Source organism: Gouania willdenowi, chromosome 13, assembly GCF_900634775.1.
Source record: "Gouania willdenowi chromosome 13, fGouWil2.1, whole genome shotgun sequence".
NCBI lineage: Eukaryota > Metazoa > Chordata > Actinopteri > Blenniiformes > Gobiesocidae > Gouania > Gouania willdenowi.
In genome coordinates, this window is record NC_041056.1 from 41138979 (window position 1) to 41211067 (window position 72089).

The window sequence follows — 72089 nt, forward strand, 5'->3', positions numbered from 1 at the left end:
CTATCTGCTTAACATGGGCTCTGGTTGGACTCTGATTAGACGCTACGTGGTGAAGGTGATGTGTTTCAATCAGCGCATGTTGTCACACAAATGTTTGCTGTGAAGGTGAATGGAGGCTGTCCTCTGGTACATGAATAAATGATGTTATAAAATGCATAAATGACTAGTTTTTGTGTTGCTGTGTGTGTGTCACATGTGTAGTAGCAGCTCTCTGAGCTGTGCGTGTTACAGCATTAAACCTCTACGTAGTTTCTGTAGCATCACATAAAGCTGTTTGTCATGTTTACAGTTTAATGCAGAATGAGTGGATATTAAATAGAAATGAGTTATTATAGAAACTCTTCTAGTTATTATAGAAACTCCTCCTGGTTCAGGTTGTATTCTGACGCTACGACTGGGTCAGGTCTAACTCTGTAGGTGTGATTAAAGTTAACATCTGAGGCTCTGTACCTCAGTGAACATGTGACTGTGACACAGAAAGTATCGTTTCCCTGTTTACACGGACATGGAGGGGTAGCGTTTCAGAAACATTCACTCTGGAGCCCGTTTTTAAAAAGATGATTCTTAGTATATATACCACCAAAACACAACAATTGTTTTGCGTTTTCACAAGAAAATGTTCTCGAGTAAACACCAGCAAACTCCCTCTTCCTCCTATATAACAAGACTGTGGCTCTGTCTCTCCGACCCCACAGTGAAAGCAGACAGACACGACCTCCTGTTATATATATATATATATATTAGTTTGAGAGATTATATTTCAGTCCTTAATAAATAAATAAACTAACCAGAGTGGAGTTCTTTATATTGTCTAAGCTGACTTTATGGTATTTATTTTCATGATTGTTTAATCTTTTATGTCCTATCGTGAATGATCTTGTCCTGTGTGCTGTCACTGCAGTGCTGATGCATCCATCCTGTACATCCACCCACAGCAGTGATGGTGAACTTTAGTTTCATTCATCTGTGAAGGCGGTGGTTTCTCGTGATGTGTGAGGTGTGAACACGCTACAGATCACATGGACAAAGTTTGCCTCTCGCTATGAAACAGTTTGTCACCCAAAGGTGTGAATAAACACAAGCTCTGCTTCTATGGTCACTATAGAGTTCTTCATTCATCTCTGCTTTCAGCTCAGCCACAGTGACACAATTTAAACATGGAAAAAAGCAATTCACAAACATTCTTAAGCTACTCATGAAACCAAAATATGTTTGAAAAAAGTAATAAAGGATAATGAAAGCATTCACATATTAAAATCATTTTTTTGTCATTCTGTTTCTGAGCCATCTTGGTTGTGATGTCACGGTAAGAAGACGTGACATCACAACCAGACTCATCAAAACGCACAGTAACACTAAAAAAGAGAAATAGTTTCTACTTTTCTGGCTTGAATGTGAGTGAATCTGAGCATGAGTTGTTGAAGGATTAATTCAGTTTTAGATGAAGCGTCTGAATGATGAGGAAGTAATCAGTCTACCACCAAAATGGAAAAACCAGCTGTCTGATCTTTTTCTAAAAACTTTAAAAACACATTTAGATGGATTTGTGAGTGTTTTCTAACCCAAACCTTCCCTTAAATAAGCCACAATACAGAACTCACTCACACGTGCTGTCCCTTAGAGGAGAAAAAGCCAAAAGTGGAACATATTGTGCAGCTGTTTGTTAATAAATGTGCCTGTGTGGCATTTTACAGCAACACATTTAATCCAGAATTGTCTTTCTGGTAAGACTTTATTGAGTTACTGTAAATATATCGAGGTTTATATCGTGCATCACCATTTTGGGGAAAAATATGGAGATATGAATCCATATGGCCCGGCCCTAGCCATAATCCATATATGGTTTTATTCCAAAAAGCAACAAAATGCCAAAATGAACTTTAAGATGGACATAATAATGTAAAATAATGAATGTACGTACTATTCAGGGTGTGTTTTATGCATTTAGCATCAACATGACAAATTAGAACTTTAAAACCATTGTGTTTGTGACTTTGGTCAATAATGGTGAAGGTCAGCCATGCAGCGTATATCACAGCCATCGTTCCCTTTGATCTACACATTAAAGCTAAATCTCTGCGTGTTTTTGATACTAGTTCAGATTTGATGGTGCATTATGCTTCGGCAGCTGTTCTTTTCCAACACCTCGTCCTAAACACAGCTGCACATTTCTGCATTCTTTGGTTCTCGGCCATGCAGCTGGTGCAGCTCGGCTTCATTTTCCTCCACTAAAAACAAGTTAACAAATCACTCGTTTCCCATTGGTTTGGGCTCCTCCCACAGCCCAAAAAGATGCAAGTCAGGACCAACGTATTTACATAAATATGTCCAATGAATTAATTGTCGCTGTGATGACCCAGGTATAGACTAGGATGTACACATGATGAATGAAATCCTTCCTGCCTGTATTACTTGTTGCTTTGCTTCCACTGATGATGTCATCAATCAGCTCTGCACTAAGGTCTGACCCAGAACCAGCGCTCCAGTCTGCTATAGTAGGGAACACACAAAATACACCAAATAACTCCTGACGATAACAAACAATACAGAGAAATATAAAAAACAGAAATGGACAAAAACATTACTCAAAAAACACAAAAGAACAAATGCAAACACACATATTGGAATGTAACAAAATTTTGGTCACAAAATAAGAAAACGACAAGATAAAAGCACACATCTATTGTTTATAGATCTACGTTCCATGTCAGTCAGAGCACTTCGTCAAAGAACGACTCAATCATTCAACCAGTTACACAGAACACGTTTGATTCAATGTGGAAATAAAGCTTTTATGGATTAAAACAGGGTTGGAATCAATTACATTTTTCAGTTACAATCATGTATTTAATTAGGACTCAATTATGTATACAGTGACCAGCATTTTTTCCAATACAATTAAAGTTACAAATATGTTTCATATGCAATAATAACTAGAATATTTGCATTTCCTGAAGAAAATGCCAGTGAGGATGCATTGCACTGCATTAGCTTAACATTAGCATTAGCTAGCATTAGCATTAGCAATCATCAGCATAAATAAATATTAGCATACATTTGTATTAGCATACATTAGCATTAGCATATTATTAGCTTTGCATTCGCATAGTATTAGCATTCTATTAGCCTAAAGTTAACATTAGTATTAGCTAGCATTAGCTTTAATATTGGCATTAGTATAACATGAACATTCCATTGCCTTGCATTAGCATCAGTGACGGGCAGTCAGGGTAGGCAAGGTAGGCAGTGCCTACCCAAGGGTGAATTGTTATTTTGATCATTTGTTTTAATTATAATATAATTATAAATTATTTACTTTTCATTTTCCAATAGCCTACAGTACCTATAAGTTTGAAAGTGTCCACTTTTTTCTTATTTCCTAACTGCTGTAAGACAGGAGGAGGCCACACCCCTTCTCAAAGGCATGTTGCTCCTCTGCCTCCGTTCCCATAGAGTGTTTTTATGTGTTTGCGCATGCGCAGTCAGTTCTCCAAGATGACAACCATTTACGTCCGCGCTATGCTAAATGCTATACGTAAGTTCACAGTACATTAGTGAATAGACGCCATGTGACTGCTGCTGCTACGTTCTCTAGCTAGTGGGCGGGATAACACTACAGTGTGGATGACAGCGCTAGAGACGATAGAGAAACTTGTCTTTGAGGAAAAACGACAGCTTTTAAAAGATGGAGACCAACACCTGAGTTACCAGAGCTTCAGCAAAGGTAAGGTCAGAACATTGTTGGTACTTTCTACAGTGAATGAAACAAAAGGAAGGATTGACTTCGTGGATGCTTCTCACTGAGGCTGTTCTGAGTTGTTGTTGTTGTCATTTTCTCCATGTTTCTGTGTTTCCAACACAAACAACAGATGTCCTGCCGTGTCATGAGATATATGTTGTTGGGAGAGTATGGAGGTTATATTAAATAATTGTTTATGTTTCTTTAATGGTGTTTATGATGTTGATTTTGTTAGATGGCTAAATACTTGTTCATGTGGATCTTGTTGGGTTTTTTTTTTTCTTTTTATTAATTTTATATGTTGATAAGCACATTGAGATGACTTTGTTGTAAATTGCGCTATACAAATAAAGTTGAATTGAATTAACACTTGCCAGCAAAAACATATGAAATTGTCATTGGTGGTCTTGATTTGGAACACGTCACTGATTAGCATTAACATCAGCCTAGCAGTAGCATTAACCTAGAAATGGCATTAACCTAGCATTAACACTAACATAGCATTAGCTTTTATCTAGTATTAGCTAAGCATTAACCTAGCAATAGCTGAACATTAGCAAAAGGCCTGAAAAAGGTTGAGAAACATTGAAATGAGTTTAAAAAAAAAAGTTGAAATGTGTTAAAGGTTAAAATCAGTTGAAGAATGTCTGGGGATGAAGGGGTTAAAAGTAGAAAAAGCTGAAATGTCCAATAGAAATGAATAGGAAAGAAAAAATGTAATAAGTCAAAAAGTTTAAAAGTCACAAATTATAAAAGCAATAACATAAATCTTGGGAACGTTCTGATTTTTTTTATAGCTTATTTGTCAAAATCGGACAAATGGTGTAGCGGATTTCTGGGTATGGCACTGAGCTGAACGGCAGCGTAACCTATAGAGGGTCCCAGAGGGGTCGATTTTTACCCAACACATTTGGAGGACTGAAAAATACAAAAGTCATTTTTGCACTATAGGACGGGGGATGGGAAGAAAGACAAGGGAAACCGCAACAAAACGCAGAACTACAACACAAAACCTTGGATAAAGACAAGTTGGAGCACGAGGCTATGGAGGCTATTCAGGCTATGGATCTACTGAGAACAGAACATCGAGATTTTCAACAACAGGTGGGTTGAAAGCTAAATAAAGTGGTTCCCGACATTAAAGAAATCACAGACAGGGTTGCAGAGACGAAGCAGAGGGTCGCAGACATGGAGGAGATGAATATGGAGAGCAGTCCTCACATACATACTGCAGCTGTAGCTGCAGGAGAAAGTCCAAGCTCAGCTCACCGACCTGGAGGCTTGCTCACGGCAAAATAATATACGCATCCACGGAGTTCCCGAAGGGGCCGAAGTTTATAGAAAAGTTTATTCAACGCAGCTGTCCCTCCCAGAAAACACCCTCAACATTCAGTGGTGTCACCAGTCCCTCGGTGCCAAACCCCCACCTGGGACCAAGCCGAGGTTTACCTCCAAGAATACAAAACTAAAGAACTAATACTCCGCTCTGCTTGGAAAATGAAACAAATACTCTACGAGGGCAAACGGGTGTTTTTTGAACAAGATTATCCCACAGAGATCGTCATGAAAAGAAAAGCCTTCTCTACAATCAGAAAGATGCTCTCAGAGAAAAGGCTGTGCTTCCAGACGCTCTATCCTGCCAAACTCTGCGTGTTTTTCAACACCGGACCGATCGTCTACAGCAGCGCATCACATGCAAGAGAGGAGCTACAAAAGAGGGGAATGATCATAGACAACGCTGGAGGAAGAGAGAAGACCTCTACAGGACGCCTCAGACCACGCCGAGAAGTGCGTATGAAAAACATCCAGGAAAAATGTAGGTCATTCCAACGCAATGATTGAGTTTAAAATTCCTGAGCAGCGAGTGGATTAACACGGAAGAATTGACTACAGAGCCGTGAGTAAGCTGGTGTAATTAATAAGTGACAATGCGTTTTTCCTGTAGACATAATTAGACGTTAAAAGTGACCACTGATTTGGGAGCGATCACTGCACTGATGTGCTTTGCTCTGATTATCACCTGTTGGAGACTCATGTCCACAAGAAGGGGACCCCCTACTGGGAGTAGGGCTCCACCCTTGCTTTGAAATTAAGTTTACACTTGAAATACGTTTGTTTATATGATATGTTGTTCCTTTAATAGCAGACAGATGTGTTTCTGTTACTTTATCAAGAATACAAAGTTATTACCTTTAATGTCAATGGGCTACAAAACCCCATAAAAAGAAGTAAAGAAGTTGCTAAAATGAAAAAAGAAGATATAATTTTCCGGTCAGAAACACAGCTCTCTAATACTGAACATGAGAAATTAAAGAAGCGTGGCTATAGAAACACATATTATTCATCTGTTGAGGGGTGAATTAAAGATAAGGAAGGATGTTAAATACTGGTGAAGGGTTTTATTGATGACAAGGAAATGACATTACTAAATGTTTATAAACCACCTGGAAGCACTAAGCACTTTTTTTGATTTGCCATCTGTGAATTGGTCAGGGGTATTGATTTGTGGAGGGGACTGGAACACCCAGTTACACCCCTCCCTGGACTCCTCAAATAAAACAAAAAAGATCAGCTCTGAAGCAAAATACATTAGAAAACTAATGAAGGAAACTGACGTGGTGGATGTGTGGAGAGAACTACACCCTGCTGAGAAACGCTTTACTTTTTCTCCCATCAGCACTCAGTATACTCACTATTTTTATGTTTGGCACAGATAGACACATAAAATGTGACATCGGGGTCGCTGCTAAGGCGGTCTTGAGAGGCAAACATACTGTGGTCATCCTGGAAGAAATAAAGAGAAAGATAAAGTAATAGAGAGTAAACATGCAGAGAATAGTGATAGTAACATTTTAAAAGAATTTATGAATACAAAAAAAATATTAAATGATCCAAGTAGAGAGGAGAGCAAAGCTAATCAAACAAAACGTTTATGAAAATGGCCCTAAATCTAAAAAGTTACTTACATGGAGAATAAAAAAAATCTACAACGAGAACAATGTATACAAAACTCTTTTAAAGTGTACTACAGAAATGTACAGTATATGCTCAACCCCAAGCTGCAGAGTTGACAGATGTGACGACATTCCTATCATCCTTAGACTTTCCATCTGTGGGAAGAGAACAGAATAAATTACAAACGGAGACAAAACAGAAAAGGAAATAAATAAGGCTATATCAAAATTGAAGTCAAATAAAATGCCAGGTGCTGATGTCTACCCTGCACAATGTTTAAAGAAAGTCTAATAACATTATTAAAGAATTGTTTTAACCACGGAGGAGAGACTCCAATATCCTAAAAACAAGCTGTGATCTCAGTAATTCCTAAACCTGGTAAGGACAGGACTGAGTGTGGCTCTTATTAGATTAGATTAGATTAGATTAAATCGGGCTTTCGCCTTTAATTGGCCATGTAATGTTAGTACATTATTGGAATTTGTCTTCTGCACTTAACCCATCCCTGAGGAGCAGTCGGCAGCCATTTTGCGGCGCCTGGGGAGCTCAACATCCCACAGTGATGGCCCCGGTGAGGCTTGAACCGGCAACCCTCCGATTACAAGCCCAGCGTCCTTAACCACTAGGCCACCACTCCCCTCTCTTATAGACCCATATCACTACTAAACACAGACTATAGACTGTTTGCATCTATAATAACAAAACACTTGGAAAACATAATCCCAGAACTAATTGACCCAGACCAAACAGGCTTTGTAAAAAAAACAGGACAATGTGAGACGAGCTTTACACCTTATTGACAATATGAGTAAAAGTGACAAAGAATCAGTAGTTATAAGCCGAGACGCTGAGAAGGCATTTGACTCAGTCTTATTTATATCTGGCTTTAACTCCCAGGTTAGAGGAGGTCTGAAATCTTTATACTGCTCACCTACAGCCCAAATTAAAACAAATGGAAATGTATCTAAGCCAGTTAATTCACTTGAAGGAGGAGTCGTGATCAGAGGCATTTCTATTGGAGAAGCCCAACACAAACTTTGTGCATATGCAGATGATATTTTAATGACACTCACGTGTCCAGAGACAAGTTTCCCAAAGTACTGTTCATTCTAGAAAAGTTGGTTCATATTCTGGCTACAGACTAAACTTACACAAAACACAGACCCTTACATTTAACTACAAACCCACAGAGATCATTTAATGTAAATGTCAAATTAAATGGAAAAACAACGTGATCAAATATTTAGGTGTCCAGATACTTAAAGACTTAAAGGGGACATATCATGCTAAATCCACTTTTTTAGCCCTTAAATGCATTTTGTTGTATATTTAAAGTGTTTAGAAGTACAGAAAAGTTCAAATTAGTCTCTTCAGGTGCTCCGTAGATATCTTTATATTCTGTTTTGGTCATATTTTTCAATCTGTTTCGATTTTTCGATTCTCTATTACGTTTTTTGAACAATAACGTCACAGTATTTGCAGCGGAACTGCCAAATTAGGACATCGACTCCAGGCCCAACACTTCGAGCAATCCACCATTTTTATTTCTCGCTTTTATTTTGTAGTCCAAGCTCAAGGATGACAAAGTTACGAGAGGATAAGTCAAAATGTTTGGTTGTTGGATGTAGTAACCCACACGCTTCATTACACCGTCTCCCAGCATCAGAACCTTTTCAAAGTGTCTGGTTGAGTTTTATTTTTTATGGAAATGTACCCACATCTGTGGTTAAGGTCATTTTTGTGTGTGAAGCACTTCAATGATGACTGCTTCATCAACCTCCACCAGTATAAAGAAGGATTTACAGAAAGACTTTGTCTGATTGAGGGTTCAATTCCTTCTATCTTTGGAGACGACGAACAGAGCACTTCGGTAAGCTGTAAATAACGCTAAAAAGTGTGATGATAAGACGTCCCTGTCATTGTTTTGTTAGCATTAGCAGTTGCAGATCCTTGATGATATGGCCTACGTGATTTAATTTAAGTCTAAAGTTTTCATTAGTCATTTCATTTTGACGTTTTTGTCTCTGAAAAGACTGAATTAAAATGCATTTCGTGACGTTAGCTTGGTGCTAGCGTTAGCTCGGCGCTAGTGTTAGCTCACTTGTTAGGGTTCTGCAGGTTCATCATCTTCATTTTCATCTCACTCCACTGGGTCAGACTCTGGCTGGAACATGTAAGGCTGGATGGACAAGTCTTCTGTTGTTGACATTTTGTAAATAACGTGTGAATAAACATTTTCTGCACCGCTACATAACCGTATCTCTTCTATCAAACTACAAAAATGGCCGAACAGGGTGGAGTTGAACCGAGTGTCACCTCTGCAACCTGGAGAGGGGGCGGGGTATGAAGTGTCTCATTTGCATTTAAAGAGGCCACACCAAAATGAGTTGCTCTCAAGCACATCAGAAAAGGGGTAGAAAAGGGGTGGAGCTATAATAATGAGGAATTCATACCCAAGCATTGCAGTTCTGCTTAATATAGACCACAACTGTATGATTCATATGTTAAAAGGAAGGATTTAAAAGCATGACATGTCTCCTTTAACTGCCATTATGACAACCATCACAGCAGACAATAAAGCAGACCTAAACAGGTGGTCACGACTACCAATGAGCATGTGTAACAGAATAGAAGCAGTAAAGATGAACATACTGTATTGTCTACATATCTCCCAAACAGTTTAATAAATGGAATAGAATGATCTCATCCTTTATTTGGGGAAGAAAAAAAACAAGGATAAAAATTCAGACTTTAGAAATCCCGAAAGACAGAAGTGTGATGGGTTTGCCCTGTTTAGCACAAATACGTCATTTAATTTGTTGGTGTGACCCCACCTATGATGTCAAATGGAAGACCATAGAACATAACATAATAACTACACCTCTCACTTCATTAATAGATCACATAAACCTTCTAAATAACTATCTGAACAAACTCCCTCCATCTGGAAAAAAATACTCAAGGACAGAGAATTTAAACAAAGCGCAAAAATGTTACGTTGGATCGTACATGACTCAGAATTCATACTTGCTAAACCAGACAGTAGATTCAAATACTAGAGAAACTCAAGAATGACTTCATTCTCAATAACAACAAATACATAATAAAGGATTACTGACCTTCCAACAACTTAGAAACACCTTTAACCTGGAGAAATCTGGTTATTTTTATATACCTTTAACTGAGACATTATTATGACAAAAGTATGAAATGGACAACAGAGAGAGGATTACATGTGATTATGGAAGCACACAAAGGCAATGCCAGCAGAAAAGTGATCTCTAAAATGTTCACATCCTTGCAGCTAGAGACAGAAGTGACTCCACAACATGTGTTCAGACAAGATGGGAACAGGAAGTTAAGATAAAGATAACTGAGGAGAACTAACTCTACATCATTCACCTCAAGCTCTGGTTTGTGAAGAGAGTTTACATGGAAAAATATCCTAAGATATTTAAGATATCACTCCAAAGATCAAAAGACTTACAGACCTGGGCATGGTCAGTGATGTGTGGCGATACGTCTGCTGGACATTTACATTGTTTGTTTCATGTAAAAATATCTAATAAAAACAATGTTAAAAAAACAACAAGGGTGTAGGAGGAGTTAACGCAGATGGAAGAAAATAAGGATAAAACTTTGCTTTTTCTACAATCTCAATGAACCGATCCAACATCTTAGCCACGCACTGCATTGTGGGAGGAGGTCAAAGGTCACAACAGGTTTGTTCTGATGGCAGAGGCCAGAGATCTACAGAATACTGAGGATTCTAAAGCTGCAAAAGTGCTGCAGATGAAAGAAAAGTGTGAAGAACGAGTGTGAACGGCTCCTGGTGAAAAGGATGAAGTTGTATCACGTTGATGTTCAGACGAGATTAAAGGTGGAAGATTCAAATAAAGAGCATGAGTCAGCTGTTTAATGAAGTATTTAAGTGAAAGGAATGTAAATGAGTCCATGAGTAGTGAGACTAGAGCAGGTCAGGGTTAGAGACAAAGACCTTTATTTCCACTTCTTATATCACATCAAGGCAGTCATTTTTTATCTTAAATTGTTAAAAGAACTTAAAATGTTTCCAAAAACTGTCAAATTTTCCTCAAATTATTCCACGAAATTTGCCAAAATTCCCCAAATAGGGAAATTTAAGTGGAGATCCTGCAGTGACTGATATACTTACATATGTTATCATTTATATATCATATATATGTGGAAGTACAAACCAGAACACATTAATGTTGAATTTGCACTTTTTTCCCCACATTAAATCTGTGGTACGTGGTCCACTTAAGGACAAACTGGTAATGTAGTAAAAAGAGGAAATAATGAATTATTCTGCATCATGATTAGGGGTGGGAACCTCTGTGTACCTCACGATACGATACGTGATACAAAGCTCACAATAACGATTATCTCACAATATGATGATAAAAAATAAACGATAAAAAAAAATACAATAATTTTAAAAAAATTAATAAATTAAAAAATTGATACTCAAAGGGAGCATATCGATAATCGATCATGTGGAAAAATATCGCGATATATCGCTGTATCGAGATATCGTCACACTCGTAATCATGATAATCATATGAATGGAATGATGAGACCAGTGAAGATGAACAGCTCTAATTATTAGTGAGTGAATTTGATCAATTTATTCTTTTCTTTTCCTCCTGCTCCAACATCTCACACATTTATTACTCAACACTTCTTTTTTATACATTTAACTCATTATGAGTTTTACCACTGATATATTGTGTTCGGGGGCTTCTCTTACACGGACATTCTAGTTGTTCATGAAACCCCTTCTTTCTCTATCGGCTGCTGGTTTAAGACTTTGATACTTTGAAACTTTTTTGATTGACTTTTAATTTTTAGGAGGAGGATCCACACAGCATGTGATGGTGAGAATCAAACCAACCTGGTCCTGTGTTAATGAAGGGGTTCTCAACCTTGGGGTCAGACGCCATTTAGGATCACGAGACAACGAGAGAGGGTCGCTAGATGCCTTCAAGAAACTAAAATAGTTTTTTGAACCATTTCAGACCATTTTTGCTTATTTTTTACCTTTTTTCAGCAACTACACCAAACTTGTCATACTTTAACGTATTTTCATCACTTTTTCTTCACATATTTTTTGCTCCTTTTAATGCATTTTTGTTACATTATTCCCATTTCTGCCACTTCTCCATCACATTTCAAAGCCTTTTCTGTACATTTTTTTCCCACTTTCCAAACATGTTCAGCACTTATAAAACCTTTCCACCACTTTTCCACCTAATGTCACATATGTTGACACATTATTGTCACTTTTAACCTCTTTTCACCATATTTCATGCTTATTTTTTGCCAATTTAACCACATTCACCATTTGTCATGCCCATTATTTGCCAGTTTAAACTAATTGTTCCAATATATTGACACTGAACTCTTTTTTAACCACTTTTAACCAATTTCTGTGGTTTTTAAAATCCCATTTCACCACATTTTTCCACCATTTTCACTTTTAACCCATTTTATTTCTGATAAAATAAAAAAAAAACAAAGATGTACATCTTTAAGATGACTATATACTATGGCCCAAATAATAATAAATGTTCCTGGATAACAGTGGATATTATTCAGATAAATAAATAAATGTGGTTATCACAGATTCATAGAATAATGGACCATCATTTTACTGACTTTATGGATGGACCCCAAAAATCTCTCCCCTTTATTCCCCCTTATAGATGGTCCTGTCTCCACATGACTGTTCTACAATGATCATGATCAGGTACAGTGGGGGTCATCGCTATAGACCAGACACGGGGGCCACAAGCGGTCCCCAAATAAATACACAATATGACAAATATAAATGAATGAATACAAAGGAAAACAAAAAGATATAACACGACAACAAAAATAAAAAAGATGAAAACAGAAACACATCACGACATCATACAAACCTTTTTTGATGTTTTCTTTTTTATGGCAGGGGAACGTATCCAATATAAACTGTGAATCACAAATACTTCTCCATGTAGCGTAATTACAGCCGTGTACATAACATTTCTCCTGTTTCTACGTTCTGAGTGCATGTTAATGTTAGTACAGTCATTAATGGCACAATATACAGCGGGCACCATGGTTTACTGAGCACAGAATAACTCAAAATGTATAAAAAATAACAAAAATAACACACAACAAACAAAAACACAAAATTACACAAAACTAACCAAAATAGTCACAAAAAAATTAGAAAATCACAACGAAAATACACAAATGCATTTATTACTTTTAAACTAAACATAAAATCACAGAAAAATACACAAAAAGGACAATAAATTATTTTGTTTCTTAATCTGTGTTGAAACACGTTTTTTAATTTCCCACTATTTTTATCCTGCACGATCTGTTCATTATTTGCTTTCATATATATATGAAAAAGAGGATTAAGTGTATTTTTACACGTTTTTTGCCACTGATGGAGAATGGTTTGTGGTGCTGGGGCGCCCTCTAGTGGTACAGTAATATTTACAGGCGTTTGTCCTCCTGTGTTATATTATTGTCAGTATTTAGAATAATCAGAGTCTGAACATTAACACAAGACACAACAAAGGGTCAGTGTGTGTGTTTGTTAATCTTTAGTGTGTTTTTGGAGTCATTTTGTCTAGTTTCTGTTATTATGTATATCTGTCGTCATATTGGATCTTCTTGAATCAATTGTTTACCTTTGCTGATGTTCTCTGTCCACTTGTGTGTTTTTAGATTCATTTTGTGATTCTATTGTAGTTTAGTGGTTAATTTGTGTTTTTGGAATCACCTTGTTTTGTATAGTTTTCTGTTTTCGTTTTGTGTATACAGTATGTAGTCATATTGGATGTTATTGAAGTAATTTTGTTTACTTTTGTTGTCGTTCTTTGTCCTTATGTGTATTTTTATGTGAATGTGTGGTTTTGAGTCATTATGTACACTTTTCTCTCATTTTGAGTGTTTATGTAGTAAATCTGTAATTCTGTTGTAGTTTTGTGTATTTTTGTGGTTCTTTTGTGTTTTTGGAGTCACCTCGTATTGTATAGTTTACTGGTGTTTTGTATATTTCTAGTTGTCTTGGCTGTTTTTTCTGTATTATTGTTGTAATTTTGTGTATTTTTCTGTGATTTTGCATGTTTTTAGTCATTTCGTGCATTCTCTTCTGTTATTTGTATCATTTTCTGTTATCGTGTATATTTATTGTCGTCTTTAATGTTTTTGGAGTCATTTTGTGATTCTGTTGTGGTTATTTGTAGTTGCCTTGTATAGTTATTGTGTATATTTGTAATGCCCTTGGGTGTTTTTAGGTAATTTTGTGTATTTATGTTACTATTTCGCGCACTTTTCTGTATTTTTGCATTTTTGTTGTTGTTGTTGATATTTTGTGATTCTGTTGTAGTCTTGTGGTTATTTTGTGTGTTTTTGGAATCACCTAGTTCTGTATAGTTTTCTGTTATGGTGTATATTTCTACAGTAGTTATCTTGGCTGTTTTTGAAGTAATTATTGTTGTCATTTCCTGTATTTCTGTGTGATTCAGTGTGTTCTTTAAGTCATTTTTTTTATTTTCGTCGTCGTTCTCTATCCGTTTGGGTTATTTTCTGTGATTATGCGTGTTTCTTGAATTATTTTGCACACTTTTCTCTCATTTTGAGTGTTTATGTTGTCACTTTGTGATTTTTTTTTTGTGGAGTTTTGTGTGTTTTTGGAGTTACCTCATTGTGTATAGTTTGCTGGTGTTGTGTATATTTCTAGTTGTCTTTTTTGTTTTTGAAGTAATTTTGTGTATTATCATTGTCATTTCCTGTACTTGTGTATTTTTCAGTGGTTTTGCATGCTTTTAGTCATTTTGTGGATTCTTTTGTTGTCATTTGTATCGTTTTCTGTTATTGTGTATTTGTTGTCGACTTGAATGTCTGAAGTCATTTTGTTGTCATTTTCTGTGTTTCTGGAGTTATTTTGTGTATTCATGTTATAATTTGGTTTACTTTTCTTTTCTTTTGAGTGTACTTTTGTTGTCATTTTGTCATGTCTGTTGTGTTTTTCTGTTATTGTGTATATTTGTAGTCATTATTGATGTGTTGAAATCATTTTGTGTATTATTGTTGTCAATCTCTGTACTTCAGTTGTCATTTTGTGTACTTTTGTGTTGTTTTGTGCATATTTTTGTTGTTATGCAGTTTTATGTTATGTTAATTTGTATAGTCACCTTTTGTGTTTTTGAAGTAATAATGTGTGTTATTGTTGTCATTTTGTGTATTTTTCTGTCATTCATCTTGCTCTGAGGCTTGGTGCTAAATATCGATTTATTGATTGATTTTTGTCATGTCTACATTTGTCATTTTAGGTTGAGACTACATGTAGTCTAATGTTACATTGACTTTATTAAATATTGAAGTAAGATCCAAGCCTGTCAGAAGAAAAAAGAAACAAATGTGTTGAATTTCTAACTCAGAAGTGGAGAAATCTAACTATTCATGATTCCCTCAACATTTTAAAACAAACTAAAAAAAAAAGAGATTCTAGTGTTTGTTTGTAGAGGATATTTTTTTTATTAAACTCATTTATAAAACGTAGAAGTGGAATGTAAAGGTGATTAGCACCAAAGCAGCCAGTTTCTGTGCTTTGTTAGTTTAGAAGTTTAGCATAGAAAACACAGCATAGACTGTGAAACGTCTACAGCTACACAACAGTTCCCCAGACTAAAACCTTACAAATATGTGTGTTATCATGACTTAGTGTAATGTGTGTTTTATTGTTAGAGAAACAAAGTTTGTAGGATAAAAACTGGAGTCGACTCCTCGCTGATAATAATAGTTTCTACAAAACAGTCAATGGAATGTTAGAATAAAGTGTCGACGTGCTGTTCATGGTTCCTGTTCAAACTCAATGAGTATATACTGTCTACTATATACTATAAGTATGATTAAAATGATGAACGTTCCCACTGACGTATACTTCCAAGTTTCCCAAGATGCATTTGGAACCTACAAGGACAAGAACCTTGTTCACACTGAGACTAAATATCATCTAACATTTTAATCCTCATAAGTTCGTGTACCCTTCATTCTTTGGTTATTCCGTTTTAAGACCAAATTCAAATAACAAATAAACCATGTGGTTATTTTGTTTTACTGACTTAAAATCAAAACAGAAATACAGACGAAATTAAAAAAGTACACAAGCAGCGTTTTTGTCTTTTAAAATGAAATCTTGTTCTGTTTGTGTGATATTTGGATATGTTATGGTCATTTTTATATTCATCATCATATCCTCAAATGTATGTTCATGTGTACAATTTGTCATGTTTTAATACATGACGACTCCATTAATCTTTACACTTTTGAACAGCTGAATCATGATTAAACAGTACAGATCGTATTATTCTCAGTGCAGCACAGTCTCTGCCAAGCCAGAATCTCTGCTCACATGCAGACATACACTGACGCACACACTTATCAAGACAGATAAAGACTGGAGCCAAACCTTCTCATAACATCTTCATCATCCTCCAACATTTCCACTATGGGCATCTGACTCCCTCCCTTTTGTCTCTCACTGTTGGGACCTTTTCTTATCTGTATAAAAAGCTTAAGCTTTGAAACTGTTGGAGCGGGGCGCGGCACTTCCTTCGGACGTCCGCCTGGACGGACGCTAATTTTGTTTCACTTTGTTCCATCTTGTACCTTTTTACTTAGCAATAGAATAAACTTTTTTATATAAAATCATCAATGCTCCGCCTGGACTCCATCATTCAACCAGAGCAATGAATCATGTCTTCAAATGAGGTCAACCGTAAATTCAGCCGTAACAGATATTTACAGGAAACTATGGACGAGAGCTTCATGTTTTAAGCTCACCACACAGAGTGGACCCACAGATGGGGGCAGACTTTTCCTCTGCTGTGTTTGATCAAATGATCTTGTATGATGTTGTCCACCTCACGCCGATGGTAAAGAGGCGTAATTTATGTGTCGATGACATTTTGTTAGTTTTTGATGCTGGAAGTCCAAATCTGTGAATATCTGCCAACTTCACCGAACAGTGTTACAGTCCAAATAGTATCCAGATAATCTGGTGACTGACTATCGACTGTGAGGAACAACAGACATTAGAACTTCTACCATTTGACACAAACAATCACAGCTTTTTCTTTTTTGAGGGCAGTAAAATATATATATTTTGTGAAAGTTATAACACCACTAGCCACTAACAGCAGCCATCAATGCACAGAGATGTTGATCACAAGAAACAAGGAGCACCAGTAGATTCATTACACCACCTCTGGTTCCTTTTATCACATATCATGTGCATGTTTTATGTAACATCCAATTTTTCGTTTTGATTTATTTATATATTAATAATGCTTCAATTCACCAGTTCATCAGTCATGTGACTTATTGCTCTTTTTTTGTGCGTGAGTAAAAGTCCGCCCCCGTCTGTGGTTCCTTCTGTGTGGTGAGATTAAAACATGAAGCTCTCGTCTTAGTTTCCCTTAAATATCCAAATATCACACAAAGTTTTTTTTACCTTGTCTGCAGAAGCTGTCAAAGGTCAACACTACAGGAAGTTCAATCTTTTTTAGACAACAATGCATGTTTTGTTATTGCAATTAAATAAATGAATTTATTTTATTGCATAATTGTGACCATCACCAGCCCTCCTTAGCGAAGGGTAAGAAACACTTTATTAAAGGGAGGATATAAAAAGAGAGGGCAGTGTTACACCTAGGTGAGGGGTGTACATCCACCCCACCCCCTGTGGGGAGGGCCCAGAGAGCCCCCAGCAGAGGAGCCAAGGCCCACGCGAAGCACTGGTGTGTATCTGGGGTCAATTTGACCCCAAGCTGTTTAAGCTGTGTATGTGTGTGACCCAGATGTCAAACTTAAGCCATGTTGTAAATATCATACTAACGTATACTCCTACAGATTCTGACGTCTAAATGAGTATGTAGTGCATTACATTAGAGTATGAAAAAAATCAACACACTAATCACAATCAACCGTCCCATGATGCATCGCAAGCTGAATGTAAAATGGTCCCGAGACCATCTTCAAGCTAAAAATCAAACATCCTCTTTTCAAAATAAAAACATCTCTTCTTGTCTTTCATTCAATTTTTTTTACTCTTTTGTAAATAAGGCTCTTATTTTGAAGTAAACAGGATGTTTAGTCAGTAAACCAATGGAGGGTCTCTAAAAATCTGCAAAATGTGTAAATGAAATGTGAGTTTTATGGAACAAATGAGCACATGTTGATATTCTACTTGGTCACTTTCTCACTTCAAATGTTTTCAGAACTTTCAAAATAAAGGTGGAGAATCATCAGAGATATTTAGCCTCAGTGTGAACAAGGTTTTTAACCCTGTAGGTTCCAAATGCATCTTGGGAAACTTGGAAGTATACTTCAGTGGGAATACTCATCATCCTAATCATAGTGATAGTATACAGTAGACAGTATTTACTCACTGAGTTTATAGTGTATAGTATGTCAGTGGGACATACACAGCCATAGACTAGCAGAGGCTACAGGAAGCTCCTCCCCCTTGTGGGATGGTTATCCGCTCCTCTCCGTCACACAGGAAGTTTGTAGCAGGCGTCGCGGTACGACGTGGCTCCTACAACCCTGAACATGTCCCTCCTGACAAAGGACAGGAAGTTTGTGAGGGGGCAGAGGGGCTGGGAGGGGGGGCGGCCGTGCGTACGGCAAAAGCTGGTGTGAAACGTCACGTCCTCTCCGTTATACAACACCCTGATGAAAGCCTCGCCCTCTCTGCTCCTGGCTTTCCCGCCTTTGGCTGCCCGGCGTGCCACGGGAGGGCTCCTCCACAGCTCAAACACCATGCGTGCTGCAAAGCGTGGGAAGCGGGCCTCTTCCAGGCCCAGGGCGCTCAGCAGTGGGGCCACGGTGACGTCGTGCGCTGAGGAGAGGACGAACGCCTCCTCTCCTCCTCTGCCCTTGGCCACGCGCTCCATCCTGGTGGCGGTACGGTTCAGGTACGGGTACATGGCTAGGACCGCATATTTGCGGTACAGGCCGACCCTCCTACGGTCCACCTCGTCGTCCAGCTGCTGTTGTCGAATCACAGCAAACTGGGCAACTGTCAAACACCCGCCCCCGTCGCTCGCCGCTGCGCAGGGGAAGGACAGGTTATGGCACAGGTGGCACAGCAGGGAGTCGATGGGGTTCGCCGCTCGCAGCTGACGCGTGGGAAGCCCTAACGTGCGCGCCATGTCCACGTAGGTGCGCTCCAGCTGGGTGTTGGCCACGCGGAGGCGGTACTGCCTCCTTTGCTCCTCCTCCAGGTAGCGGTTGCGGGCGGGGCAGTCGCAGGATGAGCTGCAGAACAACGTGTTCCACTGGTGCCGGACCACCAGCCCGGTCCAGTTGAATTGTGGGAGGAACCCGTAGAGCAGGGCCAGGCCGCTCTGCACCGTACGGCTTTTACCTGTAGTCTCCACCCACAGCTGGCGTGGGGACCAATCAGAGGGCAGGAGGCGGTGCTGCTTGTAGGCATGGTGGAGGAGCTGCCCGTTACGTAAGTGCTGCACCACACCTGGAGGAGGAGGAAGAAGAAGAGGAAGGCATGAGTCACTCACCTCCCAAACTATACAGGGGGAAGAATGCAGGGTTGGGTCAATTACAATTATGGAATTCAATTGTATTAAATTTGGTTGCAACACGCCAATAACCAAAAACTAAACATTATGTTGACCAGCATTTTTTTCCCAATTCCAATTTAAATTCCAATTATTATTTTCTCCCTTAAAGTCAATTAAGCAAAATCACACCAGAGGGAGCACGTACGCACACGCTATTTAAATAGTTGAATAGTCATCGATTACTGAAATGATTAATTGACTAATCTGATAATAAATCGTACAATTATTTGCTCTATGTTGCTACAATCTTTTACATCTGGCTTGGGACAGGTAAGCTTTTTATTACGTCAAGGGTGAAATGCTCCCAAATTAAGGATGAGAGAAAAATGTATAATAATAATTTCTGGTAATTGTTATGGTAATGATAAAACTTACGATAAATAAAAGCAATAAATAAATACCTAAAACTATTCCCAACTTAGGTGTAAACAGGTTCCGGCTTAAATAATGACTTGGCTAAATTGTGGATTGTTCCCAGTTTTATAAACTTCATGCTGCCACAAAATTGAGTTGTGTCACATTAGACCAGGTGAACAATGAAATTGTGAACATTAAATCGTTCTTGCTCACACTGAATCATTCTGATCACTCATTTTGTCATGATACACACTGCCTCGTCATAGCAACGACGCAGAGAAATGTTGTCAAAGAGAGAGAGACAGAGCGCCCGCTGCAGCATCAGTGTGGATGAAGTAAAAGTCAACCAGTTTGTAATAGAGAAATAAACAGCATAAAGTTGTTAAATCACAGCGTTAGGTTTGTTCAGGATTGATCGATGCTCTGGACTCTGAGGCTGATGGAGACGCTTCCATAAGGAGGACGGACAGACGGAGATCAGAACATCCTGGATACAGCCTGTATCCAGGATGTTCTGATCTCTGCTTCGTCTAGAGTAAAAGTCAGACAGTTTGTAATAGTAGCAGAACAGCACGAAGTTGCCAGATCACCACGTTGGATTTGTTCAGAAGCGATCGCGTCCATCACAGCGACTCAGAGTCCGACTCGCTGTGATTGCTCTGCGGTAGTTCACGGTAAAAAGAGCGGTCGAAGCTTTGTATCGATCTGGTTCCAGTAAAAACAGCAAACAGGTATCACTCTGAGCAGCAGAGCCTCATGGAGAAACTCCAAAGCTTCTACTAAAAAACTAAAGAAAAGTCCAGGTACAAAGCTTGCGGATAAACGTCTTTGTGACCGCAACAGAATTTAACTTGGAGCTGCTTTTCAAAGTGAAAGGACTTTTAAAATGATTCCAAACGAACCCTGATTTGGCGACATTTCTCATGGACAGGTAATAAACATGTTTTATTTAAACTACCATAAGTGTTTTATTAGTGAAAAACAATACTACACGTGTGTTGGTGTGTTAAACATTGTTGTTGTGTTCCGCAACGCGCATGTACAAAAGTAGAGGCGTGGCTTCTGGTAGATTGACAGAGGCAGGAGCTGTTTATAAAGGAACATCGAGATGTTCGCTTTCGAATTTTCTCTCTCTCTTTTCATCCTCCGGATATCAGCTTTAATATAAACTTTTTTATGAAGTCATTAGCTTTAGCTCTTAGCCAAGTCAGTGTTTTGGCAGGTTAGCTTAGCTTAGTTAGTCTTAGTTCAGTTTCCAATTCATAATCGTTGCTGCAGGTTAATCTCTGTCAACTTGTTTGTGGGAACTTTGGGTGGATCTGACGGAGGAACTTAGACTGGTTCACTTAGTTGGGTGGGTGTCTGGTCTTAACCAAGGAGCAGTTCATGATGGTTCGCTTGTGACGAGCAGCGTGTGTGTGTGTGTGTGTGTTGCGAGGGGGGCCGGCACCGTGGAGCTCCCTGTAACAGCGCTCCGCTGCAGAGAATAAGTTGTTTAGTAAAAACTTGGAGGCAATTTTGGCTCGTGGGACAAGGATTTTAGGGGCATTCTTGGCTAAATTGAGGGCGTAACGTGCATACAGCTCTGAGTAAAGATACAGTATGTAGAAGGTGAGATGAACCATTCCTCATAAAAAACAATGTTCAGCTTCGTCCACAGCTTGAAAAAGACGGTGATGATGTAACCAACAATTGTCACTTCAGGGTCGCATTCCGTTCACACTCCAAACTGAATGAAGACACATTTAATGAGTCTTCAAGACACAATTTAACACGTTTAATGTCTCAAAGATCAGGAGAAACTGGTCCATGCTTTTATCTCCAGCAGACTGGACTATTGTAATGGTCTTCATCAAACATCTACAGCTGGTTCAGAACGCTGCAGCTCAGGTGTGAACCAGAACAAAGAGATCAGAACACATTAGTCCAGTTTTAAAGTCTTTACACTGGCTCCCAGTCAGCCTCAGAGGAGACTGTAAAGTTCTGCTGCTGGTGTATAAATGTGTGAATGGGTTTGGTCCAGAAAACATCAGTGAGATGTTAGTCAGGTATGAACCCAGCAGGTCTCTGAGATCTATGGACACAGGTCAGATAGTGGAGCCCAGAGCTCACAGTAAACATGGTGATGCTGTGTTTAGTTGTTATGCTGCAAAGAAGTGGAACAAACTGCAGCAGAGCTGAAGTCAGCATCACATGTGAACATTTTTAAATCAAAGTTAAAGGAACTTTTTTTCTCTACTGCGTATGATTGAGAGAGAGATTTATGGTCATGTTGATGATGTAATGATGATTTTACTGATGATATTAATTGATTTTACTGATGATTTTAAATGTTCTTATTGATTTTAAGCTGTTGAATGTTTGATCATGTAAAGCACATTGAGTTGCCTTGTGTATGAAATGCACTATACAAATAAATTTGCCTTGCCTTGTTGCTCTATATCAGCACTCTTGGAATATCTGTCGTCCAATCAAATCACTTGGTCGGAACTTAACTGCTGTATAATTACAATTACATTCTCATTTACTAAAGTTTAATTACAATTAATCACAATTACTAAGCCTTTAATAAATAATCCTATAAAATGTAACCTTCGTCTTGTGTTAGCTTTCTGTTAGCATCTCTAATGATAACAGGTCAGTTTGACCCATGTCTTAAATCAGCTGTAAAATACACTAAAAATATGATCTATAATTTATTAGTTTTTTTTTTTAATCTCTTGGTTACCTTGTTAGGCTTTCTAATCAGAATCAGAATCAGAATCAGAATCAGAATCATCTTTATTGGCCAAGTGTATGTTGTACACACGAGGAATTTGACTCGGTCAACTGTGCTCTCTCCAATAGTGAAACATTCAATAATAAACAATCAACTAGAAGAGATGATAATGAGTATAAACATAAGTATAAATATAAACAGTAGTTAGACTAGAATGTGCAAATAACAAGATGATAATACTAATAATAATAATAATAATAATAATAATAATAATAATAGTATAAAAAAATAAACAAATACAAAATAAAAATTAAAAAAAATAAGATAAAAAGAAGGAAAAATAATAGAAAAGAAAGATAATAATAAAATATAATAATAATAAAAGGAAAATAGTGCAGTAGAGCATTGATAAGTAGTGCAGGAGTGACAATATTGGTATTAATATTTTTGGTGTGGGCGTCTGAGTCTTTTTTTCTTTGACTATACCTCTATAGTTAGAAATGGAAAAATGATCCTGAAGAGAAGTGACATGAAACACATTTTAATAATCATTAACTACGTATGTGGAAGAATATGGTTCCACTCAACTCAACTACAATTAAATTATGATTACAACAGCAATATTTTTTTTAAAAATTACAATTACAACTATAATTAGACCATAATTATAATTAATTATGAATTATACAATTATAATTGTAATTGACCCCAACCCGGGTGGAATGTGAGTCAGTGTGGTACCAGTCTGGGTCAGCTCTCCACTCTCACACACGCTGTGGTTTGGGACGCGTGGTACCGAGGACAGAGGGGACTCCCAGTTGGCCCCGCCCCCTTTACCCATGTGACTAATGAAGGCCTTCAGCAGGGGGTGGGATGGTCTCCTGCAATTAGAACACAGAGATAAACAGAGATCAGCACTGAGTTAGTAATACAACACCTGTTTAAAGTTAAAAAACCACATCCTATTATAGGATAGAGGAAATGAGTCAGCAGTTTACTGATGATGATGCCACTGATCCTCGCTGCTTTGTTAGAGGCGTTATTTAAATATAAATAAATAAAACGACTTTCAAATTAGGACTGCAGACAGAAGAATGTGACAGGAAATAAAACAATTTTAGCTAGAGCAAATATTAATCATAAGCAATCTTTTATGAAATGCAATTACCTCAAGAAAAATTTAATATTTAATTTGAATTTTGATTATTCTCTATATATATTTACTGCATTTTAGTTGAACTACATCTATATTTCACAAAGTGAAAGTATAGAATTACAGTTTAAGATTGTGTGTTTTAATTGTTTTTTAAAAGAACAATAATTGTATAATTTCAAAAATCTATTTAAATTTTTCAGAAATTTCAGACGACCCCATTTAAACTCCAGGCGACCCCACATGGGGTGCTAACCCCAAGGTTGAAAAGGTAGATTTATTTCTTTTGTTATCATCTCTGGTCATATCACACATGGGGTGAAGACTAACAATTTATTTATTAATTTTCCATTCTCTCTCTCTCTCTCTCTCTCTCTCTCTCTCTAAATATCTTTAATATACTGTAAATGTTGCTATTTATCCGTCTTTGTATTTATGGAAAAATGAACAGAACATTAACTGTATGTAAAGTAACCATGCAATAATCAAATAAAGCAGTTATTGTCATTGAAAACGAGCCGTGTGTTTAGGAATATTTATGTAGTTTTATAATCACTGTCTAAAGCAGAATCCTCACATACCTGTTATCATTCAATCAGCAGTGAAGGTTTTATTTTGAAAGGAATTTAAAAAATGGAAAATTCTCCAGTGTTTGGGTGATTTCAGCTTCTTAAACCAGTTGAGAAGAACTGCTGCAGTGGGGCACCAGTTTGATCAGCAGCCTTACACCCTTATGATACCACCACCATGCTTCACTGAGGAGCTACGAGTCCTTCACATACGTTACAAAATGTGTTTTCTGATCTGCACAAGTAATAATTCCATGTCATTTCAACAAATGGCTCACACACTATGGGATCAGAAAATTCTAATTTTTTTACCAGTTGTTCCATGATTATTCAATAGTCACACTCTGAATGTTTAGCTTGATCAGATGAATACTTTTTGAGATATGGACACTTTAGTGAGGGGGGGTATGCATCAATGTTTGCTCGTCCTTATTATTCTCCCATTTTCATCTTTCATTATCTCAGGAACTACATCACATAGGAAAAGTAAATATGATATAGTTCAGCTCCACCTACTCTATGAGAATATAGAAAAATAACTCATATCTGGTGGACATGTCAGCTCCTCTAAATAGTCACAAAGTCAGTGTGTGTTTGGGTCTGGAACATGTTTGGGTCTTCAGTAAACTACTTAGCATATGTCTCAGCTCCCTGTAATGTGATCAGCTTAGAGCTATGAACATAGACTGTTTACATCACTAATGATTAGTCACATATATGCATTGGTTCTTGGGTGACACGCTCTGGAAATATGAAAAAAAAATAATAATAATAATGTTCCTATTTTCATTGGCCCATAACTACATGTGGGAATGTAAGAAAACATCTGATCTGTTTTCATTTATAGTATAAATGTTACTGTTTCTTGGGATATAAAACTATTTTTCTTTATGTAACTTCTTAATTTATATTTTGGACCCCAACTTTGAGTTATTTTACCACTTGCCAATATTGAAAATCCTTTACATGAGGCCATCATAGCTCTGTCTTATAATCATTTATTCTTTATTAGTTGAAAAACAAATTTCAATTCCTATTTTTATATTTTTTAAAACAGCCAGCAGGTGGCGCTGTGACATAACAAAGCTCAGCTCAGTGATAATCCTGAGTACAGTGTGTGAGAGGAAGTAGAGGAGAAAAAGATGAAAGAATGTAATGCGCTGTACGCACACGCACACACAATGTGAGGGGCAGCAGTGAGAGGAGGAGTCAGTGTTCTGGTAGATCACAGACGATCAACGACTTAAATCTGGAGGTCTACTGTTCAGATTAAAGATGGACCCGTTTCCATAGCCATCACCATTCCAACCATTAAAACCAGATCACAGTGTCACAGTTACGGTTAGGTGACTGCTGACTCAGCTTCACCAGCTTGTTTTGTTGTGGCGTAGAAACACGTTTACTCCCTTGTTTTGGTTTTTAAATGAAGGCAAAGGTCAAAGGTCACATCAGTTTACATTGTCATGAATATTCAGACACAGGAGCCACACACAGTACCTCTGTGCTCTGGACTACATTACCCACAATCCTCTCCTTCGCTCAAGGCCAGGTGAGCTCAGGTTAGACCAGGAGTCGCCAACACGTAACACGCCACCAACATGCCATCGTCAGTAATTCATTAACACTGTGACGCCATTGAGTAGTGACTAGTTAGCAGCAGCTCACAGAAGAACACTGAGGGGCGGAGTCACTAAGATCTGAAATAAAGGGTGGTAAACCAGTTGCGTCCCTAAATCCTTTGGTGACACAGTTTCTTCACCTGCTGCGAGGAATTCACTGAGATTGCAGCAATGATTAGTGCACGTGCAAAAATGGTGCAGACCTCCCTATTTAAATGAGCGTTTTGCTCGTTCAGTGTGGAGACGTGAGTCAGCAGAAGCACTAAATGAAATTTGAGGAAATTAATTTGTAGACAGATGGAAAATATAACTAAAAACAATTAAAATCTAATGGCATTTTTCCCCTAGTTTAATGTGTCTGCTTCATCAGGTCCTGTAACTTTGCTCTGATCAGTCCATGTAAAAATAGGAAGATTTGGACAGAAACCGTCCAATTGATCTGTTGCCGCCATTGATCTGAGTTAATACAGTTAATACAGAAACAGTGTTTCTCTCCCTCACACACACTTTACTCACGGTTTATTTTCTCATTCAGTGACTGTTAATATTGACTATTTTATTTGAATTATTTCCTTATACTAGAAAGGTTAACTACTAATGTATGATGGTATGAATAACGATGCGTGCATTAATATTAGTGATTGAATTGTGAATGGTAGGCGGAGCTAAAAAAGGCTCTTTTATTTTGAAGGTTGCGACTCCTGGCCTAGTTGAGTGTAGATTTTCAGAATAAAGGCAAGTGACTATTTTCAGTTCAGAGTACTCTTGGTTTTCTAAATCTCCCCCTCACTTTAGGACGACCGCACGCACACGCACACAGACGCACGCACACACACACACGCTCCATTTTGTCTCGTTTGCTGTGGGAACTATAAAGAACAACAATGTATGTGGAGGAATGAATTAGAGTATCAGGCTGATTGTTGCTAACCACAGATTACACAGAACAATTACATTAAACAGGGTTTATTATCAGTGGAGAACGAAGGATTAGTGAGGAGAAGAATGAAGAGGACAATAACACCCAATGGGAGAGAGAGAAGGAGGAACAACAGAGAGTCAGTTAACCACAGAAGGAGACGGAGGATTTGTGAGCCGGTGCCAGGGCCACACACACACACACACACACACACACACACACAGCAGATATCCTCATCACAGTGCAGGATTGATTTAAAAACTTACAAAGCTGGAGAAAACAATCTTTTTTAAAAAAAAAAATCAGATAAAGACATGAGCTGTGTTGTAAATGTCATACTAACGTTCTACTCATACATTCATACAGTATGACGCAAGTAAGTAGTACATTCACATTAGATAATAATAATAATAATAATAATAATAATAATAATAATAATAACAATAATAATAATAATAATACTAATAATAATAATAATACAGTGGATTTATATAGTACCTTATTTTGGTGACTCAAAGCTCTTTACATGACATTCTTTCACTCCACACTGAGTGGTGGTAAGCTACTATTATAGCCACAGCTGCCCTGAGGCAGACTGACAGAAGCAAGGCTGCCATAGTGCACCTTCGGCCTGACCACGACAAACACACCACATTCATACTAGGCAATGTGGGTAAATTGCCTTGCCCAAGGACACAACAACAATGACTTGGCTAGAGCGGGATTTGAACCCCCAACTATTCGGTTATTGGATGACCCATTCTACCACTGAACCACGGTCGCCGCTTATAAGATAGTATGAAAAGATTGAGTACGTGAGAAACACCAGGATGTATACTATATGGGGACATTTTTAAGTATGCACGGTGGGCACACTAGACATACTCAACCGTGCCATGATGCATTTGGAGCGGAATGTAAAATAGTCCTGGGACCGGCTTCAAGCTACAAATCAAACATCTGCTTTTCAAATTAAAGCATCTATTCTTGTCTTCCATTAGATTTTTATTTATTTATTTATTTATTTTTAAACACTTTTGTAAATAGGGCTCTTGTTTTGAACTTAACCAGAAGTTTAGTCAGTAGTAAACGGAGGGTCTCGGAAAATCTCTGAAATGTGTCTTAAATGTGTCTACGTGGGTTTTATGATACAAATAAGCACATGTTGATATTTTACGTGGTCACTTTCTCACTTAAAATGTTTCCAGAAATTTCAAAGATGGAGAATCAACAGAGATATTTATCCTCAAGAGCAGGGGTGGCCAATCCTGGTCCTCAAGAGCCACTATCCAGCATGTTTTAGATGTTTCCCTCTTCCAACACACTTGATTCAAATGATTAACTCACCATCAAGCTCTGCAGAAGCCTGATAACGATCCTGGTCATTTCAATCAGAGTGGTGTTCCATAAAACAGGTTATGATCTGAGTATGTTCAGGCTCAAATGAGGGAAACTCTGAGCATCTCATTCCTAAACGTGAGGTATGTTCTTCTCTGAGTATGTTACCATGGCAACATTGTCCGTGAACTAAACCTGGTCGCTGGCAGGTTTTATCGAAGAAACCCTGGGTTTCTACCTGGCTCCGCCCACCTGAACACCATTTCTGAACACTTTATGAACCTTAACTTTTCTCTGAAACACATTAGCAACATCACACACCACAGACGTGTTCACATCATTACTAATGTTGTGTTGCTTTATGTTTTTTTATTTTTTTGTGTGTGTGCAAACGGTAGTTTTATTTATAACATTGTTGATGTAGGTTGAGGTTGATCTGCATTAAAACATCTACTGATGTCTGTAGTAAAGTTCCCTGAATACAAACCTGTGGATAATATAAAGGAGGAGATGATAATTTAAATGAATCCACTTTTAAGGCTTGATTGTTGTTTTATATTGTTATACACTTAAATCTGGAGATCATGGCTCTTTGAAGATATGATGGTGCAGTGAATTGTGATGCTGCACGTGGAAGCGGTGGGTCGCGGGTTCGCATCCCACTTCAGTGTTTTTTTTATGACATTTTTTAGGACATTGAGATGACTGGCGACAATATTACATTAAAAATCAATATAAATGTTGCAATATCTGTCGCTGTCTTTATATCCAGTGTAACAGGAGGACTCTCTATGCAGACATCCTATGCTGCTGACACGTCTCCTCAGACACATTTTATTTATATTATTCACCGCTCGTCACGTCACTGAAGCAATAAAGTGATGAAGCGACCAAAAAGTGTGACTAATTACAGGTGATTTAAGCCACAATAATCACTGAAGACTGAACGCACCTTTAGAACAGGATCATATTCCTCAAACACTGTTTTATTTCACCCATTACGGTGAATAAATCACTATTTTCCGGGTGGTTGCCATGGCAGCTCGACTCATCTTCGATCCGTTGATGATGGCTTTTTATCGCGCGTGCATGTCAGTAACCCAAGGTTTACATACTCAGGGTTGATTAACCCACTTCATACCAGCTGTAATGGAATCAGAAACCCAGAGCTTCCCATCGCAGGGTATGTTGACCCAGAGTTTATGGATAGACTCAGAGTTTGTTAACCCTCCTTTATGGAATACCCCTCAGGTGTGTGGGAAGAGGAAAACATGCTGGATAGGGGCTCATGAGAACCAGGAGTGGGGACCCCTGCTCAAGACGCACTAAATACTGTTTCTTTCCACTTATTTACAAAATAAGATTCTTTAAAATGTGTGTTATCACTCATTCATTCCATTATTATGATCTATTGTTGTTGTTTCATAGAATTCTGAGCAAAATGTAGAATTCAGACAAAGGGGGGACATGGATTCAAAAGGGGAAACTAGAGCCAAAAAGGTTTGAGAACTACTGGTTTACAGTAACATTTGTATTTATTTATCCATGTTGACTGTATTCATGAGCTGATGGTCACGTTAGAACGACTGGAGGAACAATAGGTTCCACTTGCTTCATAACGCAATGATTCTTTTTAAAGATGGAAACCCAACATCTGTCATCAGAGGCTTACAGTATGTGATGAATGATTCCATTCAGATTATGTCTATAAAAGCAAGGCCAGTAAAATAGAAAAAAAATCTAATAATCAAATGTATGGTAAATATCAGCTGCAATTTACTGTTGTTCGTCACAGAGCGCTGAGGGTGGAGATTAGAGCGTGGCTCCAGATGTGCACAGCTGATGTGTCTGCAGACAGAGGGAAGGTCACTACTGCTTAATCTGACCCAGGTACACTGCCCAAAAACAGGGATTGATCGCAGAGGATTTACTGACCATATGGTGGAAATAAGTCAGTGCACAGAAGCTAAAAAGGCTCTTTTTAATCACAAGTATGACTAAAACACAGAGAGGGAACTCTGCTCTGCCTCTTACTAACTCTCACTGGGTTTTCATATGCAAAATAAAAGTGTTATGTTTGCAGTATGAAATGTTATACTCCGTACTATCCACTACAAAGTATGATTAGGATGATGAGCGTTCCCACTGAAGTATACTTCCAAGTTTCCCAAGATGCATTTGGAATCTGCAAGGACAAAACCCTGAATCACACTGAGGATAAATATCTCTGTTGATTCTCCATCTTTGAAAGTTATGAAAACATTTCAAGTGAGAAAGTGACCAAGTAGAATATCAACATGTGCTCATTTGATCCATAAACCTCACAGAAATGACATTTTGCGACCCTCCATTGACTGAACTTCCTGTTAACTTCAAAACAAGAGCCCTATTACGAAAGAGCTAAAAAAAAGACAAATGGAAAACAAGAAAAGATGCTTTTATATTGAAAAAAGGAAATTTGATTTTTAGCTTGAAGGTGGTGCCAGGACCAATTTTATATTCCGCTCGCAATGCATCATGGGACGGTTGAGTATGAATAGTGTGCTCACCGTGCATACAGTATACATCTTATTTCTCACATACTCAATCTTTTCATACTATCTAATGTGAATGCACACTCATTTTGATGTCAGTACGAGTAGTACGTTAGTGCGAGTAGTACGTTAGTGCGAGTAGTACGTTAGTATGAGTAGTACGTTAGTATGAGTAGTACGTTAGTGCGAGTAGTACGTTAGTGCGAGTAGTACGTTAGTGCGAGTAGTACGTTAGTACGAGTAGTACGTTAGTGCGAGTAGTACGTTAGTGCGAGTAGTACGTTAGTGCGAGTAGTACATTAGTACGAGTAGTACGTTAGTATGAGTAGTACACTAGTAAGAGTAGTACATTAGTATGAGTAGTACGTTATATGAGTAGTACATTAGTATGAGTAGTACGTTATATGAGCAGTACATTAGTATGATTAGTACGTTAGTACGAGTAGTACGTTAGTACGAGTAGTACGTTAGGATGAGTAGTACGTTAGTACGAGTAGTACGTTAGGATGAGTAGTACATTAGTATGAGTAGTACGTTATATGAGTAGTACATTAGTATGAGTAGTACGTTAGTACGAGTAGTACGTTAGTACGAGTAGTACGTTAGGATGAGTAGTACGTCAGTACGAGTAGTACGTTAGTACGAGTAGAACGTTAGGATGAGTGGTACGCTAGTACAGGGCTCGAGACTGCGACCAAAATGGTCGCATATGCGAATATTTTTTCAGTGTGCGAGTGAAAATTTTATCTGGTCGCATCCGTGCGAGTCCGTATAGGGTAATTAGGGTAGGTTATTTTATACGTAGCGGCTGAGTGCTTCGTCACATATTTCTCGTTGTCTCTCTCTCCGCACTGCGGGATTGTAAAACCGTTTATAAACAGTCACTGCAAATTGGCTGGCGGCTCGGTTGACGAGGATTTCAAAGTGGAGGCTGGCTTGACCGCAGTGCTGTGGGTGAGGAGACGCAACTTGGCTGCGGATAATGCAATGATGAATAAGCCGAGAGTGATACGTCAACTGCGTAAACCTCTTCGTAGCTATTCAGGAGCTATTTACTCCCCCTTAAACATGACGCTCCGGTGGGTGAAGTAAATGCAGACTGGAGAAGAATTACAAACGTGATTTAGGGGGAGTAAATGTCCGCCGAGAAGCCACAGGGGTTGGAAATGTCGTCACCTGCGATTGCAGATTTTTTTGGGTCACAGATTTTGGCACTACACTGGCACTCGGCTGCCACTCGGTTTGGCTTCGGCTCTTAGTGACATCATTGACTAGTCGACGTCAACTCGACTAGTATGCACAGTCGACTTTTAAAATGATGAAGTCGTTCAACACCTATTATATACTGTATATATATATATATATATATATATATACACACACATCTATTTACAATGTAATCCCTTTAAAACGTATTCTTCGAGAAGATAAACTTAATGTATTTGTGTTTAAATTGCTTTAAATTCAGACATGTTTTTATTTTAACACACAAACTGTACCTGGTACTGCTTACTGACACTAAAGCTTTTCTTTGTCGTCCGTGCGTGTAGTGACCCAAAGTTCATTTTGTCTTTTAAGTTATAAGTCTCAGGTTTTTCAATAAAAAGCTTCTGAATATTTTTAGGGAGAAGTTTTTGTTGTGCTTTAAATGCTATTTTATTTGTTTGAACAGCTACAATTTCTGCTAATGTTGGTCATTTTAATTTATTGAATAGTGGCTCGGTGTGGTCCATATGTCCTGTATTATGAACATGATGTATTGCTCGTTTTTGAAGTGAAACTAATGGTTGTAATCTTGTTTTGTAGTTATTTCCCAAACAGCTGCACAGTATGTGAGATATGGTAAAATACTATTGAACAGTAAAGTGTGTCGCGAGCACTATCATTTAAAACATGCCTTGCTCTGTTGAGTACAGCTATACTTTTTTGAAATATTTTTTTTGAACATATTTAATATGCGGTTGCTAACTAATTTGGTTGTCTAGTATAATGCCGAGCAATGTAGTTTTGTTTACTTGTTTATTGTGATTGCCATCAAGACAAACCCTAATTTCAACATTATTTGGACTGTTTCCAAACTACATACTTTCTGTTTTGTCCATATTAGAGGAGAGTTTGTTGATAGAAAACCAGGTTCTTATTTTACTGAATTCATTTGTAACATAACTTAATTATTGTTTGTGTGATCAAAGCCTTTCTTTAAAACACAAATGATCCAAACACAGACCCAGAGCGCTCCTACCTGCTGGTGGACAGGGTGCAGTCGATGGCTGGTCTCTTGGTCTTTGGGATGGAGTAAAGTGGATAACGATCACCATGACGAATCATCACCTGGACACTGAGCAGCTTGTAGTCTGCTGGACTGTGACCTGTTGGGAGAGACTAGCCTTAGCATTTTACAATGAAACTAACGTACTGACCTACACAAAAATATAGAACTAGAAACCTTCATAAGAAAGGTTAAATCCTTATCTATACAGTCAAATCTATGTGAGAAATATCAAAGCATAATTAAGCTCAAAAACATCTTTATGTAGCTGGGGAATATTTATTTGGAAGGAGAAACCCTGAAGTCTTTCAAAAGTAAAATATAAATGACTAAAAACTAGGAAATAACCCCATGGGAATGAAATGAAGAGTTATTTGCGTAGTTGCACTGGGTGTGTTGGTCATACCCTCCCAGGCCTGCTCAGTGCGGTTGGGCGTGTTGCAGTAGCCGTAGGCCTCAGATAGAGGACTGGGCTCCTCCGTGTGAAGCACTGGGAACACTCGCTTCCTGCTCTTTCCCACAGCCGAGCGTACGAAGCCATCAGGAGGTTGGAGTTGGAGAAGCCGCTCCTCCACTGTGGGAGTGGTTGGAATGAGGTTCACTGGGAGAAACAAACAAAAAATCATTTAATAATCCATGATTTTTCAGTATCCAGTTGAAACCACCAACATAGGATGAAGAGGGGAATTATTTCTAATGCACTGTTTGCAGAGAAAAACTGCAATTTCTTTTAGTTTTGCTTTCTGCTTTAAAAAGGTAGATATTCATCAAAAATGAGCTTCTGTAAAAAATAAAAATAAAAACCTGGTTCAGTCGTGCCAGGTTTTCCAAAACTGAATTTGAATGTAAAAAATTAAATAACTTTTTTCCTGGATAACAAAAATATAATAAAATTAGGACGATTTCCTGTTACATGCTCATAACATTGTGTTTTTAGTGTGTAGTGTTTCTCAAATGGGGGTACCCGATGGCACTACAGAGTACTTGAGAGAGAGGGTAAAATTAACAAATGAAAGCATTAAAAATATGGGGTTTTATAATGGTTATTTTTAGTTTAAAATGATAATCACACTAAATATTACCAGCAACTCACAAAACGACAACAAAAACACACAAAATAAAAGAAAAATATACTGAATAATAAAAAGAACAAACAACAACAAAATACACAAAATGACACCAAAAATACTTACTATTACTAGCAATACACAAAACGACAATAAAGACACTAAATGAGCGAAAAATACACAAGATCACAACAAAATACACAAAAATAAAACGTACAAAATGACATAAGAAACAACCAAACACCACCAAAAACACACACACTGATAGAAGATTTTTAAATGATACCAAAAACACACAACAATGAGAACAAAAGCACAAAATGATGATGGGAATGATCTTGATTAGAACATAAACTGAAGATACAAAGGTCAGAGTTGGTTCCACATCATGAGGGAGTGACAGGAAAGGATAAAAACTATAGAAATGAATCTATTCAGGAGGCACTAAATACTGTTTCAATCACTTATTTACACAATGTGATTCTTTAAAATGTGTGTTATCACTCATTCAATCAACCATTATGATCTATAGTTGATTTCTCACAGAATTCTGAGTAAAATCTTTTAGTCCGACAAAGGGAGGAGTTGGAATTTAAAAGTAAGAGAAAGAAGTTTGAGAACCACTGATCTATACTCACTAACAGTCACATTATTAATAAAAAAAAAAGATACAGCATTAGCAGGAAAATGTTTTGGAGCAGACAGATTGGATGTTTGTCTCCATGTCAACGGCTCTGTACCCTGAAACTGCCCCAGTGTTACCAGTAATGTTGCCCGGAGACCAGTGAGCTGTGACCTGATTTGTGGGAACTGGAGGGAACATTTAGAAAGAAAGTCTGAGAAAAACAACACGAACACGTAAAAAATAAAGAGCCCGGCAGCTCTGGTTGATATTAAACAGCAAAAGGATATTCATACAAATAGATCATTAGAAACACACACAGTAACTGCTATTTTTCCTTAAAGTCTAATCATTGTTACAGTGAAATTGTTTATTTTGTTTAATAAAATAAAGTAGAAAAAGAAGAGGCTGAACTGATGTTCAGAACCCAGACAGGTTTTTCCATATTTGCAGACTAATAGAATATATTTTTCTCTCTAAAACTAAGGGTGTAAAAAAAAAAATCGATTTTGGCGATATATCGTGATATCTGACGGTGTGATTATCGCATCGATCCAAAAAATTTCCAAATCGATTTTTCAATTGTTTTTTGATGAAATAAACATTTACTTTAACATATGCACAGTACGTAAAGGCCTTGTTAAACGACCTCAGTCCTCAGTGTATTTGAGCTTGGAAGTGTATTTTGTGAAAATAAAGTGCAAACTGCATTTTTGCTGCATTACTCCTAACTCTGCCACTTTTCCATCAAATTTCGATGCTTTTTCTGCACATTTTTTCCCACTTTCAAGACATTTTCAGCACTTATAAACCCTTTCCACCACTTTTCCCACTTAAAATATATACCAATAATGGGTCAACATGCAGTAAGTTGTATAATTATGTTGATCCATCATTGTCACTTTTCACCATTTTTCATGCTTATTTTTGCCAATTTAACCACATTCAAGATTAGTCATGCCCACTCTTCAGCACCAATATCGACACTTTGAACCCTGTTCTGTATGTTTTTGTCCACTCTAATTTTTAACTTTTAATCAATTTTTGAGGTTTTTAAAATCTCATTCTACCACCTTATCCACCATTTTTGGTCACTGTTAAACCATTTTATTTCTGATTAAAACAATGATTTCTATCTTTAAGATGACTATACTATGGTGCAAATAATAATAAACGTTCCTGTATAACAGTGGATATTATTCAGATAAATAAATAAATGTGATTATCACAGATTCATAGAACAATGGACCATCATTTTACTGACTTTATGGATGGACCCCAAAAATCTCTCCCCTTTATTCCCCCTTATAGATGGTCCTGTCTCCACATGACTGTTCTTCAATGTTCATGTCTGTGTTCAACCACCTTCAGCTACAGTGGGGGTCCCCACTCTCTGGGACCTTTATTTTGGGGGTCACGGGCTGAAAAGGTTGAGAACCATTGCTTTAAGGTGAACTTGCTGAAATACGTCATGTTCACATTCAGTGGAAAAGCTGTGTATTTTCATGGATTTAGGAAATTCTTGGATGTGGTAACAGGAGGTGAAAAGTGAAATAGCTGGACAACTCAAGACTGGACTGGACCAACTCAAGGTCATAACAGCGACAGAATGTCACTTAACGATGTCACGCAAGGACTGATTTAAAGCACCGATTACTGACCAAGCTCAGGTGTATATACGGCAGGAACGCACACCCAGCCGAGCACCACGGTCCCAACACAAGCTGCATCCACGAACAAACAATACATTCACACCAACACACACTCACCCACACACAGACACACACCCACCTACACACAGACACGATGTTCTTGTTACTGCAGTGAATCATCTCCACACTGAACGATCTGAGTTATATCAGAAACAATGGGGTTTCCTGTCACTTTGGAGCGGATCAAAACTGTGCTCTGAACACAAACTAAAACCTGAACGATTCAAATTGTATTTTATTAATCGACATCTGTCAATAGTCTGATATGAAACTGACGTGTTAACTTTGTTGCTGTGTGAAGACTCTGGCTGTGTTGTAAATGTCATCTAACGTACTGCTCTTGCTAAGTTTGACATCTAAATGAATATGTAGTGCGTTCGCATTAGATAGTATGAAAAGATTGAGTATGTGAGAAATACCTGGATGTGTAGTATATGGCAGGGGTGCACACACACCTTCGGCCCTTGAGCTATGTTTTACCACTGACAGCTCTTCAGGATCGGGACATTTTTTTAAGTATACACTAAGGATGTAACGATTAATCGTAAGGCAGTTAAAAATCGATTCATAGGTATCACGGTTGATATCGATTTTCTGACAATTGAATCGCAGTACTTTTTGGCGGCGGGCGGGAAGTGTTGGCGGCAGGCGGAGTCTGCTAATACTTTCTTTCTGGCTGCCTTCTACTCTTAAATATGTTAATAAATGATTTATTACCCCTTTAGCACCAAAAGAATATCTGTAATATTACTTGAATATCTGTAAGAGAGACTCAAGGCAGGAAATAGAAAAGGTGGGGAAGAATAGACTGTTCTTCGTATACCAGCATATGTGCAAAAAACAAAAAAAAGAAAAAAACGCTACTGCAAGCCCAGGAACTGCCCTGGGCCCGCAGATGCAGCCAGGCCAGCAGAAAGAGCGGAGGCCAGGGAGCCCCAGGCAACCCCCCCACGGCCGAGCAACCCCCCAGATGCCCCCAAGATCCCAGGCCGAGAGGCAGCCACCGCCCCCCACACACACATCCGAGGAAGCCCCAAGCAGCCGAGCACCCAGCGCATCCCCCCACCGACCCCAACCCCCAACCCCAAGCCCCCCCGCCAGCATCCAGCCCCCCCCACTCACCCACACCCAAGCACCCAACCCCCCGAGCGAAGGGCCCAGAGAGCCCCCCGCCCGAGACCCCAGCAGAGAAGCCAAGGCCCCCGCCCAGCAGACGGCCAGAGCCGCGCGGAACGGGCAGCCGGCGGGCGCCCGCCGGTGGGCCCAGAGCCAGCAGGGTCCGGACCCCAGGCCAGAAGGACCCGGAACGGAAGCAGCACCGAGAGCAGCAGCCCCAGGGACGACAACCACGCCCATAGTCGCCGAGGGCACCAAGGGGATGCTGCAAGCCGCCCCGCCGGCCCCCAGGAGCACCGACCAAGCACCCCAGAGCGCGCCAGATCGCCTTTCCTTGATGCCGCCCGCGAGATGCGCCCCAGACACCCCCCCCCCCCACACCAAAGGGCCCAGCCACACCACAGAGGCCGGCTCACAGGGCGCCACCCGGGGCCGCACCCGCAGGTATGGCAGGGCGCGGCTCGTACCACCCGCCCTGGCAGACCCCCACCAGGACCGGCCTAGCCAGCCGGCCAGACCTGCCGGACCCAAAGGGCACCACCGCAGGACAGGGAACCCCCAAGGGCGAGCCCCCGGGCCAGACCCCCATGGGCCCCCCCCCCACCCCACCCCACCCCCCAGCCCACGAACAGGCCACAACCCAGCCAGACTGCGCAGCCCCAGACGGCACAAAGACAGCTGCCCAGGTCCTGCCCCCCACCGGACAGCGCAGGCCACGGGGCAATGCCCCCCCCCCGGTGCAAGAGCGACCGGCGGCCGCCACTACAGGAGAGAGGGACCCCAACGGCACACAACCGATGCGGAGCAGCAGCCCCCAGCCAAAGGCGCATAACCCACCCACCCGCCAGCCCGCAGATAGCAGGACAGACCTACCAAGTGGCCGATACCGACCTCAACCCCCGGAACAGCTAGAGCCGCCCCCCAGCAAAGAGCACCACCCCAGAGCGCCAAGCAACCCCGCCCCAACCCCGGCGCAGACGCCGGCACCCCCCAGCGCGCCCACCCCCCACACCGGCGCGGCAAGCTGCCCCGGACCCACACGCCGCGAGGCACGCCCCCAAGGCAACCAGGAAACGAGACAAGCGCCAAGCCCCACCCGCAGGGAAGGGGCACCCCCACGCCCCACCAGGCCGGCACCGCCCGGAGAGACCCCGCAAAGGGAGCCCCCAGCAACACCCCTCCACACCCCCCAGAGACCCACCGCCACGCCCGACCGCACCCCCCGATCCCCACACGGTAGCCCAGCCATCAACAGACAGGCCCAGATGAGTGAATTTACCCACCACCCTGTTATGGTGCCTCTCCATTCCCCAATGGAGAGGCACTTCCCTATCCCCTGAGTGAATGTATGTGTTTAGTGAATGTATGAAGTGCTATTAAAAAAGGGTGGATGGAGGGGAGCGGTGCTCCCCATCCAGCCTATGTGTATATATGTGTGTGTGGTGCAATAGCTCCGGAGGGTGGAAGTGGTGGTCCCACCCTCCGGGGGGTGGTGTGTTGAGGTTGATATTACAGTTAATATATTAACTGTAATATCAACCTGCTTTCACTATGTTTTACCTGTGAGGTAGTTTGAGAGGGAGGAACTCACATTCTTATAGGGTAGGAGGAGCCAGGATTGTCAGGAGGAGGAGTTTCCGCATTGTGACGTCACAACGTGAGAAAAATCCAACTCGCCTGTTTGGAGAGTTTCAATTTTGGCCCTCTGAATGAGGCTAAAGGAATGTATATCACTGTAGCGAAACCATCATGAAGTGCATTTTTTCATAATACTGCCCCTTTAAGTGAAGTAAATGTTCAGAGAGCTTTTAGTTAAACTTATTTCTTTCTAACAGCCACAGTTATGGCACTTCATCAGCAGCTGACCCTGCTGTCAAAAGCACACGGCTACAGGAATAAACAAGCAAGAAAGTGTACCAACACTTACAAACTGAATCTAACGGATTAGAAAACTTTAACACATAAAACCGAAAAAAACTTCACTGCATCAAGTTATAGAAGCTATAACAAAAACCAGTTGTATAGATAAGAGACTTTAAAAAGGTTTGGGAGAAACTCACCAGAGAAGAGGAAAAGGAAAAGGTGAGCATCGATGGTGGAGAACATTTTGACGACTGCTTGGTGAACCTGAAATCCAGCAGGATACACTGGAGCCCATTCATAGCCATGAGCTGTCCCCCCTTCACACACACACACACACGCACACACGCACACACGCACACATGCACACACACACACACACACTGCCCCACACCCTGCCAACTCACACACATGCACACACTCACAAAAACACACAAACTCACACACAGGCTTCATCAAAGCTGGCGACACAATGAAGCTTTTTGTAATTTCTTCTTCTCCTGACACTTATGAGTGTGTGTAGGCAACAATAACACACTACACAACATACACACACACACTCACAGAACACAACAAAATCACACACACACACACACACAAGATGTGCGGGACATATTGACATGCATCGTGAGAACTTCAAAGATTAAATAAAACCATTTTCAAACCAACACCATTTTTAATAATTTAGACCTAGACTTAAAGCTGCAGTATGTAGAATTGTGAGACTTGTATGGAATCAACCACGCTTCCCCATCCCCTCAGTGTTTTGAATTCACCAGTATCCTCATGAACACTCCAACTGTGGAGCTCTTCTGTGGAGACTCTTTCTCCATAGAGATGAGCGACAAGTGCAGGGAGTTTATTTTGTTTTACTGGAGAATTTTCTGATGTGTTAGAACAGTGCTTCTCAAATGGGGCTACGTGTATCTCTTGGGGTAAACAATAGCACTACAGGGCAGGGCTCGAGACAGCGACCAAAATTGTCGCATACGCGACTATTTTTTCAGTGGGCGAGTGAAAATGTTATCTGGTCGCATCCGTGCCAGTGCGTATGGGTGACCTTATTTTGCATGGAGTGGCCGAGCGCTTCGTCACGTCCCACAGAGTGCACCTCTCACTCTGCGCTGCGAGTGCGGAGACAGTGAATGCTCCGAGTTTAAACACCAATGTGCTCCTTTGGAGTGCGCGCGGTCCGTGAACGAAGCCAGGCATAACGAGCCCTATCACTCATTCCTTCCATAATTACACTCTATAGTGGGTTTTTTTACAGAATGATTGGATTCAGAAATGAGAGAAAGAGGGAACTTGAGCCAAAAAAGTTTGAAAACCACCGTTTTAAAGTAAGTGTCAAACTCAAGGCCCTTTAGAGCATCTAATTTGGCATGCAGGGAAATGTAGAAATGACAGACAAAACATTTATCATTGTGTAAATTACAAAAAAAAAATTCACTTGTGGGTCTCTTACTTTTAACGTGCTTATATCACATGACTGCTTTATTTATTTATTTTGTAATCACAAATTATGTAAATATTTTTTTATTAAAACTAGGAATTTCCTCACAAACAATTCCACAAAATACCCGTTAACATTACACAAAAGATGTTCACAATTACACAAAATAAAATAAAAAAATGCATTATTTTACTTTTTGCAAGAATAAACCATGCATTTCTGGGAAGTTAAATGAGTAAATACATTTATTTGTTTTTTATTTATTGATTTATTCATTATTATTTTAAAAACTTTCAAATGTTTTGTTATTTTTTAATTTCATTTTAATTATATATATTAATATATACATTTAAGTATTAATAGTTAGTAGTTGTAGTTTCGTTGGTACTGCTTCATTGTCTACCACAAATTTTTCAGTAAACAAAAGAGGTTTACATCGACATATTTAACTTTTCCTGGTTTAATAGAGCAACAAAAGCTGCTAAATGATCTAAAAACCAATGCTTCACTCCAATAGAAAACAGGCAGGGTGTCGGGGCCAGATTAGGGGGCCACATCCCGGCGGGGCGGTCTGGCTTGGCCTCTGGAGGGGGCCCTGGCTTTAAAGAACTGAAGCTCGTGGCGCGGGCGGCATCAGCATCTGGGGCGCCCGGGGGGGCTAGGTTGGGGTGCCTGGGGACCGGCGGGGGGACCCCCAGCGGCCCCCTGGTGCCCTATGCGGCTTGGGGTGTGGTCGTTCGCCCTGGGCGGGCTGCTCCTGGTGCTGCATCCATTCCGGGTCCTCCTGGCCTGGGGTCGGGTCCCTGCTGGCTCTGGGCTCACCGGCGGGTGCCCGCCGGCTGCCCGTTCGGCGTGGCTCTGGTCGTCTGCTGGGCGTGGGCTCGGGCTCCTCCGCTGGGGTCTCGGGCGGGGGGCTCTCTGGGCCCTCCCCTCGGGGGGCTGGGCGCCGGGGTGTGGATGGTGGTGGGGGGGTGGGGGCCTGGGGGTGGGGGTTGGAGTCGGTGGCGTGGTGTGCTGGGTCCTTGGCTCCTTGGGGGCTTTTCGGGTGTGTATGGGGGGGGCAATGGCAGCCTCTCGGCTTGGGACCTTGGGGGCGTTCGGGGGGCTGCTTGGCCGTGGGGTGGTCGCCGGGGGCCCCTAGATCTCTCGCTCTTTCTGCTGGCCCGACTGCTTCTTCGGGCCCGGGGGCGGCTCATGGGTTTTGCAGTAGCGGCTCTTGGAATCACATTTGTCATGGACGCACTGGCCTCGGGCTGTGGGATAACACTCATACTGGGCTCAACCATAGACACGTTGTTCCCAAATACCTGTTTTATGGAATTTCCACTCACTTCCTCCTCTGCTCACAGCCACCACCATTATTCCTAAGCCGCACACTGGTCACCAGACTGGCTTGATAACACAACAATAAGCACAATATACACAACCACAATTTCACATCACATCACTTGAAACTTATTGACTATTCCCCACCCATTCGTTTTCCTATCTTGTATCCCTCCTCCCTGTTAACTCCCCCCCCCACCCCCCTCACCCTGGTGTAACACTGCCCTCTCTTTTTTACATCCTCCCTTTAATAAAGTATTTACCCTTCCCTAGGGAGGGCTGGTGATGGTCACAATTATGCAATGAAATAAATTCATTTATTTAATTGCAATAATAAAATATGCATTGCTGTTAAAAGATTGCACTTCTTGTAGTGTTAACCTTCAACAGCATGTGCACACAAGGTGAAAAAAAAAAAAAAAAAAAAAAAAAAAAAAGAAAACAATGGGATGTCTACAGGCAGTGGGGTTATGTGACATCATCAATCATGTGATTTCAAGATGGAAGAACACAGGCTGTAAAACTGTAAAGTAGTCCTATTTTTAAAAGTTCATAAAACTAATATGGTGCATAGTAATGTGTTTTGTTAGACATACAGTATATCTACTAATAAGTACATTTCACAGGTTTTAGATCACATTTGTAAAAACCCTTTAAAACATCTGAGCTCTGCCAACAGTCACTGACGGACACTCAGCACGAAATCCAACTCTGACCAAAACAAACAAACGTAGAATTTAAATATCACGGGAACCACACTTTTTCCACACAGAGCCTGCCCGTTTAGGAGGTTGAATTTAATGATCCAATTTTGTGGAAATATTACCTTAGAACAATTTATAGATTCATATTCCAGAATAGTTGAACTTAAAATATATATATATATATATATATATATATATATACAGGTTCTGTGGGGATGAGGATGAAGACCTGATGCATCCGTTTTAATCTTTATCCACATGTGGCTCAGTTTTGGGTCGGTGTACAGTCATGGTTAAGGTCTATGGATACTGTTTTGTGAATCACACCACAGGATAATTTGTTATGTGTTTTTGAGGGTAAATGTCCACACTTTTTGAATATGATTACCCTGCTGGGTAAAATGTCTTTTTAAAGCTGTATAAAACACTTTAAGAATAGAGTTTATTATGAGAAACAATTATAGCAAATAACAACAAAACAACTGAACATGAAAAGAAATGGAATGTCTGCTTACTTGAGTTAGAGATATAGTTATTAGGTGTACTTTCTTAAAGGTGTGCCATTTGTTATGTTATAAATGTTTTGCTAATTGTGTTGTATGTTGTTTATAAATTTTTGATTAGTGTTGTTCATTTTATTTTCATTCTGTTATGTTATTATTTTTTGTTAGCTTTGTGTTTCCTTTTCTATTTCGCTTTCCTGTCACAAACACTATGAATGTGTGGATGGTTGTGATTGTGGTATGGATGTATGGAGTGGGATGGGGTTGGAAGCCTGTTTTGTTATTTTGTTGTTAATAAAAAAAAATTAAAAAAAAGTTTGCAAACATTTTCAAATATTAAATCAATCAAAATAAAATACCATCAGCAAATAATTTTATTTATTAAAAAAAATCAAACAAACTTGTAGCATCTTTGAGCTGGTTTCAGCATCTCATGGTGAGTCAGCTTCTCTTCCACTGCTGGCACTGCAGTGTGAAAATAGATCCAGCTCTCTGCATGTTCAGTCGCTCACCATGAGGGGCTTGATCGTCACTGTCCTCAGGGACTCCAAGTGTTCGTCATCAGGAGCCACTGTTCCCATTCAGCAAAATACTGCTTTATATTCAGTGCAGCCTCCAGCAGGTGAAGTGAACTATGATCACTGGCAGCTGTACGGTATGTTCCGTGATAATATTTGCACATGGGTGTTCCTTTGTTTTGTTTGCTTAAAGCAGCTGTTTTCAAGCTGTTTTAGCCCGCAACCTCTAAAATAAGGTGGTTGAACACAGACATGAACATTGAAGAACAGTCATGTGGAGACAGGACCATCTATAAGGGGGAATAAAGGGAAGAGATTTTTGGGGTCCATCCATAAAGTCAGTAAAATGATGGTCCATTGTTCTATGAATCTGTGATAACCACATTTATTTATTCATCTGAATAATATCCACTGTTATCCAGGAACGTTTATTATTATTATTATAGTCATCTTAAAGATGGAAATCCTTGTTGTAATCAGTAATAAAATGGGTTCAAAGTCACCAAAATGGTGGAAAAGGTGGTGAAATGGGATTTTAAAAACCACAAAAATTGGTTAAAAGCAAACTAGAGTGGAAAGAAAAAGTGGCAAAAAGGGTTCAAAGTATCAATATTGGAACAATTAGTTTAAACTGGCAAGTGATAGACATGACAAATGGTGAATGTGGCAAATAATAATCATGAAATATGGTGAAAAGAGGTTAAAAGTGACAATAATGGCTCAACATATGTGTTAGGTGGAAAAGTGGTGGAAAGGGTTTTAAGTGGAAAGAAAGAAGTGGAAAAAATGTGCAGAAAAGGCATTGAAATGTGATGGAGAAATATCAGAAATGAAAGTAAAGTATCAAAAATGTATTAAAAGGAGCAAAAATATGGCAAGAAATAGTGATGAAAATAGGTTCAAATAGGAGAGTTTGGTGTAGATGCCGAAAAGAGGAAAAATAAGCAAAAATTATTTAAATTGTTCAGAAAAATATTCTTAGTTTCTTGAAAGGAATCCAGTGTCTCATGACACCAATGGGGTCTTGGTCCCAAGGTTGAGAACCCCTGGTTTAAAGAATACTGAGGGTTGTTACGCCAAGTTAGTTGAAAGGAAGATGATGATGGAGATGATCAGGCTGGTGAGTGGAAGAAAAGAAAAAAAGCCCAAACCATTTGTCTATCCATTAAATATGAGCATAAAAATCCCTAAAGCTGATGTGTTCCTTTTCCTGAGTAAAGTTATGAATAAATGAAGACGGACACATTTTTCCACCACACCTACTATATCACGGATATAGACGTTATATCACAAACTGTATCAAGGCTGTTCTGATCTCTTCTCTGTCTACAGTAAAAATCCACCACTTGGAATAGAATGAAACAATAATCAGCATAAAGTTGTCAAATCACCAGGTTGGGTCTGTTCAGAAGTGATCACGTCCGTATTCTGACTCAGAGTTGGACTCGCTGTGATCACTCTGCGGTAGATCACGGTAAAAAGAACAGAAAAAGTGCTGTATCAGTCTGGTTCCAGTAAAAAGTGACCATAAAAAGAGAAGGAAACTTATCAGTTGAAACAAGGAAATCTCTGTTAGACCTAACTTGAGTAAAGCAGCCCGCCTACCTGCCCGTTCTGATTGGCCGAGTGGTTTAAAAGGCACCCTCATCAGCCAATAAAGCGTGGCCTATGTTATGCTGCTGCCTTTGTGTGGATTTTCTTAGAAAATTGCTAAATTATTGTAACTAGTACAGTGCCTGTCGGAAGTATGAATTCATGTGGGAGCTTAAGTAGAGTTAATTATGGCCAAATGAGTATGTGTTTGAAGGTTGGATGTACAAAGAGGTGTACATACTCTGTACTCTGTAGCATTATAAAGGGGTATATTTGCGGGTGCAAAGTAAAACAGCTTGTGCAATTTCCCTGGTTTAATTCTATGGGACATGAACATGATAAATGTGTTTGTTTTTCTTTTACTCACTTTTAGATTTTTTTGTTTGGTGTATTTTTCTGTAATGTATGTTTTTTGGAGTCTATGTGTATTTGCGTATCTTTCTGTTGTGTTTTTGTGCATTTTTTGTATAATTATAGTTTTTTTTTGTTGCCATTGTAGTGTGATTCTGGAGTCATTTTGTGTATTTTTGTTCATTTCTGGTATTTTGTGTATAAATATTTAGTTTTGTGCATTTCTGTTGTCATTTTACTGTATTTTTTGTATAAGTATTTAGTTTGGTGTATTTTGAAGTCATTTTCATATTTTTGTTGTCGTTTGGTGTATTTTTTTGTAATATATGTTTTTTCTCTCTCACACACGCGCTGCAGAGAAATGTGTAGCTTTCAACACAGCAGCCATTGCCGTCAATCACTTCCGGGTGAGGTCCGTCCGGTCTAAATAGCGTACGGTCAAAATAATGTTTTGAAACGCCATCATCTCCAAATAAAAAAGGGGTTTATTTTCACGTGCAAAATAAAACAGCGTGTGCGATTTCCCAGTTTTTAATTCTATGGGACATGAACATGATAAATGTGTCACTTTTATATTTTTTTTGTTTGGTGTATTTTTCTGTAATGTATGTTTTTTGGAGTCATTATGTGTATTTGTGTATCTTTCTGTTGTGTTTTTGTGCATTTTTTGTATAATTAAAGTTATTTGTTGCCATTTTAGTATGATTCTGTTGTAATTTTGTGTATTTTTTGTATAAATATTTAGTTTTGTGTATTTTGAGTCATTTTCATATTTTTGTTGTATTTTTCTGTAATGTATGTTTTTTAGAGTCATGTGTATTTTTTACTCTACATATTTGAAAACAAGATTTTTATGTCAGCTGAATGTACAGCAAGTGTTTAAAAGTATTTCTGCCAAGAAATAACATGGTGAAAATAAATATGTGACAAATCAATCAACAGTTCTTGTTGAGAAAGATTAGTATTATTCTGGATACAGTGGAAACAGAAACTATAAAAAAATAGTTATATTGTGAACCTATTTATATTGTAGGGAAGAAATTATATACATAAATGTAATTGGAGTTTATGGTATTCACTTTCACTGCTACGTGAATGACACCCCCGTAGCGGAGTCTGGGTGTCCTGCTTGACAGCACTCTATCCCACATCAATAATATCACCCGGTCTGCATTTTTCACCTCTGTAACATCAATGGCCTCCACCCCTCCCTCACACTGCACCTATCCTTGTCCACAGTCTCATCACTTCCCGGCTTGCCTACTGCGATTCCCTTCTCTTTGGTCTCCCCACCTAATCCCTCGGTAAACTCCAGCTGGTCCAGAACTCAGCAGCCCACATCATTATCATCAAAACCTCTATCTCCCACATCACTGCTGTTCTCCACCAGCTCCACTGGCTTCCCATTCAATTCTGCATCCACTTCAAGATCGTTCTGTTAACTTGTAAGGCCATTCACCACAATGCCCCACCCCCTTACCTGACTGATCTCATCTATGTCCACACTCTGGCTGTGAGGAGCAACTCATCGCTTTCAGCAACTGGTGGACTTCCTCAGATATTAGCAGAGTTACGTTCTTTTGCTTCATCCCATAGTATATTTGTTTGTTTTTTTATGTTTGTCTGTTTCCACTGAGCAGTGACTTCCATACGTTGTAGATCAGAGGGTTAACAGTCGAGAGTCAATATCTGAACAATGAACAATTACACCTCAGCCTCTGGGAGGACGTCTATTCTGAGCTTCCACTAAAGTTAGTCCAGTTGTTTGTATATTTATAAAGTATCTATAGATGTTTGTTCTTTGTTTAGAGCCTGGGACCAGGACACCCTCACCCCCTACTCTGACAGTAGAACAATACATGAGAAAAGAGGGGGAGGGGCATGTGAACACAAACACATGGACACTCACAGAACTGGAGGCTCAGACTGATGACGGCCAACGCGGCTCCGCCTACCATCACCAGGAGCAGGAAGCGGTTTTGAACCTGCATTTTGTCACGTGATTGGTCCTCGTCCCCGTCCGTCAGCCATCCAGACCCTCTTCCTCCTGCTTGGAACAAGAGTGAATGAAGAAGAATTCAGATTTTTACTACAAACAAGCACTGACACAGACTACAATCAGGTTGTAACGATTCATCCATTAGATCAATCAATCAATTTATATTCCTACGATCCTACTGGGCAAGGCTAATTTGTTTGTATAGCCCATTTCATATACAAGGCGATTCAATATGCTTTACACATAACACATAAGTGCAACAGATAACATTCAACAGCTTAAAAATCAATAAAAATATTAAAATCAGCAGTAAAAACTTTAAATCAACAATCGGCTTAAGTAGAGTTGTAAATTATGGCCAAATGAGTATGTGTTTGAACGTTGGGTGTACAAAGTGGTGTATATACTCTATACTCTGTGGTGTTATAGAGAGCTATATTTGCGGGTGCAAAGTAAAATAACGTGTGCGATTTCCTTGGTTTAATTCTATGGGACATGCACCAATGTTTGCTGGACTTAAGCAAATGGATAATAAATGTTATCCCCTGTCCTTAGACCCTCCTCCAGCAAGGAAAAACTCAAAAAACCCAGTCGGAAAATTAATTACACATAAACATGTCATGTACATCCAAGGTGTGCATTAGGTCATAAACGTGGTGAAAATAAATATCAGCATTCATAATGCTGTGTTCGTGGAAAAATGTGCATGTTTTGCTGTTTGCTTTGAGCACAGGCGCTGCCATTTCCCGCCAAAAACGTCTGGGAACTATTTCAGTCTATTTCGAACTTCCGTTGTTGCAACTCTCTCTCTAAACGGCTGTGTGTGTGTGTGTGTGTGCGGCATGTAAAGTGGGGCAATAAAGTATTTAATCAGCCACCAATTGTGCAAGTTCTCCCATTTAAAAAGATGAGAATAATTTTCATCATAGGTAAACCTCAACTATGAGAGACAAAATGAGAAAAAAAAAATCCACAAAATCACAACTTAGTGTGAACAGGTTCCTCAACATTAGACACATTTAAAAAGGCTACAATAACTGCTGACTCACAGAGTTCATGAGCTGATATTTTATGGAATATATTTGTGCATGTGAATTACTATTAGTGTTATTGTATGTAGTTAATTTATTTCCTCACTTGAAAAAAAATTATTATATATATATATATATTAAAAGCACAAATAACTTCAATAGTGTTTTTACTGCTGATGAAATACAATTAAACAATATTGCGTTTCACAAATTGGGATGAATGAATAGCGAGATTAGTTAGTATGTTAATATTTATGACACCCAACGTGTGACATGTTTAGTTTTTATTCTTCCATACAAGTGTTAAATCTGACCATAAACAAATTGGTGGCTCTCTGTGGTTTGATGACAGTAAGACGTGTTTTTTATTTACTTGGTCTATTATTCCTTTTATACAGTGGTTAGCATTAGCTCAGTGTGTTGGTGTGTTAGCTTAGCATAGTTAGCATTAGTTGAGTTTCCATTTCATAATCGTTGCTACAGGTTCATATCTGTCCCAGTGTTTGTGGAACTTTGGGTGGATCTGACGGAGGAACTTGAATCGGTTCCTTTTGTTGGATGATTATCTGGTTTTAACCAAGTAGCGGTCCATGATGTATCACAGCTTCAGGTAGCCGTGACGACCTCACACACACAGGCGGCGGTGTGTGATCGGGGCGGTGGCAGTGCACACCGCGCAGAGCTTCTGTAAACAACTTTCTGCTCCAGAGAATAAGTTGTTGACAACTTTTTTTTGGGGCATTCTTGGCTAAATTGAGGGACAAATGGCTCGCGGCCCTCGCTAATTTCCGACATGGGAATTTATTGTTTCTATCGTGGATGACAAATTCTTACCGGTGAGAATGTTTTTGACGATAAATCATAAACGATAAAACATTGCACATTCCTAGTCCCATTATTGTTTTTCTTGTAAAACGATTGATAAAAAATAAATGGTTTATATCACCTATTGCCATTTAGAGGGAAAATATAGAGACATGAATATTGGTCCATATCACCCAGGCCTAATGTAATCAAAGCAGTAACGTTTTATCTTGTAAAGGATATGATTGTCTAAACTGTGTGAAATGAGGCGTTCAAACACTGTTTAAAGTAGGATTTTATTAATGTGAGTGTGTTACCTCAATAACAAATAGAAATCACTAGACTGATATGCTGCCTTGTTATGTAGCAAGTGTTGCTAATGCTAATGCTACACTACTTTAGTTAAACAAAGTAAAAAGACTGTGTGACTATAAGAACATGTCAGACCTTTTGTTTGACATTAACTGTACTTAGAACCAGTTTGATAAATTACTTACATACAATTTAAAAAAACATTTGAAAATGACCTTGTCTTAAATTATCTTTTATTCCTTTTTTCCATTTAGGGCGATCATTTTTAAGTAAGTGATCTGGTTTGTTTTATTGGTAAAGAACTTTAAAATGGTCTAAATGATGACTGAAATAAATTGTATTGTGATCGTGATTTTACGGAGAAAAAGTCGTGATGTGATTTTTTTTCCCCATATCGCCTACTCCTACATGTGTCTGTGCTAGACATTAACTTAAATTAATTAAAACTCTTATTCAGCTACTACCAGTGTTATGAACACTGCTAGTAGCTGAATTGCACTTGTAGGTTATATCAGCATAAATACATAGTAAATGAAACAAATGCCTTGTCTAAATTTATGTTTATTTGAACTCCATCATTTTCCTCGTAGTCGCTTTTCTCTTTTCACTGATAAGCGATCTCAGTGGAACCCTGGCTCTGTTTACGTTAGCATAGCTTTAGCATTAGCATTAGCTTGATCACTAGCTTCAAATGCTGCAAACTTAGTGGTGTGGTAACTTCTTAAATGGTGAATGTGGTAGCGTTTTGTTTGCAGTTCCACCAAGGCTTATTTCAGCATTACAGAAATTACAGAATGCAATCCTTTGCTCACTTTTTTTGAGTAAAACTGCCAACATGCTAAGCTAACCGTGCTGTTGTTGTTATCCTGTGTAGCAGAGGCATGGGCAACACACACATGCACACATGAGCAGGTGGCCGGGTCTGTCAGTCAACTCACAGCAGAAGAGGACAGTGGCTGACATTATGACGGAATTTAAGACCTTTGCAGAGGTAGAAAAGATCGGTTTCATATGCAAGGATCGGCCGATCGCCAATTCCCCAAAATCGGCACCGATCAAACGGCTGGACGATCGGGGGCATCCTTAGTTACATTATTATTTTGCCTGAAGAGTCACTGAATCGTATCAGATCAAATCGTTCTCAATTAATCAATATCATCCATTAATAGAATCTGCATCAATGAATCGTGATTCGAATCAAATCATTGATAAAATGAATCGTTACACCCCAAGACCGTACCATTATGTGAAAGGAGGGAAGGGCTCGTTTTTGGGGTGCTTTAATTGCCCAAAAGAAACCAGAACAAACTGCCCTGTATTAATTACTACAAACATATAAAAATGTGCAGATAACAGAGCTCAGTGAGAACAGATCACAACATTAAAGCCTCAGCCATGGATAATACGGTACATTCTGTTTGGATCCTTTAGAATTAGTTGTGAAAGGAGCTGCACCAGTAAGAACAAAGCAGTTTAACTTCCAATCATTTCATCACTGGATAACTGTGTAATAATAATACATATTGAAAACATTCAAAAACCTTCTACAGAAGATCTGAGGCCTCAGATTTTCCATGATCATAGAAAAATAACTGTTGAGAGACAGAAAAAGTAATCTGAGCCGTTTCTTTTTCTCTTCTCTCATTATTTTAATTCAAGCCCCAACATGACTCCTCACATGCATGTTTTGGGAAAATATCCAACTATAACTTAACTTTAGTATGGTGGGGAAATTATAAAGGGGTAATTTCAACAAACGGCCCACGCACTTGAGTCTCAAAAAAAAAAAAAATCAGATTTTATTACCAATTGTTCCCTAATTCTCCAAAAGACACACTGTACATTTTTAGTTTGATCAGATAAATACTTTTTGAGATATAGACAATTCAGTGAGGGGGGGTATTTGTCAATGTATGCGGGTCGTAAAAACCATGATAATAAACATTATGTTTTCAAAAATAAATGTTTTTCTGATGCACGGGTTTTTTATATTTTTTATGTTACTAGTGAAATACTAATAAATGATTATGAAACACAGAGCCAAGCTTCAATGGCCGTGTGTAAAGGATTTTCAATATTTGTAAGTGGTAAAATAACCCAATGTTGGGTCCAAATTAAAAATGAAGAAGGCACTACAGGGGTACTTGAGAGAAAGAAAAATGAAAAGGGCTCATGCAGCACAGACTTTCGAAAACACCCAATTTAGTTCTTAGCTGTTTTAATAGAGATCACAACCCGACTTTAAAGGACACTTATCATGCTTTTAAATCCTTCCTTTTTACATATAAATCATACAGTTGTGGTCTATATAAAGCAGAACTGCAATGCTTGGGTCTGAATTCCTCATTATTATAGCTCCACCCCTTTTCTGATGTGCTTCTGAGAGCAACTCAATTTGGTGCGGTCTCTTTAAATACAAATGAGACACTTCATACCCCGCCCCCTCTCCAGGTTGCAGAGGTGATACTCGGTTCAACTCCACCCTGTTCGGCCATTTTTGTAGTTTGATAGAAGAGATACGGTTATGTAGCGGTGCAGAAACTTTTTATTCAGACGTTGTTTACAAAATGTCAACAGTGGAAGACTTGTCCATTGTTATGGCCATTTTTATATTCATCATCATATCGTCAAATGTATGTTCATGTGTACAATTTGTCATGTTTTAATACATAATGACTCCATTACTCTTTACACTTTTGAACAGCTGAATCATGTTAGATTAAACAGTACAGATCGTATTGTACTCAGTGCAACACAGTCTCTGCTGAGGGCCAAAACTCAAACTCACATGCAGATATACACGAACACACACACTATCAAGGATAGATAAGAGTGGCGCCCAATCTTCCTCAAAATATACACGTCTTCATCATCCTCCAACATTTCCACTGTGGGAGCATCTGACTCCCTCCCTTTCTGTCTTTCAGGGTTGGGACCTTTCTCTTATATCTGTATAAAAGCTTAAGCTAAAACTGTTAGACAGAGCGGCTCTGCCTTCGAACGTCCGGCCGGACGGTCACTAATTTTTGTTCCACTTTGTTCCATCTTTGTCCTTTTTTTACTTAGTTTATAATAAATCTTTTTTATAAAATCATCAATGCTCCGACTGGACTCCATCATTCAACCAGAGCAATAAATCATGTCTCCAAATGAGGTCAACCGCAAATTTTGCCGTAACACCATCCAGCCTTACATGTTCGAGATGAAAATGAAGATAAACCTGCAGAACAATGTCTTCATATAAATGTTAACAAGTGAGCTAACACAAGCGCCGAGCTAACGCTAGCGCCAAGCTAACGTCACGAAATGCATTTTAATGCAGTCTTTTCAGAGACAAAAACGGCAAAATGAAATGACTAATGAAAACTTTAGACTTAAATTAAATCACGTAGGCCATATCATCAAGGATCTAAAACGAGCACACAGCGCTAACATATGAAGACGGTGCAACTGCTAATGCTAACAAAACAATGACAGGGACGTCTTATCATCACACTTTTTAGCATTATTTACAGCTTACCGAAGTGCTCTGTTCGTCGTCTCCAAAGATAGAAGGAATTGAACCCTCAATCAGACAAATTCTTTTGGCAAATCCTTCTTTATACTGGTGGAGGTTGCAGAAGGAGTCGTCCTTGAAGTGCTTCACACACAAAAATGACCTTACCCACAGATGTAGGTACATTTCCGTGAAAAATAAAACTCAACCAGGCACTTTGAAAAGGTTCTGATGCTGGGAGACGGTGTAATGAAGCGTGTGGGTTACTACATCCAACAACCAAACATTTTGACTTATCCTCTCTAACTTCGGCATCCTGGAGCTTGGACTACAAAATAAAAGTGAGAAATAAAAATGGCGGATTGCTCGAAGTGTTAGGCCTGGAGTCGATGTCCTAATTTGGCAGTTCCGCTGCAAATACTGTGACGTTATGTTCAAAAACGTAATAGAGAATAGAAAATCGAAAAAGATTGAAAAATATGACCAAAAAGAATATAAAGATATAAACGGAGCACCTGAAGAGACTCATTTGAACTTTTCTGTACTTCTAAACACTCTAAATATACAACAAAATGCATTTAAGGGCTAAAAAAGTGGATTTAGCATGATATGTCCCCTTTAAGCCATCAATTTGAATGAAATCAAAACTCATTTAAACTGTATAAGAATTTTGAACTCGTAAATGGGCTTTCCGATGTCAATTTCCAAAAACTGCTGAGTCATCAATCTGGATCGGCTCCGTATCCTTTTTGGTCAGATGTTGCATGTCATAGCCTTACATCATCCCGCAAAATCTTGAACGAATCAATGAAGATATGACGGAGATGTGAGTAATAGAAATTTTCCCCGTGCTAAAGACAGGGGAATTTTGCAATTTTTGATCATTTTTTTTGTGACCTTGATCTTGAACTTGCCTTCACAAATTGATTGGTCTCATCTGTGGCCAAAAAACAATTAGAAAAAAAAATTGAAGTGAATTCGTCAAAAGTTGAAGACACTATCGTGTACACAAACAGACAAACATGATGACCAACATTCTTCCTAAAACTGTTTTCGAAAGTAATTTAATTATATATTATAATATTATATAACCATTATAAATATGGGGTTTATAATGTTTATTTAAGTTAAAAATTATAATCACACTGAATATTACAGCAACTACAAAACGACAACAAAACACAAAATAATATAAAGATGAAAAAAATATACTGAATAATATAAAAAAAAACAACAACTAACAACAAATACACAAAATGACACCAAAAACACACTATTACCAGTAAACACACAAGACGACAACAAAAACACACTAACAGAGGAAAAACACACAAGATCACTACAAAATACACTAAATAACAGAGAAACATACAAAACACCAAAATCAAACAAAGATAAATATTTAAACAATACCAACAACACACAAAAATGACAATAAAAACACACAAAAAGATAAAAAATAAATAAATAAATACACTGAATAAAGAATAATGAACATCAAATAAAAATAAACAAGGGAGATGACAGTAAATGATAAAAAAATAAAAAAAAACTATAGAAATAAATCTAATCAGGAGGCACTAAATACTGTTTCATTCTGTTTATTTACAAAATAAGATTCTTTAAAATGTGTGTTATTACTCATTCATTTCATCAATATGATCTACTGTATAGTTGTTTTTTTCATTGTATTCTGAGCAAAATGTAGTAGTCAGACAAATGGGGGACTTGTAGGGGTGGGGGGGGGAAATCGATCACGTAAGAATCGCAATTCTCATCATCCACAATTCTGAATCAATTCATAAACTTCAACAATCATTTTTTTTTTAATGTTTTTTTTAAACTCTGATTCAGTAGATCTGCTTAGAGTCATTACTCAGGAAACACTGTAAACTGAACATACAAATACATATTAGTTAGGGATGTAACGATTCACTCAACTCCCGATACGATTCGATTCACGATACTGGGTTCACGATACGATTCTCTCACGATTTTCTCATTTACAAAATGGGACTGTAGACAAATTTTTTTTTGGGGAAAATACTGTATTATTTTCCTTTTATTTTTCATTGTCAAAAGAATTCCTTGATAAACAATTCAAAACAATGCAATTTAACTAGAAATAAATCTTGAATTAAATAAATAAAGGAATAATACAAATGAAAATGAAGCCTATTAATTTAAATTCTGGTTCTATAATAAACAATGCAAAACTGCATAATAGTTCTTTTTCTTTTAAAAGTGCAACTGAAAATGTATTTTGTGCCTTAACAAATGGACTTTAAAAAAAAAAAAAAACGTCATTGCACTGATTTACGTCATATTTGGTTGGACCAGCAGAGGGCGCTGGTAACCCAGTGGTCGGTTGGCATGCAGATATCTTGCAGTGAAGAAGAGATGCTATGCTAGCAGACAGAGCTAATAGAAAAACGTGACTTTTACAGATATTCAAGTAATATTACAGATATTCTTTCGGTGCTAAAGGGGTAAGGAATCATTTATTAACATATTTAAAAGTAGAAGGCGGCCAGAAAGAAAGTATTAGCAGACTCCGCCCACCGCCAACACTTCCGGATGGCGCCCTCTGCTGGTTAAAAAAAGTACTGCGATTCAATTGTCAGAAAATCGATATCAACCGTGATACCTATGAATCGATTTTTAACTGCCTAACGATTAATCGTTACATCCCTAATAGTAGTGTTCTCATAAATAGAAAATACCACGGCCGGTTCCTTCCAGGTTGAACAAGCCAGAGCGCTTATCCACCCTCTCCGTTAAAAGAGAAAAAAGGGCAGTGATCGCAGCTCCACCATGGGTGCTGCGGACGATATCGAAGGGTCTCAGGCTGCAGTTTGCAGCTGTCCCTCCCCGTTTTGCCGGTGTAATACACACTCAGGGCCAGGGAGATCCGGCCCGTGTATTACAGGAGGAGATCGGCTCTCTGCTGAGCAGAGGAGCGATCTCTATCCCTCCACCCATACTGTCCCAGAGCGGTATTTACTCCAGGTATTTTCTGGCTCCCTAACAAAGGAGGGCCGGCGTTCGCCTTATCCTGGATCAACAGGATTGGGCAGAATGATCAGGAAATATAAGTTCAGGATGCTTACGCACGCCTTCTTTTTACGCCTGGTGCGTCAGGGAGGTTGGTTCACATCTGTTGACCTGAAGGATGCTTTATTTCCACATTTAGTAAAATCACCTCACAGAAAGTACCTGAGATTTGTTTTCTGGTGGATATGTTATGAATACCGTGTGCTCCCCTTCGGCCCCTCACTGAGTCCGAGGGTGTTCGTGCAAGCCGCGAAGGCCCCGCTGAGGAGGCAGGGCATCCACTTGGCCACCTATTTGGAGGATTGGCTGTTTTTGGCACAATCTGAATCGGAGGCCACAGCGCACACGCATTCTGTTACGTCACCTATCCAACCTAGGGTTCGTGACAAATGCGGAAAAAGCATGTTGTCCCCTACACAGGAAACTGTCTTCTGGGACTGTCTCTGCTGCTTTGACAGGGCAAATCTGTTCAGTTCAGATTATGTCTCTAGTGGAATGATGGCTTGATGACGTCATCCGCCGCAGCCACCTCCACATGAGGGAATTCCAGCTGTGGGTGGCCCCATGGGCTCAGCCCTGTGCGTCATGGCGCATGGAGGGTTCTGGTTACGCCGGGCCTCGGATTTCTTGACACATGGTGTCTCCATGGGGACCGTTACGTCCAGGAAGGTGATCTCCACGGATGCCAGCCTGACAGGCTGGGGTGGAGTGTTCGAGGGCAGGTCGGTGAGAGGCTGCTGGTACGCAGACCTCCGACGCTGTCACATAAATTATTTGGAAATGTCAGCGGTGTTTCTCTTGCTGATCCACTTCCTCCCGTCTCTCGGGGGACATCATGTCCTGGTGAGGACGAACAGTATCACTAAATAGTCCATATCTCAAAAGTGTTCATCCAATCAAACTAAAAGTTGACAGTGTGACTACTGGATAATCAAGGAACAACTGGTAAAAATGTCAGAATTTTTTAAGACTGAAGTGCATAGGATATCGTGAACATTCATTCATTGATGGAGTATGTACTAGATTCACTCACAGAGCATAAAGCAGACAGTCAGAGTTAGTCAGTGTTTATGCAGCTGTAATAACAGCCCAACACAGGAACCACCCAACAATTAGCCTAGCTAAAAACACCCACACCATCAACTACCATCAACTAGCAGGGACTGTTAGAGCTACATAGACCATTGTTTTATTTTAGATAGAGAGAAGAAAGTCGTAGTATTATGATTAAAAAAAAAACTTGTACTGCTATGAGAATACATTCGTAACATTCCAAAAATACAGTTTTATCTATACTGGAAAAAAGAGCAAGACTAAGATGCATTGAATTTTTTTTACTTTATTCTAACAAATGTATGACTTTTTTCTCTTCAAATTATGACTATTCTTGTAATATTATGACTTTGTCTCTTAAAACTATGACTCCAATCTAAAAAATACGACTTTATTTTTGTAATATTACAACTTTCTTCTCATAAAATATTACTTTATTTTTGTAATATTATGACAATTCTATACTTTTCTAAATGTTTCTCTTTAAATTATGCCTTTATTCTCGTAAAATTATTACTTTAACTTCATAAAATTATTTGTATGACTTTATTCTCAATATTATTTTTTTCCTCTTAAAATTATTATAATATTACAAGTTTTTTTTCTCAACATATGTCAATTCTCGTAAAATCATGACTTTATTCTTAGAATAAATGACTATTTTTGTAATATTACTTTATTCTATAAGTTATTTTTCTCTTTAAATTATGTCTTTATTGTTATAAAATTATTAAATTCATAAATGATTTCTATTACTTTATTCTCGTAATTTTAAAATTATCTCTTAAAATAGTTAATGTATCATATAAACAAGTTTCTCTTTAACATATGTCTTATAATCTCGAAAAATTATGACCTTATCCTTAGAATATTATGACCTTATTTTTTTGTAGTATTATGACTTTATTCTTATAATTTTAGTGTTTAAAGTGTTTTCACTTTAAATTCTTTTTCTTTTTTCAAAATGTTTGATATATTCTTAAAATGTTTGATATATCTCATATTACCCCCTTTTTTCTCTTCAATAATATCTTTATTCTCGTTTAAAATATAACTTTAATTTCATAAACATTTTTGTATGACTTTATTCTCATGATATTAAATGTATCCTAAAAATTATTATAATAACTGTCTCTCTTTCACATGTCTATATATAATCTCAAAAAATTATGACTATTCTTGAAACATTATGACTTTATTATTGTAATATTTTTTTTGTCTCAAAGTCTTTAATTTTGGTCATAATATTTTTGTAATATTATGACTATTTAATTTCATAAAATTATTGTATGACTTTATTCTCATAATATTAAATGTATCTCTTAAAATTATTAATTTATTCTTATAATACCTGTCTCCTCTTTAACATAAGTCTTTAATCTCGAAAAATTATGACTTTAGATCTTGAACAATTATGACTATTATTGTATTATTACTTTTTCTCTCATATGTCTTTAACTTTGGTTAAAATATTTTTGTAATATGACTATTTTCACAATATTACGCATTATTTTTTTCATTAAAAGATTTATTCTCGTAAATTATAACTTTAATTTCATAAAATTATTTCTATGACCTATTTTATTTTGTGTATTTACCTTATTACATTTTATATCTTAACTTATTCATTTATTCTTATATTTCGATAATAATTCATTCATTATCCCAATAATATTTTTTCTCTTAAATGTATGACTTTATTTATCTCGTAAGTTTACATTTTTACATGGTTAAAATGAAATCTGTGGTTCTCCTACACACTGTTGTTTAAAGACACATTAAGTGAAGTGTTATTTTTAATAGTTATGTACTAGTTAGCTAGCATTTAACTAGCTAACTACTGCTCTTCATCCTATGAATGAAAAGCAGACAAACTGTCAGTAAATGCTTTATTAATCGCTACTTGTTGCTGTTTTCTGGGTGTTTTCAGTCCGTCGTGTGAATCTTTGAACGGAGCAGACATTAAATAGTGAAGAAATGCCACATCAACAACCACTGTGTTCATCACTGCTATTTAACACAACCAAAGCTAAAGCTACACACGCTAATTAATCATATCCATGGCAACCGGGGTCGGTAATAACCTCACTGACCTGCACGAGCTGTCGGTCTCAGAGCCACCGACCACCGAGGAGGAGGATGAGACACTTGAATCCAGCGCCTCGGTGTCCCTGGTACTATGGGTATGATAACACTACGTGGGACGGAACCGACTGGTACGGAAGCAGACAGCTGCCTCACAGACACACTACTTCCTGTTCTTACTTCCAAAATAAAACAACAATGTAACCATAAATTACAAGTATACTATGTTTTGACCCTTAAACTCACAATTTAAAGGTTTCAGACAAACGTAGTTGAATGACACAATCGTAATAATGAAATTTCACCATCACAGCGTCAGCAAAAACAGTGAAAACTAAAAAATACCACATTAGTGTAGTTTATTTTGAAAAAAAAAGTCGTTTTCTCTGCTTGGTAACCGAATTTTGACGGCCATGGAGACGGCACATTATGGCAATGGAGCAAGCCTTTAAAAAAAAACCCGCGTGTGCCCCCTACCGGACTGACACCAACAATGCACAAATCAGCCTTTTCACCTTTTCTCTAGAGCAACATTGACAGGGTGGAGTGCACCGGCCCTGATAAAAAGGGACTAAAACCCATAAACATGTCAGCCACTGAAATACCAACAATCACAATGCATTTCTGAGACAACTTTAAATTCTGAGCATTTTGTGTATCCATTTTTTTTCTGCTAGACATGGGCGGGGCCACGGGGTGGAAGGTGCCCCCCCCCAAATTTTATTTACCAATTTATCATGCGCATGTCTTATAGAATTAAACCACAGAAACCGCACACGCTATTTTAGTTTGCACCTGCAAATATACCCCTTTATAACACTAACAGAGTACAGGGAAAGACCCCAGAATTAAAAAATATATATAATGTGGAAAACACGGAATTTGGAAGAAAAAAAAAGGATTTTATAGTACCAGGTATGTCCTGTTAATATTTGCCAGTTATTTCACTCTACAATGAAATGCTAGATTGAATAATTATGTGAGTATCACCCCAGAACCCCCTAAAATGTTTTTTTGGGTCACATTTTTCATGGTTTTGGTGTTTGCATGTCTGGTTGTTTTAACTTGACACAATAACTGAAACATGAAGTGGAAAATGGGGATATAGGTTTGAGCTCCGTCTGAGATTATTGGTTGGCATGTGACTGTGAGGGTATGAGCCAAATTTGAATAAAGTTGGCCACGAGGGGGCACTGCAAATATGGGAAATGTATATCTACCTATAAAAGCAAGGGAGGTCTGTGTGTGTGTGTGTGTGCGTGTGTGTGGAGCAAATATCGCCCCGACGCGGTGCAAGTTCGACCTGAAACTTAGTCAACGGGTTCCAAATACCCCGAGTGTGTGTATCTGTTATTTTGGAGAAATTTGGTCATTTCAAAATGTTTATTTTAATTTTATTTCACTTCTGGACGGCCCCGAAATGAAACCTATTGATCTTTTGATCTCAGGGTGTGAGGGGGCACTAGCGCACCATCTATATGTAGTTCACTGCACAGCTCCTCACACGAGCAAGAGTCACGTGTGCAGCCAGAGCCAATCGCTGCGCACACAACCAATCAGACATGGACTGTAAACACGAGTGAGAGAGAAGAAGATAGTTTTATGCCGCAGAGGGGCATCTGAGCAGCCGTGCTTGCACTGATAAACTAGCAAAGCTCTTAAGTCTCACTTATTGGGCCTGATGTTAGTCACTGATGTTCATGTGTGTGAGCCACGGCAGACTCCACTTCCTGCTATCGTTAGCTTCTCAAAAACGGGAGCTCTCTGAATAGATAATTTGAAACCGTCAGCCACTGGTGAGTCTTTTGCAGACATGTTTCCCATTGTTTAAACCATATACAGTAACTGTTGTTCAATAACTAGAGTCGGTTTTGACCTCAACCTGTTCAATACTCTATCTGGAAAACTGCGGATTCTGTGTCATGCCGTGCATGGAAGCTACTCGGTTCGAAGGTAAAAAATGATTTTTGTTTTTTTAAAAAAGACAGCCGAATTGTAGTTAATACTTTAATTTACTGACTCACTCATGTAGTTTGGAGCTTTACGTTTTGTTTTGCGCAGTTTAGTTGTTTTTCTGATTGGCACTACAATGTCTATGGAGTTTTGTTATCAGCGTCTCAAACACACACGGTATTTATTTATTTAAATATACTAATACTAAATGAGTACTGAAACCACTGAAAGTATTAAAAACACACATGACTCCAAAAACATACATTACACAAAATACAACAAAAATATGAAGATGACACAAATACACAAAACTAAATATTTATACAAAAAAAACATAAAATGACAACAGAAAGATTCACAAATATACATATTGACTCAAAAAAACATACATTACAGAAAAATATATAAAAGCGAGTTAAAAAAAAAAAACAACAACAAACAAACATTTATCATGTTTATGTCCCATAGAATTAAACCAGGGAAATTGCACACGCTGTTTTATTTTGCACCCGCATTTATTTTGTACATCCAACCTTCAAACACATACTCATTTGGACATAATTAGCTCTACTTAAGCTCTCACATGAATGCATACTTCTGACGGGCACTGTATCTGTTTCACTGCACAGCTCTCTTCCAGTGCGTGCCAGCTGAGTTTGGCCCTGATCTTGCTCCTGTGGACTTCTCTTTTGAGGAAAAACATTTTTTTACTGTTCCTTATTTGGTGATGATTTCGTTTCAAAACATTATTTTGACCGTACGCTATTTAGACCGGACGGACCTCACCAGGAAGTGATTGACGGCAATGGCTGCTGTGTTGAAAGCTACACATTTCTCTGCAGCGCGTGTGTGAGAGAGAAAAAACATATATTACAGAAAAGTACACCAAATACTAATACAAAAAATACACTAAAATGACATATTACAGAAAAATACACCAAGCGACAACAAAATTATGAAAATGACTCAAAATACACTAAAATGATAACAGAAATGCACAAAACTACACCAAAAAAACAAACTAAAATACACAAAATTACTCCAGAATCACACTACAATGGCAACAAAAAACAATAATTATACAAAAAATTCACAAAAAGACAACAGAAAGATAAAAAAAAAAATACACATGATGACTTAAAAAACATACATTACAGAAAAATACAACAAAAATATGAAAATGGCTCAAAATACACAAAACTAAATATTTATACTAAAAATACATAAAACTAAATATACTAAAAATACATAAAAATAAATATTTACACAAAAAATACACAAAATGACTTCTGAATCACACTACAATGGCAACAAAACAATAATTGTACAAAGCTGCTCATTTCTCAGCAGCGCGCGTGTGTGAGAGAGAACTAACGGAGGAGATTTGTGTCCAAGGTAGAGTCTCACACACACACACACCGATCAGGTGCGCTTCACTATCAATCGCAGTCTACGTGTGTAACGTAGACTGTGATTGATAGTGAAGCCCGCCTGATGATTACTGCAGCTTCACTCACGACACACCTGCCACTACACCTAACTACTGAAAATAGATAAGTTTAGTGAAAGTTAGGCAGGCACACACACTAAACGACAACAAAAAATATGAAAATGACTCAAAATACACAAAACTAAATATTTATACTATATTTGGGCGACCATGGCTCTGGTGGTTGAGGGTCGTCTTCTGATCGAGAGGTTGGGGGTTCGATCCCTGTACCTGACTATGTGTCGAAGTGTCCTTGGGCAAGACACTGAACCCTAAGTTGCTCCCAGTGGTCGACTAGCGCCTTGTAATAATAATAATAATGCATCAGTTTTATATAGCGCTTTATCATAGACACTCAAAGTCGCTTTACAGAATTAAGGCATTGTTCTTTCACTCCACACTTAGTGGTGGTAAACTACTATTGTAGCCACAGCTGCCCTGGGGCAGACTGACGGAAGCGAGGCTGCCATAGTGCGCCATCAGCCCCTCCGACCACCACCAACACTCACTCACACACTAGTTCCTTGTATGGCAGTCCTGTCCCACTGGTGTGTGAATGTGAGAGTGATTGGGTGAATGAGCTGATATGTAAAGCGCTTTGAGACTGATTCAGTGGTGATAAAGCGCTATATAAAATCAAGTCCATTTACCATTTACCGTTTACAAAAATTGCACAAAAGACAACGCAGAAAAATACAACAAAAACATGAAAATGACTCAAAATACACTAAATTAAATACTTATAATCCCACATGAATGCATACTTCCGACGGGCACTACATTACAGAAAAAAAACACCAAACGAAAAAAATATAAAAATGAGTTAAAAAAAGCAAACAACACATTTATCATGCGCATGTCTCATAGAATTAAACCAGGGAAATTGCACACTCAAATATACCCCTTTATAATGCTGCAACTCTCCTTAAGCTCCCACTATATGAATACATACTTCCGACGGGCACTGTACTCGACCAAAGAAAACCATGCATTTACAGAAAAATACAACAAAAATATGAAAATGGCTCAAAATACACAAAACTAAATATATATACAAAAAATACACAAAATTACTCATGAATCACACTACAATAGCAACAAAAACAATAATTATACAAAAATGCACGACTCCAAAAAAACATACATTACAAAAAAATACACCATACACCCACATTTTGCACCCGCAAATATACCCCTTATGCTCCCACATGAATGCATTTTTCCAACGGTAACTGTACATTACAAAAAAATACACCAAATGAAAAAAATATAAAAATGAGAAAAACAACACATTTATCATGCGCATGTCTCATAGAATTAAACCAGGGAAATTGCACACGCTATTTTACTTTGCACCTGCAAATATACCCCTTTATAATGCTACAGAGTATGTTATTATTATGCGCATAATTGAAAACTCTTCTTAAGCTCACACTATATGAATACATACTTCTAACGGGCACTGTACTCGACTTCAAAAAAATACATTTACAGAAAAATACACAAAATTACTCCTGATTCACACTACAATAGCAACAAAAACAATGATTATACAAAAATACACATTAAAAAACATACATTACAAAAAAATTAAAATAAAAAAACAGCAAACATTTATGCACAAAAAGACAACAGAAAGATACACATGACTCCAAAAAACATACGTTACAGAAAAATGCACCAAAAAAATAGTGATGATGAAGTCATGCACATGTCCCATACAATTAAACCAGGAAAATTGGACCCGCAAATATACCCCTTATGCTCCCACATGAATGCATACTTCCGACGGGCACTGTACTAGTCTCTTAAAAGGCAAGACCAATTTTTACCAAATTTGGTGGGTATGACCCTGAGTCACTCCTGAGGCCATATTTCGAAGTTAATCATGATTGGTCAAAGTGGGTGTGCATTTATTTCAGCTGAAGTATTATGTTGAGGGCTGTGAAATTTACAGGGTACTGGTACAGTGCCCGTCGGAAGTATGCATTCATGTGGGAGCTTAAGTAGAGTTAATTATGGCCAAATGATTATGTGTTTGAAGGTTGGATGTACAAAGAGGTGTACATACTCTGTAGTGTTATAAAGGGGTTTATTTGCGGGTGAAAAATAAAACAGCGTGTGCGATTTCCCTGTTTTAATTCTATGGGACATGATGATAAATGTGTTTGTTTTTTTTTTTTTATTCACTTTTATATTTTTTGTTTGGTGTATTTTTCTATAATGTTTTTTTTGGAGTCATCATGTGTATTTGTGTGCATTTCTGTTGTCAGTTTGTGTATTTTTTGTATAAATATTTAGTTTTGTGTATTTTGAGTCATTTTTATATTTTTGTTGTATTTTTCTGTAATGTATGTTTTTTGGAGTTATGTGTATTTTTTTTTATCTTTCAGTTGTCTTTTTGTGCATTTTTTGTATAATTGTTTTTGGTTGCTAGTAAAGTACCTGTCGAAAGTATGTGTTCATCAGTGACGTGCCCTGACCACTAGGGTTGGGTAGTCACGGTGCAAATGGAGACCACCAATGACAATTTCATATGTTTCTGCTGGCAAGCGTTAATTCAATTCAAATCAATTTTATTTGTATAAAGCAATTTCCAACAAAGTCATCTCAATGCGCTTATCAAAATATAAAATTCATAATAAGAAAGAAAGAAAAAAACCAACAATATCCACATGAACAAGCATTTAGCCATCTGACAAAATCATCATAAATACCATAAAAGAAACAATTATTGTATATAGCCTCCATACTCTCCCAACAAGATATATCTCATGACATGACAGCGCATCTGTTGTTGGAAACACAGAAACACAGAGAAAAAGACAACAACTCAGAACATCCTCAGTGTGGAGCATCCACAAAGTCAATCCTTCCTTTTATTCCATTCACTGTGAATGGAACATTTTCTGACCTTACCTTTGCTGAAGCTCTGGTAACTCAGGTGTTGGTCTCCATCTTTTAAAAACTGTCGTTTTTCCTCAAAGACAAGTTTCTCTATCATCTCTGGCGCTGTCATCCTGTCTGTAGTCTTATCCCGCCCACTAGCTAGAGAACTTAGCAGCAGCAGTCACGGGGCATCAATTCACTAATGTAATGTGAACTTACGTATAGCATTTAGCATAGCACGGTTACGTCCAAAGGCAGCTCTCTACCCTGCCTTTGGAAATTAATGGTTGTCATCTTGGGGACCTGACTGCGCATGCGCAAACACGTAAAAACATGCAATGGGAACGGAGGCAGAGGAGCAATGTGTCTTTGGGAGGGGGCGTGGCCTCCCTCTGCCTTACAGCGGAATGAGACTGTGCAGCTGTTCCAGGAAATAGCGCTGTTTAGTAATTTGGGCTATGAAATGCACAAAATGCTGACACTTTCAAACTTATAGGTACTGTAGGCTATTGGAAATGGAAAAATAACTAATTTATAATTATATTATAATTAAAACAAATAATCAAAATATCAATTCACCCTTGGGTGGGCACTGCCTACCCTGTCGACACGTCACTGGTATTCATATAGTGGGAGGAGCTTAAGTAGAGTTGTCAAGTATGGCCAAATGAGTATGTGTTTGAAGGTTGGATGTACAAAGAGGTGTACATACTGTTATCAAGGTGTATATTTGTGGGTACAAAGTAAAACAGTGTGTGTGATTTCCCTGTTTTAATTTTATGAGACATGAACATGATAAATGTTTTTTCTATTTGTTTGTTTGATGTATTTTTCTGTAATGTATGTTTTTTGGAGTCATTGTGTATTTGTGTATCTTTCTGTTGTGTTTTTGTATAGTTATAGTTTTTTGTTGCCATTGTAGTGTGATTCTGTTGTCATTGTGTATTTTTTGTATAAATATTTAGTTTTGTGTATTTTGAGTCATTTTTGTATGTGCAAGTATGTTTTTCAGAGTCATCTTGTGTGTTTTTTTATCTTTCAGTTGTCTTTTTGTACATTTTTTGTATAACTGTTTTTGGTTGCCATTATAGAGCGATTCTGGAGTCATTTTTTGTACAAATATTGTTTAGTTTTTGTTTTATTTTACTCATTTAGTATATTTTTATTATAAATAAATAAATACCGCATGTGTGTGTTCCCGTGAAATGTTTGAGACGCTGATAACAAAACTCCATAGTGATTGTAGCACCAATCAGAAAAGTAACAAAACTGCGCAAAACAAAACGTAAAGCTCCAAACTACATGAGTGAGCAAGTAAATTAAAGTAATATGTACAATTAGGCTGTCTTTTTTAAAAAACAAAAATCATTTTTTACCTTCGAACCGAGTGGTCAGAGCTTAGCTTCCATGTACGGCACCACAGAGAATCTGCAGTTTTCCAGATGGAGAATTGAACTGGTTGGGAAACGTGTCTGCAAAAAACTGAAAGACTGTTTGAAATGATCTGTTCAGAGAGCTCCGTGTCTCGGCCTGAACTATCTACCTCTCTCTCACTCGTGTGTTTACAGTCCGTGTCTGCTTGGCTGTGTGCACAGCGATTGGCTCTGGCCGCACACGTGACTCTTGTGTAGAGAAATAGATATAGATGGTGCGCTAGCGCCCCCTCACACTCTGAGGTCAAACACTGAATAGGTTTCATTTCGGGGCCGTTCAGAAGTGAAATGAAATTAAAATAAACAATTTGAAATGACCAAATTACTCCAAAATAACAGATACACACACTCGGGGTATTTGGAACCTGTCGACTAAGTTTCAGGTCGAACTCACACCGCGTCGGGGAGATATTTGCTCCACACACAGACACACACACACACACAGACGTTTCTTGCTTTTATAGATAGATAAGCTATTCTTGCCTTATTGGAGGGATAGCTCGAGGGCTGCTGCTCAAAAACAAGGTTACATTTTAACAAAAAATGGCTACATGAACCAAGCTTACCAGAGTAAGTCTCAGGTGGGAACAAGAGGCTCTCATGAAACAGGAGGGGAAGAAAAAGAGGCTGAAGCATTAGTCACAGGCTGAGTGACGGCAGACCCTGCAGCTCCAGTAGCACCCTGAGAGAGCTGAGAGTCTATGTCTTATACCTGAATGCTTAGATGATTGTCTTCAGCAAGCTGCATAACAGATTGACATGCTTGTGCAGCAGGAGTCCTTGTGAGCTGAGGACGTCCTTCACAGCATTTGCATCTGCTGGGTCCATGTTTGGCCAGTTCAATCTGTCACGACTTGAAAACACGGGGTAGGACCCAGTAGCGAGATGGAAGAGTGAGTATTGACAATGGATTGAGTTATTGAATGTGCAGAGTGAAGTAGATCCTGGTTGCTGCGGTGGTGGAAAGTTCCAGGGAAGCCGGGAGTGAAGGAGCAGGAGTTTGCATGGAGAACATTGGAGGGAGAGAAAAAGAGATTCTGATGAGTGATGGTAAAGCTGGTTCTAAAATATGCTCGTGAGAGAGACAGCAGGTAATTCCACTCAGGAAGATGAACGAACTGGCAGTGATGCAGAGCTCCAGTGGCACTTCTGTCCTGCAGCTCATCAGTGTGTCTCTCTCATATTCAATGTGTAGATTCCACAGTGATTTCAAAATAAAAGTTTTGAAACGTAATCACCAAAGAAGTCCAAAATAACAGATGCACACACTCGGGCTATATAGAAGCTGTTAAAAAAATTTCAGGTCAAACAGACACCGCATCTAGGAGAAAGTCGCTCCACAAACGCACACACACACATGCACACAGAACTTTCTTGCTTTTATAGAGAGACTAGTACAGTGCCCGTCGGAAGTATGTATTCATATAGTGGGAGGAGCTTAAGTAGAGTTGTCATTTATGGTCAAATGAGTTTGTGTTTGAACATTGGATGTACAAAGAGGTGTACATACTTTGTAGTGTTATAAAGGGGTTTCTTTGTGGGTGCAAAGTAAAATAATGTGTGAATTCCCTGGTTTAGTTCTATGAGACATGAACACATGATATATAGATAAAGGTTGAACCAATGTTTGCTGGACTTAGATAAATAGATAATAAATGTACCAGAGCATCCCCTGTCTTTAGACCCTACCCCCGGCAAAGAAAAACACAAAATGAATTACACGTAAACATGTCATGTACATCCAACATACGACCATAGAGAAGAGACACAGAAAAGTGGTGGGTTTTACACTAAAGGTGTCCCTCTCTATTTATCCAGGCTTGGGACTGGCACACAGGAACACACTGAGTGAGTCCTTTAGCGACTGGATTCCCACCACCACACCATGTATTAAATAATAATACAGTAAAATAATGATTATATAGCAATACTAATAATACAATGAGAATACCATTAACTATAATATAAAATAATAAAAAAGAATATGAGAATATAATGGTGATTATAAGAATAGTAACAACAAACCGTAATACAGTAGTAGTACAATTAAACAATAATAGTAGTATAATAGTAGTAATAGTAGTAATGGTTATAATAATAATAGTAATAGTAATAACAGCAATAACGAAATAATGAGAATACCAATAACAATAAGATAAAACAATAATACAAAATAATAATATGTAGTCACATCATTCATCTCTCCTTCTTTGGCTGCAGCAGTCAATGCAGCGTCTACGTGTATAACCTCTAACACCATGTGATAAGCTTTAGCTTAGCTTTCTTAACTGTCGCCATTAAATCGATGTGCATGTTTAAACGGACTTTGCTGGTTATTCCGGGGATACTCCCTGTGCGCTAAAAAGGGCTTGACTGCTCCAGCGTGTGATGCTCTGCTACGGATTAAAAGCCTCACATGCTTTTGTTTTGCTGACGTGGTGAAAATATGAGCATTTATAGTGCTGTGTTCACGGATAAACATGCATGTTTACGTACCAGAATAGTACGTCCAGAAACAATAATCATAGTGGACCCATCCACTCACAAAAACGTTACATTCCTCTGAATGTTTGTCAGCACAGCCTCCGCCCACAGGCATGAAACGAAGGAGGAAGTGAAGTCCGTGACCGGAGATTTAAAGGAAGTTTGTCTTTTAGCGGTACAAAACTATTTTTAATATTGACCTTTTTTTTTTAACCCAAACAAATTGCGACACAGTGACGTCATGAACCCGGAACCGGAAGTTGCGTGCTCAATACCGCGCTCTTACTGAGGGCCCCGTAATCTTAAAATTAACGTTTTGACCATTTTGTTTCACCAAATAACTCCAAAATAACATATACACGCACTTGGGTTGTTTGGAAGCCGTCGACTAAGTTTCAGGTCGAACTCACACCGCGTCGGGGAGATATTTGCTCCACACACAAACACACACATGCACACACACACACATGCACACAGACATTTCTGTCTTTTAGAGATAGATATCATTTCTCAAATCTATTTATTTAGTTTAGCTTGTGGCCGCTAGACGGCAGTGCTGCACCAACAGTCACTTACAACTTCACTAAAGAAACTAAAAACCAAGTGCGTATTTTAAATATGAGTCCAGTAAAGTTATGAGATATGTTTGTGAATCATAATATGAAGATAAATAGTACAAAGGGTTTCAAACTTGTTGTACCATCAGTAATTATTCACAATCATCTCATTAGTTTATTTAAACATTAAAAGTCTGTATTATATACGACTGTGAATTATACGTGCGTTCATGTAGAAGTATCAACATTTCCAGCTCCACATTTAATCTATTCTTTAGTCTTACTCCACCTACTGAAATGCAGAAAGCTTTGCTTCTACTGTATTTTTTTGGGGTGTAAATCATGATTATATTCAATTAAAATCAAGAAGGCGACTTATACAATGAGGCAAATTATTTGTCAATTCTTTTTCTCCAATGGTCGAGATGGTAAAATGTTTCTAAAGTGTCATATAAGATGTTCCCGTTATTGGTAGAAACCACTGAGAGGAAGAAAAGGGAAAATAAGGGGAACACTAAAAACTGACCAAAAAAAAGACCATGAACAGACAACTACAACTAAAAAGACTGAAAACAAAAAATAAAAGACAAAAAACTTAAAGAGAAACATGGCAAAAACAGACCAACAGAACCAAAAACCATCTAACAACAGTTCTGGTCTGTTCTGGTCACTAAAACAGACTAAAAGGACTACAAACTGACTAAAACCAAACTAAAAAGACCAAAAGCGGACTGAAAACTAGCCAAAGAGACTGAAACCAGACTAAAAAGACAATTAACCAAAAAAATAGCTAAAACAGACTAAAAGTCTACAAAAACAGAACAAGATGACTTACATGTACTAAAAAAAAGAACTAAATAAATAAAAGCCTTAAAAAAAAACTAAAAGACCAACAAAAAACACTAAAAAGTTAAAAGGAAAAAACACCATAAACAAACCAAACTAAGACTTACAAATGACTAAATGGACCAAACACAGACTAAAGACAACTGAAAACACTGCAACAACCTGAAGATCTACTGGCTACTATGCATATTTTTAGTTTTATTTTGTTTTTTGACATCTACTGTCATACCGGTGAGCTGGATGTTTGCTGTCGTATCACTCACAGACGAGACTTTCTCCTATTCGTACGGGCATCTGCAACATTAAACACATTAAACGTTGCTATGGAACTCTGTAGACCAACAAAGGCCCAAACATCAAAAAAGAGGAAGGAGAGAGATTAAAAACGTTTTGGCTCGACCATCGTCGCAAGCTAGATTGCTTCTTTAATGCATGTGACAACATGGATGAACTGACAGACACCATAGGTGGAGTTTGAGATTATTGCCGGGGGGGGGGGGCAGCAAAAATAAATAAAAAATATATACTGTATGTAGAACGTCTCGAGTTTCGCTTCACAAATAAGGAATGAAAACAAAGTTGCTCAAATTAAGCAGTGTTATTACTTATGCTGTTCTACATGATACAGTATATGATACAACACTGGTTTAATATGTGAGATACACTTTAACAAGGAGGGAGAGACTTTCTGTCAGTTGTAAATCACTAAGTTAAACAACAGATAGGAGAGAATAAAAGTATGGATTAAAAGCATTTAAAAGTTCAACAATGTAGATTATGACATTAAAAGTCAGCAGTGGCTATGCGTACGATTGTCCTATCGATATAGCAACATTCTATCCTTACGCAGCGCCCCTCATTGGCCAGTTTAGGTCACGTGACTTCGGTTAACGTAGCAATAGCACCAGGGGTTGTCTGTTCGTCATCTGTACAACGAGAC

The 72089-nt window shown here is 38.5% G+C and overlaps 1 protein-coding gene across 4 annotated transcripts; it reads right to left on the minus strand.

Moving 5' to 3' along the window:
* Positions 1–18043: 18043 nt before the first annotated feature.
* pxylp1 (2-phosphoxylose phosphatase 1) lies at positions 18044–59637 on the minus strand. Of its 4 annotated transcripts, XM_028465778.1 has the most exons (7): positions 59507–59618; positions 56523–57200; positions 47574–47711; positions 33246–33440; positions 32813–32939; positions 23180–23319; positions 18044–19256 (listed from the first exon to the last, which is right to left on the minus strand). In XM_028465778.1, the coding sequence occupies exons 3-7, from the start codon at positions 47653–47655 to the stop codon at positions 18274–18276; spliced, it is 1527 nt and encodes a 508-aa protein (XP_028321579.1). In that variant the 5' UTR covers positions 47656–47711; positions 56523–57200; positions 59507–59618; the 3' UTR covers positions 18044–18273. The 4 variants fall into 4 exon arrangements, with proteins under 4 accessions (XP_028321579.1, XP_028321578.1, XP_028321580.1 ...); XM_028465777.1 differs by lacking the exon at positions 56523–57200 and having other exon boundaries at positions 47574–47714; positions 59507–59637; XM_028465779.1 differs by lacking the exon at positions 56523–57200 and having other exon boundaries at positions 59507–59622.
* Positions 59638–72089: the final 12452 nt, after the last annotated feature.

Bases quoted from the DNA above. Each gene is read 5' to 3' on its own strand.
- pxylp1 (XM_028465777.1), bottom strand. From the start codon at position 47,655: ATGCAGGTTCAAAACCGCTTCCTGCTCCTGGTGATGGTAGGCGGAGCC. The intron at 32,940-33,245 runs GTATGACCAACA...CTCTCCCAACAG, and splicing joins CACTGAGCAGGCCTGGGAGG to GTCACAGTCCAGCAGACTAC. The intron at 19,257-23,179 runs GTACCACACTGA...CTCCTCCTCCAG, and splicing joins TGGAGAGCTGACCCAGACTG to GTGTGGTGCAGCACTTACGT.